The 72089-nt window shown below is 32.0% G+C and overlaps 1 protein-coding gene and 1 pseudogene across 1 annotated transcript; both read right to left on the bottom strand.

Moving 5' to 3' along the window:
* Positions 1 to 37741: 37741 nt before the first annotated feature.
* On the bottom strand, positions 37742 to 40122 carry LOC120143319 (annotated as a pseudogene).
* An 8854-nt stretch (positions 40123 to 48976) lies between these two features.
* Positions 48977 to 50114, bottom strand: LOC120143878 (protein-S-isoprenylcysteine O-methyltransferase A-like). The gene has a single exon (XM_039158110.1). It carries the CDS (start codon positions 49916 to 49918, stop codon positions 49352 to 49354), a length of 567 nt encoding a protein of 188 aa, XP_039014041.1. The 5' UTR covers positions 49919 to 50114; the 3' UTR covers positions 48977 to 49351.
* Between the last annotated feature and the right edge of the window lie 21975 nt (positions 50115 to 72089).

Raw genomic sequence — 72089 nt, 5'->3', positions numbered from 1 at the left:
TTTATTCAAATTTCATTTTATTATTTAGTTTCTTATATTTAATTTCCTATTTACCTAATAATGGGAACATTCATATTATATCTAAATCTTCAGTAACTCTAATGTAAAAGATTCTGAATGCCTTCCTGATTACTCAATTACCTCCATAAATATCTGATTACTGAATGATCTTGATAAATCACTTCTCGAATGAATGGTGAATCAATTAGCTATCAAACCCTCTTTTTATAGGGATCTTGATTCTGAAATCCTATTAAATTACAAAAGTTTCATAGTTCCCTACTTGATACATACCAAGTAGCTCTGAAGAATATCTGGATCCTCTAGTGTATTCTTTATGTGACATGTTTTGCCTGTTTTAAAACGTGATTTTCCAAAATTTTATATTTACTGATGTTTTGAAATACTTTAAATGAATTATGGCTACATGATATGTGCATTCTGATTTCCGATTTTCATTGGAAAATACAATAGTTCCTGATTTATGGATCATGAAATCTAATGGTTTATGAACTATGGTTACTTGAAATGTGTTATATGATTTCTTGTTTTCACTGGAAAATATAATCGTTACTGAATTATTGATCATAGAATCTACTGATTACTACTTGAACTGTTTTATTGGAACATTATCTGGGTAGACTGAAGTATGGAGGTTCAGCTCTTATCAAGCTGGTAAATCCTTACAGACCTAAGGTGACCTTTGGGTAGGCTCCGAGGCCCCGATAAACTTTCTTGGGTAGGCTCTCAGGCCCCAAGGCACTCCCTTGGGTTAATCATGAGACTATATATGGTGTACGGGTGGATAGCAGTTATGTGATTTATTTCATTGTCACTCTTATGAGATTTTACTGGATTACGATTATGATATTACAATTTACTGAAAAATCTGATTTATACTGGATACTGAATGGGTAGGATTCTGGAGTATGGAGGTTCAACTTTGATCAAGCTGATAAATCCTTACAGACCTAAGGAAACCCTTGGGTAGGCCCATAGGCCCCAAGGCATTCCCTTAGGGTGGCTCCTTTGTTGTGTGCTTGGGTAAGTCCTTATGGATGCAGTTCTGGGGGAACTGCATAACGATGATCAGTTTGAGGGTTCTACTATGGTTTTAAAAATATGTTTCAAATTGTTACTATTTTAAAATATATGTATCTCTTCGCTGGTTTTGGTTGGAACACACTAGACATCCTATTCCGATCTCTTGAAAACTTGGTACTCTGAATGTTTCTTATGAACTGGAATCTTCATGGCTTTTACTTGATGAAATATCAGTGAAGCCTCAGCTCATTACGAAAACCTGTAGACGACTAAGTCAATAAGAAATATTTATGATGTTCCTTTTATCTACATAACCATCAGCAACACTTGGTAGTTCTGTATTACTGAGCTTCCCAAAGTTTACACTTTTACTCACCATTTTAGGTTAAAATAGTCAAACCAGTGCAGCTATCAACATCAGTAAAGGAGTTCCACCAGCGTTGCTTGCGGAGTACGGTGCATGTGATTAGGGGGAATGTAGGTTGTATTATGTTTTTATATTAGAGTCCGAAAATTGTATGATTTTAATATTGTTTATGATATATGAATGATTTTCTGAACTTGTATTATTTATAAATTATTTTATGATTTTACACGTTTTAATAAAAAATTATTTTTTCACTGATTTTTACTGTGGGTCGCTCTGGTGGCCCTAATGTGACACCCACATCGGTCAGTGGGTGTTACAAGAACTTTTATAATAGTATAATGTTGTTTTGTGGTAACTTATGATTGCTAGAATACTGATTTGTATGGTTGACTTACCTACATACATATTTTGGGTTCACTACAATTAAAAGATTTTATTAAATATAAAACATGGTTTAAAATATGCATAAATGTTTCACAATTTTTATATGCTCTAAATGTTTAAGAATCAGATTAGTATGATTATTTCTTGAACAAAGAAAGTGATTTTCTTTACATGAAAATATTAGTGTAATATTCTATAATTGTATTGTGACATTTCCGATTCGAGTCCGATAAATAGATTCGAGAAGGGGAAGTTACATCTTTTCCCTTCTCTTTGCTGCACGAAGCCTTCAATCATTTAGTAGTTTTAAGTAGAAAAAAATGCACAAATAACATCAAGTATTTGTTATAAATTTAAATCCAATTTATCAATACCCAATAGTTTGAATCAACACAATCAACATAGCGAATCTAGATTCAATTTGACGTTTTCTTGTCTAGTATAATACCAATCTTTAATCTATATTCTTCAACACTTAAATACCTAATCATACATCTCAAGAATCCCAAAAAATAACATTCAATCATCAGATTTTATATTAAGAACAAAGCCTCAAATTACACATCCAAAATCCACATGAAATCTTTCATTTCAACCTTTCACAATTTTTATAAATTTTTATTAGATATTAAATCATCAATAACCATTAATATTTTATGAGAATTAATTAGAAATAGAGATTATAAAAATCAATATAAAATTTGGAAATAAATGATCAATTTGTGTACATATCTTCTATTGATCCGGAAGCAATGCAAAAAAAAAAGACTTTTATTTAATATTTAAAGCCAACCATTTTTATATGATATTTTGATTTGTATTGATTACATTTTTTAAGTTACTACATTAATCGAGCGTGATATTTTATTAATAGTCTAGGGTGATTACAAGGTAATATCTTGATAAGGGTAGACTATCTTGAAATTAACAACTTCTAGAAGACAGATTAGCCTTATCTTGAAGTCAAATTTGGAATTATCTTAAAGATATATGTATGGGAGAAGGTTAACTAGAAGAAAAAGTAGAATTCAACTAGAACTACAAGTTTTAATATTTATCTTTATCTTTTGTAATAAACTTTAAATTTAAAATTAGGTTTTTTAGTTTAAATATTTTATCTTTATCGTTTATTTAAGAATTTTAGTTGTTTTATAATTAGAGTTCTCGAGTATAAATATCCCTAGGTTCAACATTTGAACTCAGATTGAAATTGTTTATTTCCTTCGTTACTTTTATTAAAGTTCTATTTTCCTTTCATCTTATTATTATTCTTCTTTATTACTTCCATACCATAATGCTAAGCGTAATCTAATTCATGCTTAGCTAAATTTTCACTTAGTCTAAAGATACACTTCTCAACTTCGAGATAGCATTCTTTGGTTTTCAGGAAACTAAGAGTGATAATCAATCATTCTTTTAAAAGTTATGACACATTCAACACAAAAAGGTGTCATTGGCTTGAAGGTTGTTTTGTCTTGCGGTTTAGAAGACGGATTGGTTGGTCGTAATTCGGCTTCCTATGAAAAAAATCAGCGATGGTCTGCTAAGGGAAATCAAGATCGGGTTCGATTCTCAAAGAGACGCTATAACTCAAGTCAGGCTCTTTTAGAACTCAAAGTTGGCTCGTTGTTATCGGCGATAGACATGATTAGACCAGCAATGATCGAATTTCAAAGATATAATTGGAAATTGCTGTCAACCAGAGATACGAGTTAGCTGCGGGGGTTGGGCCCTATTAATTGTAACCGACGTGCTACCAATAAGGGAAAATTTATTTTGATGATCGATCAAAATTGAGGCTAACAAATCCTAAAGCTATATCACCATTATTGAATTCTTTACAATTTGCTACTTTAATATATTTTTCATCATTTTCATTTATTATTTGTTTTACCTTATTACTTTCTAAAACTCATCTCTTTTATTTTCTAGTTAACTCAATCTAGGAAATGACAGTGTTAATTTCCTTAGTCTCTGTGGATTAACCCTACTTCTCTATACTACATTTTTTATTATTTATTTAAAAATATGATTATTTATTTTTTTTGGAAAAATCAACACTTGCCAAATTGGCGTCATTACCGGGGACTTCGATAAAGTTAGTAATCCTTTCTTGTTTTGATCTATGACCAGGTCGTTACCAAGAGAATTAAGAAGGTACGAACCCAAAATTAAAGCATTTGCCTGAATGTTGCATTGAGAGATTCTTAGGTGCATGTGACAACAACAACAATGACCGAAACTCAAACATGTACTTGAAAAAATCTTTTACACTGAGGCTCTATTCATATTCGATGGTGAAGAATATGGATGCATGGTCGATTTGACTATCCGAGAGCTTGTCACAACACTTGATGAACAGTAATCATTGTGTATCATATTCTTGAATGGAGAGACATCGTTTGAGCTAAAGACGAGTTTGATGCATCTTTTTCCTACCTTTAGTGGTTTGTAAAACAAGAACTCGCACAATCATCTGAAAGAGTTTCATATGGTTTGCTTGAGTATGAAACCACAAGGAGTATCTGAAGGTCAAATAAAACTCTATGCTTTTCCTTTTTCCTTAGTCGATTCAATAAAAGATTGGTTATTTTATTTACCACCTGGTTCAATTGATTCATGGATGATATATCTCAATTTTTCTTGACAGGTTTTTCTATACGGTTTGAGCATGCATACTTTTGAGAAGTATTGTAGGGATCCGACAAAAATATAACAAATCATTGTATGATTACTGGGAGTGCTTCAAAAAGTTGTGCACCAGTTGTTCGCAACATGACTTGTCGAAACAAACCCTCATACAATACTTTTACAAATACTTGCTTTCGATGGGGATGAATATGACTGATGAGACAAGCAAAAGAGCCCTTGTGAACATGACCGGTTAGGGACTTGATTGCAATAATGGATATTAACGCACAATAGTTTCATCCCCCTAATGAACCTACTCGATGGGTTCATGAGATAAGTACTCTTTCCATTGTACATAAGATTGATAAACATACTAATGTCGTTCAAACCATAAAACAGGTATGGCTCGCTTATGTGGAATTTGTACCATGTTTGATCATTCGACGGGCTATGTCTGATGCTTCAAGAGGAAACTAAAGCACATGCGAATGCTGATGGGAAATTCTCGAGATCTTCCTAAAGGCGTTATGACCCCCACTCAAACACCAATAATGTCGGCTAAATGAACCATCTGAATCTTAGTTATGGATCAAATCCTTGGTATAATCAACATACCAACCATGGCCGCTTATGCATCAACAATACAAACCCTAGAAATCATCCTTGGAGGTCATAGTAGAGAGACTCGCGGTTAGCCATGAGAATTTTCAGCAGAAGATCGATGTGCATTTCTAAGAGCTAGACAAGTATACAATGGGACAATTGGAATCTCAGGGGAAATTACCATCTCAAACGGAAACAAATCCGCGGTAAAATGCGTGTGCCATTATCCTACGAAGCGATGTTGTTTTTAAATTTGGATCCAATAAGGTCCCTGAGGCCAAACGCATGAAAGAGAAAGAAGAAATAAAACCACCAATGGAGCCTCCTATGTTGTCACCATATGTCGTGCCTCCTCTATTCCCAGGAAGATTTGTTAAATATAACAACATGAAAAAAGAAAGAGAGATTTTGGACATTTTCCAAAAGGTAGAAATCAACATCACACTTCTCAATGCAATCAAGCAAGTTTAGAGATATGCAAAAATTTTGAAAGATCTCTATACGAACAAGAAAATCTATTCAAAAATAAAAAAGTAAATTTTGGTGAGAATGTTTCTACGATAATTCAAAGGAAAATCCCATCTAAATAAAAGGACCAAGGTATGTTCGTTATTACCTGCAAAATAGGTAAGGTAGGCATTAAAAGAGTCATGTGTGTTTTAGGTTCTTCAATTAACGTTAAGTATTTATCTATTTTTAATTTTCCTAATGCGAGTCCTTTGAAAGAGATAAGTGTGATGATCCAACTTGCAAACCGGTCGTGGTATATTCGGAAGGGGTTTTGGAAAACATTTTCATAAAGGTAAACAAATTAGTGTTTCTAGTCGATGTCTATGTAATGCCCCAAATACTGATTTGGGGACTATATTGGAATGATTCAAAAATATGAGGAGTTATTCTATTAAATAATGAAAGATGAGAAGGATTAGGATTAATGGTTTAGACTAAATTGTGACAATGTATTATTAAGAGAGCATTTTGGTTCTTTGAATGAAAAAGAATTTAAAATGTCTTTTAGAATGGTATTAAAGAAAAGGGGAAAGGGGAATTAGGTTACATCAAAAAGTCTTCCTTCTCTTCTTCCTCTTTCCCCGTAGAAAATATCCTCCCTAGATCAAAGGTAAGTTTTTAATTTAATGGTTTATTCCTTCAATTTTTGTTGGTTATCGAAGCCTTGTATATGATGGAATCATAAGGAAGGTTTAGATGAGATTAAAACGATGAAATAAGGGGAAATAAAAGAGATTTTAAAAAATGGGTGTTTTAATGATATGTTAATATACGAGGTTTATTATTGTTTATTGGTGGAATTGACTTGTCAATGAGGTAAATGAAAGATTAGAAGCATATAATGAGTTTAAAAACAAGTTAGAAATTTTGGTATGATTCTTAGAATCAAATGCATTTGAGAGATACTAGATATTTTAAGTATCCAAATAAAAGAATTAGTATGGATAAGTAGAGAAGGGTATATAGTAGTGTTAGGGGTGAATGTGAAGGAAATTTGCCAAATTTGGGTATGTCTCAGGTTGAAAACTGGGCATGGGTATCGGTACTGATAGAACAGTACGGATACTATAGGCAAAAATTAGGCTGAATCAGATGAGAAGTATCGATATTGATTCAATCAGTATCGGTACCAACGAGGTAGTATCGATACCATGGTAAGTGTATCGATACGGGGTAATATCGAACATAATTTTGGTATCGATACCGGAGGGGTATCGGTACCATAGTATAGTAGTATCGATACCATAGTGAGGGTATCGATACCAAGCCACATTGAAGCTAATTTTGGTATCGATACCTGAACGGGTATCGATACCATGGCAGGGGTATCGATACTGAAGAACCAGAAATATTAAGTTATACTGATATTGTTGTAGAAAGGTTAATAATAAGTATTTTTTTTATTAATGTTTAAGTTATAATTTTTAGGAAATACACTAACAATTGATATTATGCATGTATTTAATGAATGTGGGATAGATCAAAATCAAGCTCCCGAGTCGAGTAAGGCGAAAGGCAAGGGCCAAGTTTCGGAGTAATCATCTTCCCATTTTGGATATCTAAGCAAGGCAAGCCAGGTGAGTGCATTTAATTATGTACATATATACTATAATATTCATAGTTGTATGAATTATTGATGTATGTATGGTGATTACCAAACGACACTAAGCATGCTAAAATGATAAGAAATTCATACTAAGTGTATGAATTTCTGTATAGGGCACTTCGTGTGCTAAAATGATAAGACTTTCATACTAAGTGTATGAATTTTCGTATAGGACACTTCGTGTGCTAAAATGATAAGAAATTCTTACTAAGTGTATGAATTTTCGTATAGGGCACTTCGTGTGCTAAAATGATAAGAAATTCATACTAAGTGTATGAATTTTCGTATTGGGCACCTTGTGTGCTAAAATGATAAGAAATTCATACTAAGTGTATGAATTTCCGTATGGGAAATATATGCTTATAAACATAATAAATTCTTAATAAAAAAGTGGATTTTTATATTGGGAATGGGTATGCAAACCACACAGATTATAATGATGGTTGATAAATGATGATAATAGCACTAGTGATGCAACTTATAGAATACTTATTGAAATAAAAGATCCCTTGAAATGTAAAGTGTAATAAAATAATTTGTGTATAGAATTTTACTTGTGATTAATTATGCCTCACTAAGTAATATTTAACGTGTGTTTATTTCACGTGTAGGTGGAATATCAGCTGAGTAAGGAGATCATTGGACATCAAGTCAGAGTCTCCTCATCAGTAGCAGTATGACATACTTGTCTGCTTTTGATATATTTTAGTTGGTATGTAATAGGTTTAGTAAAAACGTCTTGAAAAGCTTTTGAATTAAACTAATGTATAACAGTGAAATGTGAAACATCTCTTTTATTATATATGTAAGTTTAATGCATGTTTTCTTTATAAGTAAGTTATAATGATATACAAAATGAAACAAAATTATATGCATTTTTAAATGAGAAATTGTTTTAAAAGTGATGTGACATCTGTAGTTCGTATACATACAAGTACACGGTAGATGGGTGTTACAGTCTACATCTTTGATATTGAGGATAATCAATCCAATAATTCTTTTAGAAATATTTCTTGAAAGACTATTCCTAAGTACGACGCAAACAAAGATCAATGTTCGAAGTGGAATGTTGAAAACATTTTGATGTTTCGATATAACAAACTAAGTTTAAATGAATTTTAAGATTTTACAAAAGATTTTCTATATTCGATATAATTATTCGAATATCAAAATATTACTCCAAGTCTTTCAAAGTTCAAATTTTAATCCTTACTAAAAGTGTAAAATTGTGTTTTATACTTAAACTATTTTTGAATCAAATTTCACAAAGTATTTCAAACCAAAAACGAGCCAAAAATCAATTTTATGAAAGGATGTACCGATGCACTCATTTGATGCATCGATGCACACCCATTTCGAAAACAATTTATGCACTGATGCACAAACCATGCATCAATGTACTCTGAGTTTTATTAAAACATCAAATTGATTTTATGCACTGATGCACAACCCATGCATCGATGCACTCTAGCTATTTTGAAACATCAAACCAAATTAGTGCACCGATGCACACCCTATTATACCGATACATTAAGTCTTCCAACGGTATAAATATTTGAATTTTACACATAGTGTACTGATGCACACACCGTATGCATAAATGCATCATACGCTCCCACCTGTTTTATTAATTGTTTTCACATAATGACGGCTCTATTAACTCCACTAATGATCCCCCAACGTTCAGAAGTAATTCAAGGAGTATTTAAATAAGCTTAGGAGCCATTGATCAACATCAATTAAGAAGATAAGCTAGAGAATCAAATAGAAAGCATCAAACCTCAAGTTTGAGCATTTCAAGCCTATTTTCATTCAATATTCATTTTTCTTTCAAGAACACCATTTGTGCTCTATTGTATTTATCTTTGAGTGTTCTTTCTTTGTTCTAGAATTGTGAAATACCTTGTGAGGTTTTCTTGTAAGTTTGCAAAATTTGTGTATTTCTCTTTGAAAAAGAGTGTACTCAAGAATTTGGGGTATAATTCTTGAGGGAGTTGTAAGGTGACTATTTGTCCTAAAAAGAAAGAACAAATTAGTGAATTTGTTGGAAAATCCTTAGTATGGATAGCTAAGGTAGTGGACGTAGACTTTGGTTGAGAAAGTCAAACCACTCTAAATCGATGTGCAAATCTTTTCAATTTTCTGCAAAAACTTCCACCAAAATTTTTTAATTGCCAATTCACCCCCCTCTTGGCCAATTCCATCGATCGATTAACTCAACACGGAATACTCACCATGGAGTTTGACAGTGAATTGGTGAATTTTGATGTCTATAAGGCGATGAAATATCTTAATTGTATGGAAAATATTAGCTTTATTAATATTACTGAACCATTTGTTGATAAATATATCAAGCATATTTTTTTGATGAATTATGCATGGACTTGAATGATGAAACTGATATGATAGTAGAGTTAGAAAATGTTTTTAAGATTCATTTGGGTGGAAGAAGCTTTCTAAGGTGGAAGAAAAAGTTTTGGTGCAAGTCTTGAAAACGTTCAAAGAGGCAATAGGATGGGCCATCACCAACATCAAAGGACTTAGTCTTTCAACTTGCATGCACAAAACCAAAATCAAGAAAAATGCAAAGCCAAGTCAAGAAGGCTAGAGGCGCTTAAACCCTTTCATGATAGAAGCGGTTAAAAAGGAGATCCAAAAGCTTCTTGATGATGACATGATCTATCCGATCTCTGAAAGTAATTAGATAAGTCTGATCCATGTGGTCCCAAAAAAGACCACAGTCACGGTGGTTAATAATTTGAAAAGTGAACTAGTCCCCACTCGAGCCCATAATGAGTGGAGAGTTTGTATCGACTACAAGATGTTGAATGCATTAACTAGAAAAGATCATGTTCCACTTCCTTTTATCGATCAAATGATCGAATCTTTAGCCAGAAAGTCTCACTATTGTTATCTTGATGGTTTTTCAGGTTTCTTCCAAATCTCTGTGGCACTTGAAGATCAAGAAAATACCACTTTTATATGCCCATTTGGCACATTCATCTTAGCTCGATTGAAACTCAAGCTCGAGCTCAAACCTAATCCTTAAGTACACGAAAGCCTTATATTATTTTTTTAAAAATAAGAACATATAAATTTTAATATTAATAATAATTTAATTTTAAAAAATCTAAAAATTTAATATATTATTTTATCGAGTTGCTCAAGAGTTTTCCGAGTTGGGTATCAAGTAGAACATTTCGAACTTGAGTCAAGTCTACTAGATTCAAGAACTGATCGAGCTTTGACTGAACTTATCTCGAATAATTTGCGATCTATTTCATCTTGTTTATACCCAAGTGGTCACAAAGGCAACCATCGTAAACTTATGACCGATAATAATGATCGCTAAACGTCAAAGACCACCAAAATTTTTTTATTTCCAATTCACCTCCTCTTAGCCAATTCCATTGATTAATTAACTCAACAATTAGTATCAGAGCCTTACTCATTTGAAGGTTTAATCTTCTCTTGAGTCGATTCAGGAAGAGTTACATCGATAATCAAGTTATCAATGGCCTCCACTTCAAACTCCGACTTCTGTCTTGATTCATTGCCCATCAACAAGCCTCCTTTCTTCAATTGAGCTAATTATGCTTATTGGAAGAATAGGATGATGTATTTCATTCAATCAAGTGACATGGGAGCATGGAATATCATAGAAGATGGATACATCAAACTTTACACTCATCCAAGATTGTGGAGTGAAGGAGATACGAGAATGTTCTAGCTCAACTCTAAAGCTATCCATATTATTTTTTGTGCTCTTGGATCGGATGAATACGAGAGAGTTTCATCTTGTACAACCACCAAGGAGATATGGGACAAACTAAAACTCACTCATGAAAGCACAAACGAGGTAAAAAGATCAAAAATTAGTCTTTTAACTCATAGCTATGAAAATTTTAGGATGAAACCGGATGGAGATGTCCAACCTATGAAGGATAGATTCTCCACGATTGTCAATAGTCTCAAATCATATGGAGAAATTATTCCAAATGACAAGATTGTAAGGAAGTTAGTTTACTCTCTTCCAAAAGCTTGACAATCAAAGAAGACGTCGATCATTGAAGCTAAGAACTTAAAATCCTTGACCCTCGATGAGCTTATCGGTTCTCTCCTCACACATGAAATGATGCTTAAAGAAGAGGAAGATCTTGAGATAATAGACGAACCAAAGAAAAAGATGGAGAAGAAGAAAAAACGTTAGAGTTGCTCTCAAATCAACAAAATATGAGAGTGATTCAGATGAAGATGACGACGACGACGACGAGGAGATGACATTGTTTGCCAAACGGTTCAAAAAAATGATGAGGCCAAACCGAAGAAGAAAATTCCAAAGAAATGAAGGCTTCAAGAATGAACCAAAAGAGAAGGACCCGATCATTTGTTATGAATGCAAAAAACTGGGGCATGTCAAATATGATTGCCCACAATTGAAGAAAAAAGGTCAATCAAAGAATAAGCACAAGGCTCATGTGGCTACATGGAGTGATGAAGAAGGTTTCGATGAAGAGGAACAAGAAGTTGTAAAGTTGTGCTTGATGGCTATTGGCGAAAACTCTCAGGTAACCTCTAACTCATTTGATTTAGATGATTTATCTTATGATGAGTTATTAGAGGAATATATTAGGTTGGCTTCGGATTATGAGAAATTATTTTTAAAATATAAAAATGATATTTCAAAATTGAAAAATGAAAATAATCTTATATCCAAGACTAACAATGATCTTGAAAGTAAAATCAAAGATTTGTAAATCAAACTAAAAGAGTTTGAAAAGAAAAATTCTGATTTGCAAAATTTACTTTCAAAGGTCAATGATGATCATCAAAAGAAAATTTATGATTTTAAAGCTTCTTTTGATAAAGTTAGAATAAAATGTCTTGTAAATGGAGAAAGTTCAAAATCCAACTTTGTTAGAAAAAGTTTTAAAAACTGTAATCATAGAGGTCCCCGAAGAACCTCTAGTGGAAAATCATTAGAAGTATATGGGTTCCTAAAGAACTCATTACTACTAAAGATAAGGATATCCTACACAAATGGATACCTAAGGGGACTATAATTTTGGAGATTAATGAATATGGACCCAAAAGAACATGGGTGCCAAAAATCAAAAATTAATCCATGTTTGTAGGGAAAGGAACATTGCTACAAGGCATGAGAAACAAATTCAAACTCATGGTACCTTGATAGTGGATGTTCAAGACACATGAACAGAGACAAGAGCCGGTTCATAGAGCTTAACGCCAAAAATAGAGGAGAGTTAACTTTTGGTGATTATTCAAAAGGTCACATTGAAGGTATAGGTACAATAGGTAATACCTCTTCCATACAAATTAAAAATGTTTTATATGTGAATGGATTAAAGCATAATCTATTGAGTATTAGTCAATTGTGCGATAAGGGATTCAATGTCATGTTTGAAACTAATGGCTGTAAAGTCATTGACATTGCATCTAATCGGATTATGCTTGTTGGTTATAGAATAGGAAACATTTACATGGTGCATTTAGATTCTATAGATGTGACTAATTTATGCCTAGTTGCTAAGGATGAGCGTGATAGTTGGTTATGGCATAGGAGACTAGGACATGCTAGTAGAGTGTTTTGCCACGGTTATTCAAGGAGATTTAGTTCGAGGGTTGCCTAAACTAAAATTTGATAATGATAAAATCTGTGATGCTTGTGCTAAAGGAAAACAAAAGCGAATTTCTTTTAAATCCATTAATGATGTATCCACTAGTAGAGTACTACAATTGATCCATTTAGATCTTTTTGGGCCATCTAGGGCTACTAGCTTGGGTGGAAAACAATATGCATTTGTATTGGTAGATGACTATTCTAGATATACTTAGGTTATATTCTTATGTACTAAAGATGAAGCATTCGAAAAATTCATCACGTTTTCAAAAGTAATCCAAAACGAAAAAGGTTACTCTATAACTAGTATTAAGAGTGATCATGGAACTGAATTTGAAAATCATGAATTTATTGAATTTTGTAATTCTAATGGTATTAGCCATAATTTTTCATCACCTAGAACCCCTCAACAAAATGGAGTTGTTGAGAGGAAAAATCAACCTTTAGAAGAAATGGCTAGAACCATGCTTTGTGAAAACAATTTGCCAAAATATTTTTGGGCGGAAACCATAAATACCGCTTGTTATGTTATTAATCGAGTAATGATTAGGCCTATTTTGAAGAAAACTCCATATGAACTTTTTAAAAATAAAAAGCCTAACATTAGTTATTTTCATCCTTTTGGATGTAAATGTTTTGTTTTAAACAACGGTAAAGACAATCTTGGCAAATTTGATGCTAAAAGTGATGAAGGAATTTTTCTGGGTTATTCCTTAAATTCTAAAGCTTATCGAGTATTTAATAAAAGAACTTTAGTTGTAGAAGAGTCTATACATGTTGTTTTCGATGATAATACCCTTCCGAGGAAGGATTCTTGTGTGAATGATGATGTGGGTATTATAAATACAAATGACGTTAGATATGACATTGGAGAACCATCATCAAAGGAAGAAACGAAATATGAGGAAACTCAAGATCCTCTCGAGAATCCAACCATTGAAGAAAGGGAAGTCTCTTATCCAAGGGAATACAACTATGTCAAGGATAGTGAAATAATAGGTGATCCATCCAAAGGGGTAACAACTCGATCTTCTATTAGAAATATTTGTAATTATGTTGCATTTATCTCATGCATAGAGCCTAATATTATTAAAGAAGCATTAAAAGATGAACATTGGATTATGGCTATGCAAGAAGAGTTAAATCAATTTAAGAGAAGTAGAGTATGGACATTAGTTGAAAGGCCTAGTAATAAATCTACTGTAGGTACTAGATGGGTATTTAGGAATAATCTTGATGAAAATGGTAATATAATGAGAAACAAGGCTAGACTTGTTGCTCAAGGCTATACTCAAGAAGAAGGCATAGACTATGATGAAACATATGCTCCCGTAGCTAGGATGGAAGCAATTAGAATGTTATTAGCATTTGCATGCTTCAATGAATTTAAATTATATCAAATGGATGTTAAAAGTACATTTTTAATGGTGTTATAAAAGAAGAAGTGTATATGGAACAACCTCTTGGTTTTGAAGATTCAAAATTTCTAAATCATGTTCTTAAATTGACAAAAACTCTTTATGGTTTAAAACAAGCCCCTAGAGCTTGGTATGAAAGATTGTCAAACTTTTTAATTGAAAAATGTTTTTCAAAAGGGAAGGTTGACACTACATTGTTTTTAAAGGATAAAGGTAAATATTTATTAGTAGTTCAAATTTATGTTGATGATATAATATTTAGTTCTACTAATGATGTTCTTTACCAAGAATTTTCTAAGCTAATGCAAAGTGAATTCGAGATGAGCATGATGGGGAGCTCTCATTTTTCTTGGGATTCCAAATCAAGCAAAGAAAAGATGGCATCTTCATCAATCAAGCTAAGTACGTCAAGGATATGCTCAAGAAGTTTGGACTAGAAAATGGGAAACCTCATGACACTCCAATGAGCTCATCAACAAAGCTTGACAAAGATGAAGGAGATAAATGTGTGGATGTTAAATTCTATAGGTCAATGATTGGCTCCTTACTTTATCTAACCGCAAGTAGACCGGACATTATGTTTAGTGTTTGCTTATGTGCTAGATTTCAATCATGCCCTAAGGAATCGCATTTACTAGTTGTTAAGAGAATCTTCAGATACCTTAAGGACACTCCTAGTTTAGGACTTTGGTATCCTAGAGACTCTAGCTTTAGATTGCATGCCTTCTCTGATGCGGATTATGGAGGATGCAAAATAGATAAGAAAAGCACCTCCGATACTTGCCAATTCCTAGGAAATATGTTGATTTCTTGGTTTTCAAAGAAACAAAATTGTGTTGCATTATCTGCCACTGAAGCAGAATACATTTCAGCGGGTAGTTATTGTGCACAAGTTTTATGGATGAAACAACAACTTTTTGATTATGGAATTGAAGTAGGTACCATACCTATCAAGTGTAACAATACTAGTGTTATTTGTCTCACTAAAAATCCCATCCAACACTCTAGAACTAAGCACATTGAAATTAAACATTACTTCATTAGAGACTATGTCGCTAAGGAAGATATAGTTCTAGAATTTGTTGATACTTTGCATAAATTAGCGGATATTTTTACAAAACCTTTAGACAAAGAAAGATTTTGGACAATTAGGAGAGAATTAGGATTAACTGACTCATCTTCACTTAGTGTTTAAAATAATTTTAGCACTTTTAAGAATAAATGAAAAATGCTTATAACTATCTTGATTGCATTCTTTGCTATTAGTTAGGGGGAGTTTATGATTCTTAGTGAAAATTAATTATATGTTCAAATTATATTTAAAGATAGATTTGCTTGATTGAACTCGATTAATTTTCAATATATGAGTTGCCAATACCACTAGAGCTAATTAATTTAGCATTTGAGTGTTTAAAACAGATTTTTTTACATTTTTTGTGCATAATGCATTGATACACTAGCTAGGGCATCGATACATCATGAAGATGTACTGATGCATTTTTTGGATGTGCATCGATGCACTCTGCCGTGCATCAATACACCTGTCGGGTTTTGGGTTTAAATGCCTAATTTCCTTCATTTTTCTCAAACCCCTAACTCTTAAACTCTCTGTCGCCGCTCCTCTTTCTCTCCTCACTCTCAAAATTGCTTCAAAACCAACATTTTTTATCGGAATCCGTTCACATTTCAACTACAAATCCTGTTTCAATCATTAAATCGTGCAAAACAACATCTCATTCTCACAAAATCCAAAATTTTCAAGGTAATATTTCAAAACTTCTGTTTTATTGATTTATGAACTTAGAATTAGTTTTGATTAGTTCTAGGTTGAAAAAGTTTATAATTTTTCAATTGATTTATGAATTTTTGAAAAAAAATAGAAAATCTTAATTTAATTTTGATGTTTTTGTTTTAATTATGTTGATTTGAAAACTACACATTGATTTTTCAAACGTTGTTTTCAAAAATTTTCAAAAACTTTGCCCATTAAGATTCGGTTTAGAGAAACTTGAATTATTGCAGACTCAATTGAGTTTTGGGATTGATTATATTGCATACATTTTTTTAAATTTGCAGGTTATCTATCATATTCCAATTTCTTACATTATGTCAAACCCTAAGCGTCCTAGGACTTCATCGAGTCGTTTGAGTCAAAACCGACCTCCCATTCCTTCTCAACCTCAAAATCTAAACCCTAATTAGGGGTGTTCAAATAACCGAACTAATTCGGTTAACCGACCGAACCGAATTAGTTCGGTTAATTCGGTTCGGTTACCGAATTAGTTCGGTCGGTTAACGGTTAAGAAAATTTTTAGAATTCGGTTAACGGTTAATTCGGTTTGAATTCGGTTAATTAACCGAATTAAACGAATTAACCGAAATTAAATTTTAAATATTAAATATATTATATATAACATATGGGCTCAACCCAAATCATTTAAAACCCAATTAATAATTTAAGATCCAATAACTTTTAAACTTAAATCAATAATTAATTTATTATAAATTATAAATATTTTTTTAATTATATATTATTTAAATTAATTGTAAACAGTTTTTTAATTAAAAAATATTAAATATATTATATATAAAATATAGGCTAAGCCCAAACCATTTAAAACCCAATTAATAATTTAAGATCCAATAACTTTTAAACTTAAATCAATATTAATTAATTAAAAAATTTATCTAAAATTTTTATTTTATAATTATATATTATTTAAATTAATTATAAACTTTTTTTGAATTAAAAAATATTTAATTTTTATATAAATTAGAAAATTTTAAAAAAAAATTCGGTTAATTCGAAATTAACCGAATTAACCGAAATTTATTCGGTTCGGTTAATATGTTCGAAAAAAAATTCGGTTCGGTTAACGGTTAAAGAAAAAAAAAGTTTGGTTAATTCGGTTATGGTTAATTCGGTTCGGTCGGCCACCGTTTTAACCGAATGAACACCCCTAACCCTAATGACCCAAATATGACCATTCTCAATTTATGTTTGCCTCCATGGAATCTCATCTAACTGAGTTTCAACGGGAGATGCGTGAACGTATGGATGCTTTCACACTTAAAGTGCGAGAACATTATCCTCCTTCTTCCGATCCTCCGATGGAGTAGATCTTTACTTGCCATGCTTTCTTGGATTTAGAACTTGGATTGATAAACATTTTGATGTTCTTGGATTGTTTATTTTAGATGATTATATGTTTGGATTTATGTTTTGGATGCTTGGATATTTGAACTTAATACATATTTGATTTGTTTAAATTTTTATCTTAATTTTTGCATCATTTAGACATTTATGACCAATTCTCCATTACACATTTATTTATGAATATTGTTTTATGAAACTAATGGCTAACCTTTCTCTTGTGATCTTAGCAGCTTGAGTTTTCATTTTCTAATCACTGGCTAAATTTTTAAATTCTTGTTTAAAAATGTTTTAGTGTCTTTTTTATTAACAAAAAGGGGGAGAAAGATGTGTTATAGTAAGGGGAGTAAATTTTTAAAATTGTTTACAAAAATTATTTTAAAAGAAAATCTTAAAAATTACTCAAGTGTTATGTTATATCAAAAAGTAGGAGATTGTTGAAAACATTTTGATGTTTCGATATAACAAACTAAGTTTAAATGAATTTTAAGATTTTACAAAATATTTCTATATTCGATATAATTATTCGAATATCAAAATATTACTCCAAGTCTTTCAAAGTTCAAATTTTAATCCTTACAAAAAGTGTAAAATTGTGTTTTATACTTAAACTATTTTTGAATCAAATTTCACAAAGTATTTCGAACCAAAAACAAGCCAAAAATCAATTTTATGAAGGGATGTATCGATGCACTCATTTGATGCATCGATGCACACCCATTTCGAATACAATTTATGCACCGATGCACAAACCATGCATCGATGCACTCTAGCTATTTTGAAACATCGAACCAAATTATTGCACCGATGCACACCCTATTATACCGATACATTAAGTCTTCCAACGGTTGAAATATTTGAATTTTACACATAGTGTACCGATGCACACACCCTATGCATCGATGCATCATACGCTCCCACCTATTTTATTAATTGTTTTCACACAATAACGACTCTATTAACTCCACTAATGATCCCCAACGTTCAGAAATAATTCAAGGAGTATTTAAACAAGCTTAGGAGCCATTGATCAACATCAATTAAGAAGAGAAGCTAGAGAATCAAAGAGAAAGCATCAAACCTCAAGTTTGAGCATTTCAAGCCTATTTTCATTCAATATTCATTTTTCTTTCAAGAACACCATTTGTGCTCTATTGTATTTATCTTTGAGTGTTCTTTCTTTGTTCTAGAATTGTGCAATACCTTGTGAGGTTTTCTTGTAAGTTTGCAAAAATTTGTGTATTTCTCTTTGAAAAAGAGTGTACTCAAGAATTTGGGGTATAATTCTTGAGGGAGTTGTAAGGTGACTATTTGTCCTAAAAAGAAAGAACAAATTAGTGAATTTGTTGGAAAATCCTTAGTGTGGATAGCTAAGGTAGTGGACGTAGACTTTGGTTGAGAAAGTCAAACCACTCTAAATCGCTGTGCAAATCTTTTCAATTTTCTGCAAAAGCTTCCACCAAAATTTTTTAATTGCCAATTCACCCCCCTCTTGGCCAATTCCATCGATCGATTAACTCAACACGAAATACTCGCCATGGAGTTTGACAGTGAATTGGTGAAGTTTGATGTCTATAAGGCGATGAAATATCTTAATTGTATGGAAAATATTAGCTTTATTAATATTACTGAACCATTTGTTGATAAATATATCAAGCATAATTTTTTGATGAATTATGCATGGACTTGAATGATGAAACTGATATGATAGTAAAGTTAGAAAATGTTTTTAAGATTCATTTGGGTGGAAGAAGCTTTCTAAGGTGGAAGAAGAAGTTTTGGTGCAAGTCTTGAAAACGTTCAAAGAGGCAATAGGATGAGCCATCACCAACATCAAAGGACTTAGTCTTTCAACTTGCATGCACAAAACCAAAATCGAGAAAAATGCAAAGCCAAGTCAAGAAGGCTAGAGGTGCCTAAACCCTTTCATGATAGAAGCGTTTAAAAAGGAGATGCAAAAGCTTCTTGATGCTGACATGATCTATTCGATCTCTGACAGTAATTAGATAAGTCTGATCCGTGTGGTCCCAAAAAAGACCACAATCACGGTGGTTAAGAATTCGGAAAGTGAACTAGTCCCCACTCGAGCCCATAATGAGTGGAGAGTTTGTATCGACTACAAGATGTTGAATGCTTTAACTAGAAAAGATCATGTTCCACTTCCTTTTATCGATCAAATGATCGAATGTTTAGCCAGAAAGTTTCACTATTGTTGTCTTGATGGTTTTTCAGGTTTCTTCCAAATCTCTGTGGCACTTGAAGATCAAGAAAATACCACTTTTATATGCCCATTTGGCACATTCATCTTAGCTCGATTGAAACTCAAGCTCGAGCTCAAACCTAATCCTTAAGTATACGAAAGCCTTATATTATTTTTTAAAAAATAAGAACATATAAATGTTAATATTAATAATAATTTAATTTTAAAAAATCTAAAAATTTAATATATTATTTTATCGAGTTGCTCAAGAGTTTTCCGAATTGGGTATCAAGTAGAACATTTCGAACTTGAGTCAAGTCTACTCGATTCAAGAACTGATCGAGCTTTGACTGAACCTATCTCGAATAATTTACGATCTATCTCATCTCGTTTATACCCGAGTGGTCACAAAGGCAACCATCGTAAACTTATGACCGACAATAATGATCGCTAAAAGTCAAAGACCACCTCTTCCACAGCGTCGAAACCTAGAGGTTGGTCCCATAAGTGTTCCATCTGCCTCGTAAGCTTCTCTACTAGAAAGGCCTTTGGTGGGCATAAGAGACTGCATTCTGAAGGCGACAAAGTTAACAACGAGACCACATATGAGAAACTAGGCTCCAATAGTAGTACCAGCCAGAGGGACTTTGACATGAACGTGTCGCCTCTGTCGAAATTCTCGAGGGTGAACTTCTTTGTTTCCGACGGCGACGATGAAGTGGAAACCCACACCTTTGGAAGAAGCCACGTCTCTTGATTCGGATTCCACACAAACTTGAAGAATAATAAAAAATAATATGGAAATAAAAAATATTTAAAAATTGCCATGTAAATAGTTTAGTTAAAATTTTAATGGTGGGTCGACCAAATTGAAACCATTACGTAATGTTAAGTATAAGTTTGAAAAAATAATAATTGGATGATCAAAACGAAAGAAAAGTGATAATTGAGATATTAAACATATAATTTACTCTTAATCTATTTATGATTTATATGATTAATTTTAATTATAGTATATTGAAATACATATTATTTATAATTGTTATTATATCTGATAAGATTAAATTGTTTGATTTTTTTTTATTAAATCAGAGCATTTCGGCTGTTATTTTTTATTTGACATTTTAAATTGATTTTATGCTTCATATTTAAGACCTGCGATTTTTTTAATATTAATGTCTAATATTTAAATTTTAAAATTACTATTTTTAAAGGTTTATGTATTTCATGAAATTTAAATTTATGACTGATTAATGACATTGATATATTCTTCGAATCCGAGCTCAGATTTGGTAGTTGTATCATGTAGCTAGGCTAAGATTTCTAATCTTTAAATTTCTCCGACATATCATGCCATTGACATTAAATAATTTAAGAAAATATACCATCTTAAACAGTGAAATTACCCAAATAATGTGGTAAAAATAATAATTCGTTGATTTAGAATGTATGGGAGATTATTTTCTTGGACAAGGTTATAATCTTATTGGAAGACGCTGGGAATATAGTGCGTATTCTGGAAAACATAATTATCATCATGCATCTTTTTCATTACGAGTTATATATATACATGTGTTCTTCATCTTTTTTAACTGCATCAACGAATCCATACAAAAGATGCATAGTGATAACTGTGTCTTTCAGAAGACGTACGGTCTTTTCGATGTCTTCCAGTGATACTATTCATTTTATCTCATTTGAGAAAATAATTTTTCATGCATCTCAAACCAATCAATTATTATTTTCATCACATTATTTGGGCAATTTTACCCATCTTAAATTTTATTTATTTATTTCTTGCTTCCTTTGTTCAAATTTTGTAAAGGCTATGAGCTAGAAGATATAGATGGCAAACGGGTCCTTTAGAATGGGTTCAGGTTAGATCATTTCAGGGCATATTATTTCGTGTTACATTCGATTTGTGTTACTTTCGATTTACGTTCATATTTATTTAGTTAAAATTCAGATTAATTTTGGTTCAGTTCAATTTCAAATTAAATTATATTATCATATTTTCAGATTCAAATCAAATATATTAGGTCTATTAGCAGACTAGACTTATGGAATAAAAATACTATTTTTTTATGCAACAAATTTTGGAAGGATTTAGTTTGGGCGGTGGATAGACTAAAATGGCATCCACAATTGTCATGTAATAAGATGTGACAATGCAAATTTGTCTCCTAGGTTATTTTCAGAGCCAGGGTCGGCTGAGGTCGGTCCCATTCTCACAAACTTCACTTACATAATAGAGGAGAGGGGATACATCATTTCAAATCTACATAATTGAAATCACTTAACACTTATCATCTTTTTCTGTTCTTTTTCAATCATATAATTGAAGCAATAATCAAGCTTACATATATTGTGTATTTAAAATTTCAAAAGTGATGTTTATTGGACGAATTATTAGTCCCATCCCAAATGATATGTAGGTTCTATACTACTTTATGATAAAGATTAATTTATTAAATTTAAAATTATAAGGGATCTATGTGATCTTTTTACTGAAATTCATCATGAAAAACAATTATAGATATTATCAAAATCTCCGTTTACAATTTTCTCTGTCATTTTCTCGATATTTGGATTCATTTACTTTTCTATTTACTTTGGATGTTTAAAGCACACTAAATTCTTTTAACTCGTCCTAATTTGTATTTACTTGTCAGATCATTCAGAATTTTGAATTCATCTCGATATTTAAAGAATCAAAATCTCAAATTTTTATATATTTCGACGATAAACACTTATTATATACATTATTGGTAGTAGAGTTTTTATACATTATTATTATCTTCACCATCGCAATGTAAAAAATGGTTGTCCCTTATTTCCATATGTAATGGGGTAAGGGGAGGTAAGATAGTAGGTTGCCCCCAACACTAGGTTAAGAGCAACTTCCGTAGAAGACCTCCGAATTATGAAATGCCCTCTGTGGGACTCGATCCCACGACCTCAAAGTTAAGAACCTTGTACTCTACCAACTGAGCTGGATGGTCATCTCCACCATCGCAATGTGAGTCTTAGTTAAAAGAAAATAGAGCTTTGTTGACTTGTAAGTCTTAGTTAAAAGAAAGAATAGTATATATAAGAAGAAAAAAAATAAGAAAGAATAGTATATATAAGAAAAAACGTTTTACTTTATTAAAAACATTGTTGTAAAGCATGAATAAATTACCCGTTCACATTTCTTTTAAATAATATAGATCGTTATAATATAATATCTGTTCAGAAACTTTTTTAAATTATTGATAACGCACTTCCTATGCAAATGTAGTTATTTGAACTAAAATCTTTTAAAAATAATAACATACGTTTTTACTGCCGAGATCACTTAATGAATTCAATACATGTTTACATTCTAAAATTATAACAAATGACGTGATTATATGAATGATAAGTTAGCATTCGAAATAAAATAATTTAACAAAATAAATTAATTAATTAATTTTCGTATTAAATTGATATTAGTGAAAATAAAAACAATATATATTTTTAGTTAAATTAGCAACTATGCAATATAATTTAATGAATCAAATAAAAAATTAAGTTAAACTACACGTCTAGTATTTTTAAACTATTACTTTGGTTCTGTTTTAGTAACCAAATTTTATTTTATTTTTAAAAATTATACCTGACGTTTAGTTTATGTTTCATTTTGATACCCACAGTTAAAAACTTAACGGTGATGTTGATGTGTCACCATAAGGTAACGCCACATCATAATTTAAAAATAAATAAATACCATGTCATCAGTTCTATTAAATTTTTAACGGTAAGATATCAAAATGAAACTTCAACTAAAAGTTAAGAATGATTTTGAAAAAAATAAAGTTTAGGTATCAAAACGGAATAAAAATAACAGTTTAGGTGTTAAATGTGTATGTTAACCTTAAAAATAATGTTAGAATACAATTACAAGAATATAAGAGAACAAAATATAAAAATATCAGCAATTAATTTTTTAATTTAAAATAAAAATAAATTTATACTCATATTAATTAATATATTTTTATACTAATTTATTACGTGAATGATTACATTCTTTATTTTATTTAATTACATTTTTTTTGGTATCAATCGTAATTATGAATTATATTTAACATTACCAATCAAAAATAAAAAGATCAAGGTGGAAAATGGATATAGTTTATGGAATAAATCAGACATTAAGCATATTATATATATATATATATATATAATATTATAAAATTAAAAAAAAATTACTCAGAGATATTAGAAAATTACCCTCTGAGTTGACCAACATTAATTTGTTATTGATCGGAAAAATTATGTGAATATCACATAGCGAAATGTATTACTATGTGATACACTGAAATACACCACTAATTAAATTTAAATACAATAAAATTACAAACGATGATTTAATTTTGATAAAATGATCTTTTTTAGTCATTCAACTTTTCAAATGTTATAAAATAAGCATTAAAATTTAACTTTAGTTAAAAATATAAGCATCGATCATTAACTATCATAAAGGGATGATGTGGCATTTTAAATTAATAAAAAATATCTTATTTAGTCCTTCAATTATGAATAAAATTTTCTTTTGATATATTTTTCAATATTTTATGTAAGAATTTCAAAAAAATTAAAACAATTCTATTTTTTAAATATATTGAATTTCAAAATTTATTTTTAAAATTATAAATGCATTTTTAAATTATATTTAAACTTATTGAAAAAGTTAAATAATTGAATAACATTGTTTAACAAAAAAAATTGACTTTACATTTTGATAATTGAAATTGTTAGATCTCAAAAATTATAAATTATAAATTTTACACATTTAATCATAACTAAATAAAAGAATTATTTATAAATAATTTGATGAATTAAAAAATTCATATAGGTGTAATTTTAAAAAAATATATATTTTATAATTTTAAAAAATATGAATATATATATATATGTATATATATATTTAAAAAATAGAATTATATATTTAAAAATATTAAAAAATTATCAAAAATGAAATTTTATTTACCATTGAGGGGGTAAATCATATTATTTTATTAATTTAATTTAATGACAGTTAAAGATGTTGTATACATTATATAAAAAAAAATTAAGTTTAATATCCATTATATAACTTTTGAAAGTTTAATATCTAAAAAGATTATTTCAACATAGTTTAGTGACCATTTAAAAGTTTTATCCTACAAAATTAGTGGATTAATCATGGAGTGGTCCTTGAGTTTTTTAATATTTACTTAATAAGGACAATTTAATTCACTGTGCTTTCAGTGTGTTAAATTAATGGTGTATTTTGGTGTGCGACCTTGATAATTGTAAGAATTAGTATAAAAATAATAATAACGTTAGATTCTGATATGGATAAAAAGTTAAAAGGACGGGAGTGAAAAAAAAAGTACACTCTAAGAACTAATTTATACATTAAACCAAATAATTAGCTTACGTAGATTAACAAGGTTTAAATTAGTTTGCATCATAAAAACATTGAATGTATACTTAAAAATAACTAGAAAGAATAATAAAAGAAAAAAACCACTTCATAAAAAGGCATGTGCATGTGCATGTGCATTTGCATTGTTTGTTTGGTTTGGAGCTCGAGATAGAAATTAAGGGGATGCTTTTTGTAGGCTACAAAGAAGACAATTAAATAACATTGATTAGCATTAATCAATTAGCTTTGGGAGTATTTATGATTACTAAATTGTGTCTCCAATCTCTCCATGAATTGACTTAGTTATTTATTAATTTATAAAAAAATATTTTCACAAAAATAAAAATGAAGGTAAACCAATTAGATAGTCACGGACTATTTAGTAATTTTTTTGCTAAATTATAGAAATGGTCCCTCAATTATAGAATATTGCTTTTTAAGCCCTTCAACTATTGAAAATTATAAAATAGTCCGGCCAACAATATGATGTTGTTTTATTGAGTCTCCGACTATTAAAAGTTACAAGATGATAATCAACTATTCATATGTTCCAAACTCATTATTCTGTTAAAACTTTGATAGTTGTCTGAGCTAGACGTTAAACTGTTAGTTGAGATATGATAAAATCTAATCCCAAAACCGTTTGAGTTGTATTTTTTGGATTGAGTCTATGTTTACATTATGTCATCGAGCTAGTGCTTGAGATATTATGTCGTCGAGTCAATGCTTGAAAGCAACGGCTGTGCCAGTAGACATCATCAAAATATAATTTTATCATATCCAAATCAACAAGTTAATATCCAACACAGATGATCATGAATTTTTTAATGGAGAATGATGAGTTTCGAATATATGAATAGTTGAGTAACCATTTTGTAACTTTTAATAGTCGATGGACTCAACAAAGCAACACTCTATAGTCGAATTTCTATTTATGAGTTTGGGTATCGATACTAGTTGATACTTTTCATATTCTGAGTGAAATTTGTGTCTTCTATGTAGTAGTGTCGATATTGGATGAACATGTGTTGATACCTGTCTCGTAGTATTGATATTGAGGGTAATAATATCGATGCTAGGATAATTTATGAGTGGAACAATATATTCTTGGATTTGGGTATTGGTACAAGATGAACTGGTATCAGTACTTTTCATATTCTGAGTGAAATTTGAGTTTTTTAGGTAATGATATCGATATTGGATGTGCATGTTTTAATATTGGTCCTTTACTATCGATGCCGATAATAATGATATCGATACTAGGGTAATTTTTTGAATACCGAAGTTAAGTTCTATATCGATACTCATGAGTTGATATCGATGCCCATGAGTTAATATCAATACCATAGAAATTGGTACCATTATAGAAAGCTTGATATCAATACTAGAGACTTAATATTCATACCGAATAAACTTATATCCATATCGAAAATTGAGTATTCATACATTTGACCAAAATATAAAGTAATGTTGATATTTATCCCATGTTACGTATATTAAGTTGAAGTTGCTTTGTTTAAAATTTAAATTTAAATCATTAACTTATATCTCAAATTAAAACCTATTTAATATAAATTCAATATAAAGATGAAAAGACTAAGGCGAAAGATTAGTCGAAGAATCAATGGAACATGATTATTGCAAAAAGACAAAGAATGGGAAATAGATTTTAGGGTATATAACATAAAGTTTGATGGGAAAGTTGAGTCGTTAAATATAATATACAAAAGTAGTAATGATATGCATAAATGTTTGTGGATCATTTCAAGAAGCCGGTGGCCGGACGACAAGCATGATTGCAAATTTCATTTCTTGTCCATTATTTGATGGGACAAAATATATATCATCAATGGATTCACAAACCCAAATGAATGAATGGTTGTCCACAATAATCATTTCTCCCAATATGATTTGTTATAAAAAGTATGCATAATTCTTCAAGAATAATCTTACCTTGTCTCAGACAGTATTAATTTCTTTTTAGTCATATATATTATATAATATTGGTGGTGTAACTATTTCATACTCATATAGATGTTCCGATCCAATCCGAGGTATTACATTAGGGTCATCGGAGCGACCCACAGTAAAAATTTGTGAAACTTAAAATTTTCGTCAAATCATTTAAAATCATAAAACAAATTCTAACTAAAATATAAGTTCATAAATAGTTTAAATATTAAAAAATAATTCAATGATATACAATATAAAAAACAAGTTTCAGATTCTCGTGGAAAACAAAATGTGACCTACATGCTTTCCAATTACACGTACACTGTACTCCGCAAGCAACACCGAAAGAACTCACATAAAGCAACACCGAAAGAACTCACATAATTGATGGCGATAATTGCACAATTTCAATTCTTTTAACATGAAATGGTAAGTAATAGAGTGAGCTTTAAGAAAAACTCAATAGTACTATAACCCCCTAGACCCAGTCTATGCATTGTTACGACTAGGTCTAACGGATTACATTAAAAATTCTAAAAACATTTTCCAAAACGTTATTCTGTAATTTATAATATTACAATTAAAATATATAAAAATATAATAGATAACGATAAAAACTAAAATCGTAATTATAAAACTATAAATGAATAAGTAAAATAAAACATGTCATAATTTCATATCAATGTAATTCAAATACTAGTAGCAAAAGTAGTAAATGTCATAAAATAAGTACTTCAAAATAAAGGCATATGTCACCTAAATGAAATCACCTTGAAAGATAAAAACATTACAATCATATGGACTGTAAGAAATGTATCGATCCTCCAAGTGTCAGATTCGAGGTACCTATCCAAAATTATCTGAAAGGGGTAAAACAGTTTGAAAACTAAGCTAGGGCTCAGTGTGTCCCAACAGTGCAAATAAATCATAATGGTGAAATAATCAAGTAATAGTTCAGTAAAATATCATAAAAATCATAATGAAGTTTAAGTTTTAAAACTCAAAGTTACCCTCCTCCCGTACACCATATGCAGTTCCCCAGAACTGCATCCATAGGGCTTACCTTATACCCATTGGGTATAAGGAGCCAACCTAAGGGAGCATCTACCCAAGAAAGTTCTCGGGGCCTCAGAGCCTACCCAAGGGTCGCCTTAGATTCGTAAGGATTTACCATCTTGATTAGAGCTGAACCTCCATACTCCAATATCTTACCCAAATCAGCATCTCAATAAAACAGTTCACATAATAAGCAGAAAATTCCATGATCCGTAATTGGCATAATAATATTTATAGTGAAAACAAATAATCAGATAACATATATCATTCAGCCATAGTCCATAAGACATAAACCAGTAAATGAGTAAATCATAATTTCGGTGAAAAATATCTCAAAGAATGTAAAACAGTCATGTAACACATAGGGAACACACCTTACAAAATAGAAACATACATCCAATCAACTGAGCACATGCCTTTCCACGCTCTCTAGCAGTGCTCGAACCTAATTCATTGTAAAACTGGGTTACTAGTGGAGTAACATATTTAGTCTATGCAATCATAGGGTTTACGGGTCATACGAATGACGGCTCACGAGGTCTAACTGATCGAAAGTAGCTGGGTCGAGCTGTCGAGCGATAGGGAGAGTCTCTTGTACCTTCAAACAACAATATCTTATCAGTATATAACCTTAATTTAATTATCCTTAAATAAAATGCTTAAGTACATATGCATGTTTGAGTTTGACGGTCAATTAGGAGGCTTTCGGATTCAAATTTGGAAAAATAGACTTCAGATTCAGACTCGAGATGTTGAAAAACATAAAATATGACTTTTTGAAAATTTTGACTTTTTGGTTAAAGTCAACAGTCAAAGTCAACAGGTCAAAATCAATGAGTTAAAGTCAACGGGTTGACTTAGATGAGTTGACTCAGACTTGTTGGATCAACTGAGTTGACTAAGTTTAGACTGAGTTGACTGGACCGGTTCGGTTCGACTGGACAGTTCCATAAGCCTCTTGGATCGACGGATGAATCCCATACACTCTGTCAATGCGTGGTGGCGTGTGTGGCGGCGACAGGAGATGTTTTGATAGGTAGATTACTCCAAATTCGAATACACCTTCCAATTAATCAATTTTCTATCCAAAATCACAACCAAACCATGCCAAAATTACCAAAATTCAATCGAGATCTTTCCCCGATAGTGAACGGAAAATGAGGCAACGACGACGTGTCCCACTGGATTAGTTTCGTGTACACGGGGACGACGACCACAACTACACTGGCAGTGAGGCAAAAGGACGATGATGGCTGTCGAATTTTGCTAATAACCTAGGTGACTAGGTGGGGTTTCGTCGGTTGTTCAAGCATTCGATTCCAACGAACAATGCGACCACACAGCGAGAGGATATGAGGGTTTTGTTCACCAATCGACGACGAGTATAACGACAATGGTGGCGCGAGCTGGGGTGGTTGAACGATGATAGATTGAACCAATGAAGAAGGCCAACATGGGAGGAAATTTATGGATTTAGGGATTTAGGGTTTCTAATTTGGGGATTTATGGGTAACTGGTTTTAATCTAATATATTATATGTTTACTAAAATATCTCAAATAGTACCCTAACATAAATGGCTAGGGTATGGGTAACCATACCGGTGGTCAGGGGTTGGAATCTCCGAGCCACCTACTCGATTTCTTTATTTTTTTCTATGATGACATAAATATGGATAATTCAGGTTCAAGTCTCTAAATTTCCTACAACTTCTAAAACGACGTACAAATTCTAGAAACTTGCATTTTGGTCCCCAAATTTCATTAAATTAATTTCAAATATTAAATTTTCTTTTATTTAAAAGTGGGGGTATTACAATTCCCCCCCCCCTAAAAGAAATTTTATCCTCGAAATTTACCTGGAGCAAACATATGTGGAAACTGAGTCTTTATGGATTCCTTTGTCTCCCAGGTGGCTTCTGTATGAGCATGGTTACTCCACTGAATCTTTACCATCGAAATACGCTTGTTCCTCAATACTCTCTCGCCTTGTACAGGTTCCTCTTCAGAGGATAGATCTGACCCCAATTCAATATCCTTTAACTGAATGATGTGACTTGGATCTAGACGATAGAGCCTCAACATAGACACATGAAATATATCATAAATACAATTGAGCTAGGGAGGCAACTTGAGCTGATATGCAACATGTCTTATTCTCTTCAGGATACAATATGGTTCAATAAATATCGGACTTAATTTGCCTTTGCTCCCAAATCTCAGCACTTTCTTCCATAGAGTACATTTAAAAAGACTTGATCTCTAACCTCGAACTTGATGTCTTTCCTTTTCTGGTCGGTAAAAGACTTCTACATGTCAAGTACCTCTTTTAGGTAGTCACAGATCAATACAACTGTGTCCTTAGTCTCACGCACTAACTCAGGTCCCAAAGTCTTTCGATCACGCAACTCAGTCTAACAGATTGAGGTATGCCATCTACACCCATAAAGTGCTTCGTACGGTGTCATACGAATACTGGCCTGGTAACTGTTATTGTAAGAAAAGTCAACCAAAGGCAAAAAAGTTCATATTTTGGGGTGTTTGTGAGGATTTTTTAGTGCTTTCTAGTCTTATTATGGGGTTTTTGGTTTGTAGTATCAATAATGTTCATATTCTGGGTGAAGACTGGGTTTTTCGGACCACGTTATCAATACTAGATGAATTTGTAATACCCCAAAACTTCAAGTCAGTGACTAAAGTGTAAGAATGCAAAATTTAGCTATTTGATTTTGATAAATTGAAATGTTCAAGGATTGATGTAGAATTTTTGTTTAGGATATATTATCAAAGATTGAAGGATGGAAGGGAAAATGGTCTTTTGGCATGAAATGAATTTAAAATTCATTTTTATGTTATTATAACATGTGAAGAAAAAGGAGAAAAGGAAAAGAAAGGTCTAGAAGTTTTTTTCATCTTTTCTTCTTCATTTCTACCTCGAACTCCATTGTAAAGGTGAGTAATCTTGAAGTTTGTTGTTTCTTGCATTTTTTTAATTGATTTTGAATTTTTGGGTGGTATAGAAGCTTAACAAAGCTTAAAGATGATTAGAAGCTATGAGATTAATGAGTTAATGGCGATTTAGTAAAATGGGATTTAAGCGAGTTGATGAAAATTGATTAGTATTTGGATTTTAAGGATATATTTGACTTGTCAACGGTTTGAATAAGATGTTTGAAGTATTAGAAAGGATTGGGAACATGTTTAAAGAATGGGTGTGATTATTAGTTTTAAGTGTTCTAGTGAAAATTTTGGATGTTATAGGGAATTTAATTGATATAAGTTGGTTGTGATAAATGTTATTGAGTTTAAGGGCATGAATGGAGTTAGAAGTATGAGATTTATGCGAGTTTTTGGTCAAATTCAAAATAAAATAAGTGAATTATGGGCAAGGGTATCGGTACTAAAAAACAATATCAATACTATATGAATCAGATGAACAAAATTGAAATTGAAGGAGTAGTATCGATACTGGGGGTATCGATACCAATAGTAAGGTACCAATACTATAATTGAATAAGTAAATTCTAGAATGCAATTTGGGTATCGAAACTGAGGTAGGTATCAGTACCATAGAAGGGAAGTATCGGTACTGGGTGTAGAGTACCGATATTGTTCAGCCTGAAATTGTGAATTAGGTGTTTCATTTAGTTTATGTAAATGTTGATTTGTTAACAATTAAATGAGCTCTGATATTCATCTTGGTTATGTTAATGTGTAGATTGTGATCGAAAGCAAGTATCGAACGAATCGGCGTAATAAAGAGATTGGGCGAAAGTGAAAAGGATTTTTGATTAGGGCTTAAGTGAGGTAAAGGTGAGTGCATACTACTTTAATGTATTAATACAAGGGAAGAAGACTTGTGATGAGTTAACTTCATATGATTTTTAACTAGAATAAAATTTTGAATAGTTATTTATATTAATTTTTATGGTTTGACCTAAATCGTATTTTAGAAGCACTATTTTGATTTCATTACTATGAGTACATGTTCTATGTGAATAAATGATAATTTGACTAAGTAGTGCTATGTGAAATACTTATATGGTTAAAGATCAAAGTATGTGCTATGAGAATTAGAGGTATAATTGGCATGCCAAGAGTCAAGGGATTCTACGCGGTTCTTCGGGACAATTCTATGTGGTCCTTCGGTGCATATTCTACGTGGCACTTCGGTGTAAAATTCTACGCGACAGTTTCTACTGCAATTATAGTGCATAACCTCAAAGTACTCATATACCATGAGTTCTCAGTGATATACATTGGGCTATTTAAACAAATTAATATGAATTGAACAATACATAACAATATATATTATTTTTATGAAATGTATCTTGCTTTTTGTGTTCAATGTTTCTCCTGAAGTATTTAAGAAAATGTTTTAATATTTTATTATGCTCATTTATGCCTCACTAAGTTAAAAACTTAGCGTGTGAGTGTTTCACACGTAAGTGTATGCTAGGAGGAGAAATTAGGGAGTGTGTCAGTATCATTTTTTTAAAGAATCATTTATGTCACCAGAATCAGTAAGTAAGGACATCTTCTCTGTTAATTTATTTGGTAGTGGCATGTATATTAAAGAAGTTTCTAGCTGCTCTGTTTCGAGTCTGTTTGAGATATTTTTGTTTAAGTTATGAATATTAGTTATTTAAATCATAATTATTTATGATAGAAACAATTTTCAATTCAAGCAGATTTTTGACAGGTTTGATTTACGATACGCTACAGTATAAAACTGTCTAATGTTATCTAAATGGGTTATAATTTTTAATTTTAAATAGAAATTCTGATTTTAAGAAATTATTAGTTTTAAAATAAATAAATGCATTTTTGAAATTTAAAAAAAAACAAAATTTTTTTATTTGTATTCAAATAGTAAATGTTTCGTATGACTTATGTGATATCTTTGACTTGTATACAGGTACATATATGGGTTAAGGGTGTTATAATATTTGGTATCAGAGCTACAAATTTAGTCAATTCTCGGCCTAAATTGAAGAGAAAAAGTGTCAAAAATATATACATGTCATTGGATGTCCAAATTATTGATCTGGTGTGATTAAGTGATTAGATGAATACTGCTTGTTTTTTTTTATTAATATAGAATAGTATACGAGTAAATTCGATAGTGTAATGATATAGTGAGAAATGTCAGTGTCAGTGATATTATTTGATAACTTAGAAAGGAAGATCATAATTGTTTTTAATTTGAATAAACTAGAGGAAACTCTATTTTATTATTCTAGAAAGGTTAGTGTCGTATGAAATTTTCTTCATGTTGCAAAAGGAATGTTCTGCGAATGAGTAAAGAGTAAATTGAGATGGTATAGTTCACTCAATTGGAAAACAATGATATCAATATAGAGGAATGTTTGATTAGAATTGATTTTGGAATATAGAATGATGGTTAAATGTTTTAGGGCTACAAAGGCAAGGATAAATAGCGTATAAGTTGCACTCGATGATTTATAATAATTTTGGTTACAAATTAGATATTTTCGTTGTTAGGCCCTAATAAATGGTTGTTCAAAGTTAATGATTCAGAGAGGATCAAAAGGATTACAAGATTATGATGATTGAAAAAGAGAGTTGAGAAAATGAAAGATTTTATAAGAAACAATCGCGAACGATTAACTTCCACGATTAAAATGAAAAAATGATTTGTATTGATAAAGATTATTTAATAAGGATTGACGAGCTTCACAGATAAACGTATATAATCATTTCTTTTTAATTTTCGATCGAATATTATAATTCGAAGTGATTAATGCTAGTTTTATTAAATACTTTTGAATTTGAACTAGGTTTCGTTAATATTTATGTGTTAGGGAATCTAATTCACAATCGTACGCGAAAGTCAACGATAATTGTATTTTCCTAATAATATTTTGATTTAATTAAGATAAAGGAAGGACACGAAGTAGAATCTTGATTAATGGTTTAAACATTCCGAAAGAAGATAAAGGTGGCACGATAAAAAGTATAGTATATGTACGAGCCGTGATTGAGTAGAATTTGAAAAGTTACTATGAATTTGAAATCTCTTGGAATTCGCTTATTATTAAAAAGATTCACAAAGAAACTCTCGATGACCCCCTCCCCACTAACAAAGTTATTAGTAAATGAGGTAATATTTATATAGATTAGTAAGAAACAAGGAAATTCAAGGTATGTAATAAGAATATCAGTTGGAAATTGACAGTTTGGAAAATAAGTCAAAGAAGTCATTACAATTTTATAGAGGATATTTGAAAATGATTCTCATGTGATTGAAGAAGGAAATTCCATAATGCAATTTGGGTATCGATACTGAGGTAGGTATCAGTACCATAGAAGTGAAGTATTGGTACTGGGTATAGAGTATCGCTATTGTTCAGCCTGAAATTGTGAATTAGGTGTTTCATTTAGTTTATGTAAATGTTGATTTGTTAACAATTAAATGAGCTCCGATATTCATCTTGGTTATGCTAACGTGTAGATTGCGATCGAAAACAAATACCGAACGAATCGACGTAATAAAAAGATTGGGCGAAAGTGAAAATGATTTTTTATTAGGGCTTAAGTGAGGCAAATGTGAGTGCATACTACTTTAATGTATTAATACAAGGGAAGAAGACTTTTGATGAGTCAACTTCCAATGATTTTTAACTAGAATAGAATTTTGAATAATTATTTATATTAATTTTTATGGTTTGACCTAAATCGTATTTTAGAAGCATTGTTTTGATTTCATTACTATGAGTACATGTTCTATGTGAATAAATGATAATTTGACTAAGGAGTGCTATGTGAAATACTTATATGGTTAAAGCCCAAAGTATGTGCTATGAGAATTAGAGGTATAATTGGCATGCCAAGAGTAGAGGGATTCTACGTGATCCTTCGGGACAATTCTATGTGGTCCTTCACGGTAATTCTATGTGGTCCTTCACGGTAATTCTATGTAGTCCTTCAGGACAATTCTATGTAGTCCTTCGGGATAAATCTATGTGGCACTTCAGTGCATATTCTACTTGGCACTTAGTGCAAAATTATACGCGACAGTTTCGACTGTAATTACAGTACACAACCTCAAAGTACTCACATACATTGAGTTCTCAGTTATATACGTTGGGATATTTAAGTAAATGTTTTAATGTTTTATTATGCTCATTTATGCCTCACTAAGATAAAAACTTAGCTTATTAGTGTTTCACATGTAGGTTCAAGCTAGGAGGAGAAAATAGGGAGTGCGTCAGTATCATTTTTTAAAGAATCATTTATGTCACCAGAATCAGTAAGTAATGACATCTTGTCTGTTAATTTATTTAGTTGTGGCATGTATATTAAATAAGTTTCTAACTACTCTGATTCGAGTCTGTTTGAGATATTTTTGTTTAAGTTATGAATATTATTTATTTAGATCGTAATTATTTATGATTGAAACAATTTTCAAATCAAGCAGATTTCTGACAGCTTTAATTTAGGATACGTTACAATATAGAACTGCCTAATGTTATCTAAATCAATTTTAATTTTTACATTTAAATAGAAATTATGATTTTATGAAACTATTTGTTTTAAAATAAAGAAATACATTTTTGAAAATTTTAAAGAAATAAAAAATTTTATCGGTATTTAAATAGTAAATATTTCGTATGACTAATGTGACATCTTTGACTTGTATACGAGTGCATATATGGGTTAAGGGTGTTACAGAATTGGTATTGATATTGGTCTCTTATTATCGATACTAAGGGTAATAGTATCGATATCGGATGCTTGGTTTCGATACTAGAAAGTTGGTATCCATACCAGAAGGCACGTATCCATACTAGAGGCTTGGTATCCAAACTGAAAGGTTCAGTATCCATACCAGAGGCTTGAGGTAAATACTGAAAGTTGTTAAATGACTAGAAATACCTTTGAGAATGGTAAATGATCAGAATACCCTAATGTGGAATAAATCACCAAAATACCCTTAACTGGTAAGAAACTTTAAAAATACCCTTATAGGGATGTTTAACTGATAATTGTGAATAATGAATCGTTGTGAAGGATATGCTTACTAGTGGGATGGTGTACCATTCAAATAATGTGATAGAAAAATCGTGTACCATGTGAATATCGATAAAGAGATGACATGCAAATTGCCCTCCAATTCAAGGGTGAATTGAGGAAAAGTGTAATGAGAGTGACTAGAGAGTCATTATCAAATAACCAACCCTGAGTTAAGTGTCAGGCTAGTTATAATGTACTAAATGGGAAGCGATGAATATTAATTACCTTAAGTGCATATAACATAAAAAGACTAATAAGCTCTTACATAACGTTCTAGATGAAAGGAAGAGCGAGATAGTGGTGGGTGAGGAGACGACCTCACCTGTTTGTGAGGAACTATGATAGTGTCTAGTCGAACTACCTTGATTGCCCTTGTGTGCCATTAATTGATGTGTGATGAGACGTTTAGCTTTATAGAAGAGCTTGGTAATAAACAAGAGATAATAATGTTATATGTGTGATAATTATAAGAACCTTATGAGGTAATATTCCATAAGACTTATTTTTTTGTTTAACGCTCGGGAAACGATAAGGACACTCGAGTTACTTGTGTATGTGACGATCGTCCAATTATTTGAGGAATATTGAATATATTCAAATTAGTCCGAGAGTACTTTAAATGCTAGTTAGATGTCGCTATGATGCTTCGTGACCTAGACACATCTCGAGTACTCTAGAGTAATAGATTAGCTAGGTGTAAAATGTTGATGTTTTGTGACCTAGATCTCACCCTTAGCACTTGTAGTGTGTGTTATTTGGGGTGTGAAACTCTAATTCTATGTGACCCAGACCTCACCCTAGGTACTTGGTAAGGTGTGTCATTTTGATGTAGGATGTTGATGCTATGTGATCCAGATCTTACCCAGGGTACCTCGTAAGATAAAGAGGTGTGAGTTTCGTGATGCTGATGTGACCCAAACCATACCACAATGCTTACATGTTGTTGTATGATTAGTACCAAACGGTTATGATGGCATCGGGTACTATCATTATGTTGTGTGATGCTAACTATTGCATATGATGATGCATATCTTGTATCATATTATGGTTAGAGGCTCAGTATATGTATACTCATGGAGAGGCCTTTAGAAGAAGACTAATGGAAGCATAAGATTCATTGTATTGTGATAGAACTGTTCAACCTTAAGTAGGTAGCACTTGATTATGATCATGCATGTACCTACTGCTTATTATCATGTCTTTAGCATGCTTATGTTTATGAGATTTATAATGTTTCTCTATATTAGTGATTATACTACTGGCTTTGTAAGCTCAGCGTTTGGATGTTTTCATTTGCAAGTTAATAACTTGAATCATTAGAGGAACATCGTCGCAACAAGATTTCCAGCATTCCTTACAGAGTATTGTATGGTTACTTGTAATGGACATGTATATTCATAGGACTCTTATTATTGTATTTGGATTTGAAACTCAGAGTTTGAATTATTTTGATTTATAATATATGTCACGGTGCTCTGATTCATTTAAGTATTTTTTTATAGTAGTATTGTGTTATGTCCCTGCGATAGAAGAAGAATAATCAAAAGAAATTGAGGAATTGGAGATTAAAGAAGAGAAGAAAAGGGATTCAAGAAAACTGAGAATGCATTCACTCATTTCATGCCTTCCGCCCTACATAGTACATTGCTTATATATTTACATTGTACCAACCATTTACCAGCTGGCAATACAGCTGTCTCTAATAGTTAGATTCCCTTGCAGGTGCTATTGGGTGATGTTGGCGTGACTTCCTCACTGCTGGCAGTACCGCTCCCCTTAATTGAAATCCCTAACCTCCCCTTAATTAAAATCCCTAACCCTATTTCCAATTTCCCTAATTCTCTTCCATCTTCTTCGATTTCTATATCTCTCATGATCATGACAATACCCTCCCCACGAAATGATCCTTGTCCCCAAGGATCAAAATCTAAGAATTGTGCTGGAAATATAATATAATTTACCACAGTGACATTTTCCAGTCCTAATTTCATCCACTGCATCTGATTTTGCTCCCGCTCTCTACGTTTGTCGAGTTCTATAAAACCATAGAACCTTGCTACCAGCTTTAATCCCTTTCGAAGAGAAAGTGAGGTTTGATGGTAAGACTGAAATTTCAAGTAAACTAGGCCCCCGATCTTCAAATTTCTATAAATTTCCATTTTGCTTTGTGCCTTCATACCCCATGCCTTTAACATTTGATTCATGTTTTCCTTAGGTTTGAGAATTAAGTGAACTATAGACTGCCCATTATTTTTTCTTCTTATGATTGAAGCTAACAACTCCCATAGTGCTTTCCTGATACTGTCAACTTTACTCAATATGCCTTCTGCAAGCAAAAAGGAAAGAACAATATCCATCGATTGGCTTGCATCTGATTCTTCAGTAAGGGACACATCACAGAGCCTTATTGTTAGTGAGGTTATACCACGGCATAGTTTGTCACCAGCATTTCGCATAGTTTCTTTGATGTCATCTATGGCACGAAAAGCAGCCACCCATATTTTCTTTAATTGCTTCCCAACCTGATCAAATTTTTGACCATGTATAATATCTGAAAGGGCAAGGCAAGATGCCTCACGAGAACGCCAAAGCCTGGATCCACATTGTATTAAAAGATCATCAAAAATAAAATCCAAATTTTCATCAATAGTCCTCTTAGGATCATCCACTAGTGATTTCCATATATGTGCCATAGCATCCTGCACATTTTTAAAAAGATCATATTGGTAGTGATCAAGCCTTGTAATCAATATGCTTAAGTGTGGTTGAAAAACATCACCAGCTTGCTTGGTTATCTTAGAAAATCCAAAAGCAACACCTCTCTTGGAATTTAGTGAGGCTTGATAATTAGCCAGATCCATAAATTTATAAATTAATTATGGCTGTCCTATCTCATTTGCAAGATTATGAAGCTCCTTGTAAGTGCTAAGTTTCTCCCCACTAAGGCTTTCACCAATAGTGACCTCTTGAAATACCTTCGTGTCTTCAACCAACTTGATCGCTCTTTTCCTCTTTTCAGAACCAGTCAAAGTGGTAACAAGTGTATCAAACAGGTTTTTCTTCGTTGATGTGTCACCCAGTTCATAGACAATACTCATGCCTTGGGATGCAAGCTCCTGTGTAAGCTCATATTGTTCACCAAGTAGGTGTGAAAAGGCCTCATGAATTTCTGCAAGCATTTTCTGAATGGTGAAATGATAACCACGATACATTGTTAGTGATAGAAGCCAGACACTTATAGCACAACGCTCTTCTTTTCTATTACTATACAAAAGAACATCAAATATTTTTATACTGATAGTATCTCTAATCATAATACATCAATCTTCACTGGCTATATTTTTCTCATCAGAACTATAGTTTGATAAAGATAACTTCATATAACCCATAAGAAAATTTGAAGACATGGAACGTGAAGTATAGTTGGTCTTGAGAATCACATCAGAAGTTACAGGAACACCACCCCAGAGAAATGATAGAGCTTCTCGAGTTGCAAATAAAATATCTTCAACCTTTGAACAGCAAAGACTAAAAATCAAATCAAGCGCAATTTTCATGTTAGAAGCAGAAGTTTCTTTCAAAACATATGCCCGATAGAGATAACAATTTTCTGGATTGCCTTTGTGTCATCACCAGAGAATAGCTTACTTATCCTTTCATTCAAAAGCTCCAGAATGCTAACTGAACTAGAATCATGGACAAGTTAAGGTAATAGTCCAGACAGCCCAATATAGCCCAGTGCTTGCATAGAAATGGAGGCCAATGTTGCACTCTCATAATTAACAATGTCAACAAGGCATTTAAGAGTATTTTTCAATAGTTCCTCTTGGATAGAAGGTGATCTAGACACACAATCAACAGTGACATATCTTGTAGCACATAATGCTCCATGTTGTGCTTCAAACCTTTTGTTTGTTCCCCTGAATAAGGAGACCAGTTCACATATAAGGTCAGAAGATACAGTGAATGGAAGAGAAGAGAAAGCAATTCCAAGCAGACTTGCTACTAATTCATGGGTGTCCATGTCCACATGATTTAATAAGTTCTTTATCCATGATATTCTTGAGACAAAGTGTGAAGATACCATTTGAGCATTCTCTGAATTGGTTGGCTATCGTTCCTCGACGTCCACTGGATTTTCAAGAACACGAGCTGCTACACTTTTACCTTCACGTAGCAACCCAAGAAGAATATGCTCGGATCTAATATAGTTATGGCCAAGTTGGCGGGCTTCTTCCAACGAGATTTCCAAAATACATTTGGCAGGAGGAGTAAATGGAATCTCCACAGCAACAAAACCACTGCCCTTTCCGATTATCTTCTCGACCTCTACTAGCGCATCTTTAAGATTAATTCCCATTAGCAATAATCTAAACTTGTAAGGGTCATCATCTTCTACAAGTTTATCCCTCCCATTAGAATCAGTATGAAATACCTTGTTTGTGGCCATATTTGCTATCAGCAGAGTAATGATCTTTTTGCCTACAATGTCATCCGTGGGAATCGAACCAATAGTGAATTCAAATTTAGCATGCTCTTTGTCTTTGTAAAGTCTGGTGACCTGGTAGATTCATTCATTAAACTATTGGTAAACTCCATCAACTAGGGGTCCATGAGTGACCCTCAATGGAACTAATCATGAAATAACGATTGGAGATGAGCCGTTAGGGCGGAATACATATGCACCAAATGCCTGAGGATTAGAATCATCACTGCTTGAACTGTACCACAGGTAGCTCTGCTGCACTGGTACATCTACCTTTGGTGTTGGCAATTTATCGAACACTTGGGAATCATCATGTTTTTCCTCACACTTTTTACCAGTCAGCAACTGTAACATGTGCTCCACATCTCTCTGCTGCGACGCCATTTTTTATTCCAACATACTCAACTGACTGTCTTGTTTCTACCACCATTTAGGAGGGGTTAATTTAGTCGTTGTATGCTTTATCATCTTCGTGAGATCGTCAAGTTGCCTCTGAATAGAAGAAAGATTAATGGAGGCTGCCATGCCTTGCTTTTTTTGCTTCAAGCTACCAAGAAATGATGGCTCTGATTACCAATTGTTATGTCCATGCGATAGAAGAAGAATAATCGAAGGAAATTGAGGAATTGGAGATTAAAGAAGAGAAGAAAAGGGATTCAAGAAAACTGAGAATTCATTCATTCATTTGATGCCTTCAGCCCTACCTAGTACATTTCTTATATATTTACATTGTACCAACCATTTACTAGCTGGCAATACAGTTGTCTTTAACCTCCCCTTAATTGAAATCCCTAACCTCCCCTTAATTAAAATCCCTAACCTCTCCTTAATTGAAATCCCTAACTCTATTTCCAATTTCCCTAATTCTCATCTGTCTTCTCCGATTTCTACATCTCTCATGATCATGACATATTGGATGTCTGTGTTTGGTAAATATATCATGTTTTAAATGGAAACAAAAAAAGTTTAAAATTCCAGTGGTTGCCTCAATAGCCCAATGTAGCACTTTAGGCCCATTCGGGTTTAGGGTGTTACAGTTTGCCATCGGCCACTTCATGTATCATATTTCATCACACCCTCAATACACGATGGGAGAAATCGTCGCAGAAATAGAAGACGTTGGTCATATACTTTGCGTCCTGCAAGAGAAATCGTCACAAAAGCAAGGAGTTTTGGCCGTTAGAGTTTCGATTAATCTCGCAATGTTGAAATTTTGGTCGATTGACGACCTTAGTGACAGCCACCCTTGAAAATTTTTAAATTAATATATGTTTTAGATATTTTCTTTGTATTTTCAATTAGTAATTTGTTTTTGTCCCCATAATTTTATAAGTTCGTCTCCTAGTATAAAATTATATATCCGTTACTATTACCAACGATGATAATTAGATTGAAATAAGGGTTTTAGAATATATATTTTACTAATATATTGAGTATGATGAAATCTAATAGAGAGAAAATGATATAATATTTTCTTAATGTTGGAGTGGAATGGATAATGCAATTCTAAAATATAACCACAAATGAGTAATTGATATTATGATTTTAACGATAAAATTAGGTCCACGATCTGTTTTGATGAAATACAATTATTTTTCTAAAGACTTTTAACTATTTGATAGTAAATACACATTCAACCATTTGACAATAAATATTCAAATATCTTATAGTTGTTGGTGCTCAAACTTAAAAACTCTAAAAATAACAACAATTCATTTAAAAATCGCTTTATTCATGGGATCAAATATCCAACCATATTTCTTAATAATGGGAATGTTTTTTAGCCCACCAAAACAAAGCAAGTGAATATTGTTTTCAACATTATGAAGTCAGAGCACTACAACACTCACTTCACGCGACAAACCTTCAACCGTTAAATTTAGGTATAATATTCCATTTAATTTTCAAAATATTCTATTTTATATTTTCAATTGGAAGATTATTTTATAATTTTAAATAGTTTATAGACTCAAATTTTAATTTTAAAATAAAGTAATGTCCTATATTTAGAGGATCTGTATATTTTATTCTTTAATTTTTAATTTTTTTGACAAATTTAAAATATAATCCTAATTTTATCGGGAGAGTATGGGAATGGGGAACGGGAACTTTAAAGAAAGAAATAAGAGTGCTCCCAATGGGTCTAAAGCCTATGATTTAAAAGAATATAAGGGAACAAAAGACGAGCAGCTTGCCATCTGACCAAATGTGATTGCTCTTTTTTATTGTTCAATTTAATACTTAAACTCTAATTTTTTTTAATTTATTGAAATAAATTAACGACATTAAAATATACGATAATATCATTTAATAAAAACATGATACGTAATAGAAGACATTACCTATGACGTGAAGTGAAGACGTACTGTGTTTTTTCCAGTTGATATTATTATTTTTATTTTTAAACAATTAACCTTTTAAGATAAACTATAATAAAATAATAGTCCAAATATTTTTTTTATTTGATTAATATTGGGTTAGTACAAGGTTGTATATGTTTAAAGATAATTCTCAACAATTTGAGATCGAATGTTCATACCCCTCGCATTATTGAATAGCGAACCTGAGACCTTAAAAAAAAACAATTCTTTTACCACTAAGATCACTTGGTTCGTGCAATAATAGTTCAAGTATTAAAATAGAATAAAACAAGATTTAGATATTGAAATGGAGAAATGAACAAAATTCGAGGGTTACAGCACGAATAAAGCAAAAATATTATTACTTTAATAAGAGTATAATAAATTTGTAATTGTTAGTGGAGTCTCTTGTATGATCATGATTGATACCATCGAAGAAAAAGAAAGGGTGCATTGTTAAAATTCAGAAGTTGATCAATTAATGAAAGGAAGTCAAATGAAAAATGCATTTGAAATACGAAACTGGTTCACTACCAATAGAGAAATGACAGTTCTATTGCTATATTTGAGGTCAGAAAATGGCCTCACAGCCCATATGATTTGAAAGAAAGTCAAATGAAAAATGCATTTGAAATACGAAACTGGTTCACGATCAATAGAGAAATGACAGTTCTATTGCTATATTTGAGGTCAGAAAATGGCCTCACAACCCCACATGATTTTGACCAAACAATCTCAAGTGCTTCAAATGATGCATCTTTGACATTTTCTCTTTGGAATTATGATATGAAGTTGTGTGGTGTGAAGAAACTAGAATCCAAACAATCTCAACTCTCAAGTGCTTCAACCCATATGATATGCAGCTCACTAAATGAACAAAATTTAAAAGGGTAAATTACAAATTTGGTAACTGAACTTTACTCTCTCTCCTATTTCACTCACTATACTTAAAATCTTTTCAATTTCCTCTTTGAACTTGATACATTGGATTTTTTTGTCACTCAACCGTTTTCTCACTTACAGCGTTATAAACGAGTTGTTATATAGATGCAAAACGATGTCGTTTTGGTGAAAATTTTGTTTTTTAAAACAGAGTCGTTTTAACGTCGTTAACTATTTAACGACAGAGTGACAAAAAAACTCAATGCATTAAGTTCAGTGAGGAAATTAAAAACTTTTAAAGTTTAGTGAGTGAAATAGGAGAGAGAGTAAAGTTCAATGATAAATTTTATAATTTACCCAATTTAAAATGTTGGGTAAAGTAAACAAATAGTCCCCGACTATAGGGTATTGCTTTGTTGAGTTTCCCGACTATCGAAAGTCACAAAATAGTCTCATGACTATGAGACGCTACTTTGTTGAGTCCCCGACTATTAAAAGCTACAAAATAGTCACTCGACTATTCATATGTTCCAAACTCATCCTTTTCCGTTAAAAAATTGGCAACCATCTATGCTGGATGTTAACATGCTCATTGGGATATGATAAAATTTGATTCCAAAATCATTTGAGTTGTATTTTGTTGATCGAGTCTCTGTTTACATTATGTCATCGGGCTAGTGCTAAAATCATTATGTTGTCGAGTCAGTGTTTGAAAGCAAAGATGGTACCAGTAGACATCATTAAAATATGATTTTATCATATTTTAGTTAGCAAGTTAACGTTCAGTTCATAAGACCGTCAATTTTTTAACAAAAAATGACGAGTCTGGAACATATGAATAGTCGGGTGACCATTTTATCACTTTTAGTAGTCGGGAGACTCAACAAAGCAATATCTTATAGTCTAGGGATAATTTTGTAACTTTTAATAGTCGAGGGACTCAATAAAGTAATGCCCTATAGTTGAGGGACCATATGTGTACTTTACCCTAAAATGTTTTATGGTTGCAATTTCTAGTATAACCGAAGAAATATCAAAATATCAAATCATTCCACCAAGTCTCTTACATCTTATCCTTGTTCATTGTTATGCGTACTAAAAACTTCCTTTGTGTTATGCTTATCCGTCCAAGATTTTTATTTTTGAACAGCAGGAACCTGCTTAATATCGAATTCTTTGATTGTTTTAAGAGAAATGACTGATTAATATATTTTATTTACTTATTTTTATAGATTTTTTTGAGATTATAATTTTATTGTATTTCTTTTTTAATTTAATAAAACTAACTATTAAGATTATTAGTTAAAATATAGGGTAAAACTACACGTTTAGTATCCTAACTATCACTTTATTTTGTTTTGGTCACTCAATTATTATTATTTTCAAAATCATATATGACATTACGTTTTAATTTCATTTTAGTCACCGACCGTTAAAAAAATTAACAAAATCATTGAAGTGATATTTATTTTAAAAAATTCAATAATAATGTGATATTACCTTATGATGGCACGTCAATATCACCATTAATGTTTTAATAGTGAGTAACCAAAATGTAACGCTTGATATGATTTATAAACAAAAAATAGTTAAGTGGCCAAAACAAAATAAAAGTGATAATTAGGATACTAAATGTGTAGTTTACTAAAAACTTTATTAAATATGAACATTCCCCAATTGTTGGATATGACCTAACAGAGGCCAATATCCAACCAGTCCATGTCATGTTGCAGTTGCAATTTAGTTACTCCCCTGGCTAGCTAGGCACAAAATAAGGCTATTGTGTTGTGTTCAATTATATGCTCAATATTTTCTTTTATATAATTGGAATGATTATAAGGTAGTATATATTTAAAAAAAATTAATCAATTTATAATTAATATATGCATTGCTGACTCAACTATTTAATGAATCTAGTTAGTGGAAATCTGGAGATATTAATTATTTAATGAATCGGCCGTTATCATCGTCAACTAGAATACTCAATTGCACACAGTAAAGTATTGAAAGAAAATGGTTCACGGATATCGTCAATTGCTTTTAGAAAACAAGATGGGAAATGGTGGATTATGACCTATTTCCTTCGCTGGTTTTGGTTCTTTTTTTGTCCTGAACCAATGCATAGTTTTAGGCGAGGGAAATGGTATTAGTTTATCCACAATATTTTAATGAAGTTGACAATACTTGTAGGGGGTGTTCTGACGTGTGTTTTGATCATCATTAGTGGTGTTTTTGTTTATAGATGCAACTCCTGTTATGGATGGATGCTTTGTCACTTTGTCTGCCAACTTTATTTAGTATATATATATATATATATATATATATATATATTATATATATATATATATATATATATATATATATATATATATATATATATATATATATATATATATAGTATTGGAATGTTCAAAAGTTTGGGGACTAACTTAAAATAGATTCATAATTTGGTGATGAATTTGGAATGTTCAAAAGTTTAGGAATCGATTTAAAATATGAGTCATAATTTAGAGATCAATTTAAAATAAAAATTATAGTTTGGGGATACATGGTACAATTAACTCTTAAATTTGGTCATAATATAAGATTTCATATAGTTGATTAGGAATATTATATAATTTATGGACCTCCTATTTCTTAGCTAATATTACATTCTTATAAAAAAAATAGCAATTTTTGAACAATTTCCCCCTCAGTATTATAACTTTTGTCAATTTAATCTTTTTAAAACTAAATAGAATACTAATAAATTTGGATTTATAATTAGACATATATACATAAAATATAATTGTATGTATTAATCATAAATAGTATGCGATTGCTTTGAACATATTATTAATACACTGATTATATTAATAATATGTTAAATATAAAATTTTGATATAGTTTAATAAAAAGAACTTTATGAACTTTGGTACTAATCTATTTTATATTAGATTTATTTTTTAGGAAAAATAATCACAAAAACAATATAATAAAATATACCTTTTAATAAATTTATATTCCACTGTCAAAAACAACAGTTTTATAGTGCGTTTAGTTCTAAAAAATATATGTTATATTCATTTTCTAAAATATTGAACAAAACATATTTGATTATAAAATTAAAAAGTAATTTTTAGAAAATAAAAATAATTGAAATTTTGAAAATATAAAAAAGATATTTTCAGTATTTTCATTAAAATTGTTTTAAAAATAGGAAAACACGATATTTAGATTTTTAACTTAATTTACAAGGCTATGAATAGTTCTAACCATAATTTTTGGTTTAATGATGTGAAATCTTCAAACTTTTTCAAAAAATTTAATTTGATCCTTAAGCTTTTTTTACACTCAATGTTATTCTTAAATTTATTTTTTAGTAATTTATTTTTTAATATTTTTATATTTAATGTTTTGAATATCTTAATAATTACTTATATTTTAAATTTAAATAATTTCTTAATTTTTCTAAAAAACTAAATAGGCCATCAAATTTTCTAAAAATCATTTAGACCCTCTAACTTAATAAAAATTTAATTAAGTCTGTCTACTACAATAACATCGTGAAATGTCACATCAATATCAGATTCGTAGATTGTCATGTAAGTTTATTGAACTATCATGTAAGTGTTATGACGATCAACATTTGACTATGTTGGTCAATGGGTTATATTGATTTTCCCCCACCTAAATTTAGGAGTCCCATCGTGTGCAAAAAAACGTTCAGATAAATATATAAAAGTTTAAGGGCCTTAAAGACCATTTAATATATATTTATTTTAATGGCACTTTAACGAGTTCTAAAAAATATTTTCTGTTTTTATTAGACGAGATAGTATAATAAACTCATTAATATGTCAAGCCCATCCTCGGAGATATCTTAGTACAAGTAATTTACCTGCCCAAAATGAACCTGATTTTTTATACCTCTCGACCTAACCCAACTTTATCGCTGCAGGCCATCTCGGATAGCCATCGCCGAACGGCCACATATCCGTCACTACCCACCTGTTGTCTGATCATTATCTTTGCCGTTACCCGAAACCTCTAAATCCATAAATCCCTAAAATTTCAAATACCCTAAATAATAACCTCTAATCCCTTCTCCTCGGAAAGCAACTGCCCTTATTCTATTGAGATCAATTATGGACAAAGTTGATAATCAAGATGAAAACACGTGTACATGCAAATAAGAAGTATAGTTCGAACGCTTATTTTTCAATTAAGCCTAATGAAAATGATATTTTTGGAAGTAAATGAATACTTGGCTTAACAAAACACTATGGTCACCGTAAAACATATGCCTTAAACTACATAAAGTAGCAATACAAAACTCACTGAATAGAATGCTAAGCCCTTCGGCCAACAAACAAAAACCAGTGCACAATCACACAGGCAAAACAAAGCAGCAGGCGAGAATAGAAGCCTCTCCTAATGCATAGAAACACTATCCTGATTCAATGTAGCCACTAACATGTCTAAAATTATTTAAAATTAAATATAAAATATCTAACCCTATAGAGTCGGATCATGTCTGAACCCGTCAAATTTGATAATTTTGATATCCAAACCATGAACCTAAACCCCACAACCCCAAGCCAGAACAAACACTTCAAACATTTTTCCTCAAAGAGAATCCCTTCACAAGTGATCCTCTGTTAGAAAGAATTGCCATACAACAACAGCAAATTAACCATTGAAACAGGATCAAACAGAGCATAAACTGAGTACCTACTAACCATACAATGAAATCTTATGACCTCGATGATGAATGAATTCATGAATTCCGTCTCGACAACTTATGATGTTTGTCGTGGAAAGCTATACCTTAACCTTAAGAATTTTCTTTTTCTGTCACTTGAGCATCTTTTACAATCCAATACCAACCCTACTAACACAATCATCGATCCCTCCAAATAAAAGAAAATTTTGGAAAAAAGAAAATTAACATAACTGTATTGGATGTATGACCATGCCTGACACACACACCTGCATCAGCGTATCATAAAGAACAGGTACATTAGTTGAGTATCCACTTACCAAACAAAGACACCTTATGCCCTCGACTATGAGGAATCCACAAACTCCGTCTAAACAACTTACGAAGAATCTGATTAGATTTTATTATACCTTAACGAAATTAAGTTTCCTTTTCCTCAGTGAAAAAGCTTATACAAACCAATGCCAGTCATGCTAAAACAATATGTACAAATCAAAGGGAACCTCAGAACAAAGATTTTGTGCATAATCATAATCTGCCCCCAAAATTTCCTTCAACAAAAAGCCCATCGAAAGGGATCCTTTGCAAAGAACTGCCAAACCATAACAGCAAAACTATCACTAGCACAGGATAACCGAGCGTTATCTGATTACAAATTTACCAAACAAGAAACCTTAATGACACATAGGATGAACCAATCCATAAACTCCATCAAGCTACCTTGCAATGTTCCATAATCAAATGCTTAATCGACTAACCGTGGTCATAATAGCCAAGTTTCTAATATCTACTACTATTAAAACAAGACCAAGCCCCAAGCTACAGAATTCAAATCACACCAAAAAAATGCTCTTCAGTCAGTTCCTACAAACATAATCCAAAATCTTCACATCACAAATGGAACCCCAGAAGGAACTCTTCGAGCATACTCCTCATAATCTGCCCCAAAAAACTGCCTCAAAAAATACTCCTCATAAGGAATCCGTGCAGCGAAAAACCTCCAAACAACAACAGCAAAACCAACAGTGGATATGGGATTACAAAGCATTATCTGGGTACCAACCGACCAAATCAGGAAACCGCAATAACTCGGATGACGAACGAATGCATAAACTCCACTAGTAACCAACCTATGATGATCCTCATGACGAACCCTAATCAAATGTGTAAAAGACCGACCCGCAGTTACAATAGCCAGTTTCCTTACAATTTCCCCTACAACAACCATCAGCAGCCCCAGATTACTGACCCACAAATGTTCCTTAGGTCCAGGGAATAATAGGAGTTCCAAAAAGTATTCGACCAATGAGAAGACCATGGCTAAAACATATCCTTTGCTGACAAGAAGTGAACTGGGATTAACATTTGATATCCCATGAATTGCAACTGCTAAAACGTACTCTGAGCTATGAAAAAAGAGAATCGCCACTAAAAATAGAGATAATGGGTCCATTTTTCTAAAACTAAAATAGCTTCCCTGGATTTAAAAGTTGAGTCAAGTAGATTCCTCTGAGTTGGGTTTTGGGGTCACCAACTGCGATTCGACTGCTCTAGTGAAAGATGCTGCGATCTTTGGGGAGGAAGGTGCGCCTGCTCAGGGTATCAACGATCAACATTAGCGAAGATGCCAAGAGTTTTCATCTTTTCAATCTTTCGAGAATATTTTATTTTTTGGTCAACTACAATGATGATAACTTTTGTTTCTAGCCTATCTTAGTTTGATCACGGGTTTTGAAAAAGTTGTTTTCTGCTCACTTACATTGTCGGTTCGTTACATTTTGATCATTGAGCCATTCACTCCTATTAATTTGATGATGTGACGTGTTAGTAAAAAAAATAATTTTTAATTTAACTTTTGATTATTAGACAAATTTCTAATTTAACTTTAAAATTTAGATAAAATACTAATTTAACCATTGATTTTTTTATAAATATCAAATTAACTCTTAATCCAATCGAAGCCCTCGTTGTCGGTCACCACTCATCCGTCACTAATTTTCGTCATCGGTGACTATCGAAATTCATGGGACCCTAAAATTTTTAATTCATTAATTTTTATCTCATGAATGCTAATCTAGTGTCTGTTTCATCAAAAATGCATCGAATTCCAATAACTTTTTTATTCATAGAAGATTTCTAAATCTTTAATTGCTTGCTCGAATATTGAAAAAAAAAAGGAAATGAAATAATAAAAGGTGAGTCAATGTGAAAACCCGCAAAAAAAACATGTAACCAAAAAGCGGATTCAAGATGAAAACCTAAAAAGACCGATGAATATTGAATCAAAGTCAAATGACTGACATACAAGAAATGATCCCACAGAATTTTGATGAAGTTCCACACACCTAAAAAATCATTCTCAATAGCTTTGAATTGGTGAACATTTTCAAAAGACGTACACGAAGTTACCAAGACACAACAACCATCCTGAATAGTTCAGAGTTTGAAGAATCATATCTTATCAAGAATTGATCCCTAAAACATATTTCATTCTCAAATTAACTTAAACCTTGGAATCACCATTAATCTTGACACTTGTTAAAGAGTTATAATTCGAAAACATTAAAAGAGTAATTGATTTGTTAGATCCTCAGTGAACTCATATTTTAAAAAATGTTTCAATTGATCCAGATGAAAACTTGGCGTGAGAAAATGAATTGATCCATATGAAGATACACTCCAGTTGAGAAAGAATGAAGTCAATAAAATCAAAGAGGATCTATGAATAAAGACTTTCCATGCATCTTAGCATCACAATCAGTCATGAGAGTATGCAACTGTATCATTAACATACATTTTCCCTTGTAAATACATCTTTGCATCACACATTTGAAATGTGTATGTTGCATCATTGAATTACAACATTCACTTTCACACTACACATTTTTAAACATTTAAAAATCAACAAAAAATCTCATTTTTCCTCACACGAGGATATTTTGATTTTGTTTCAATTATAATATCACAGTCCTTGTCACACCCAAAATCAGATTTAATATTTTAGTCTCGATAAATCAAAATTCTTATTGGCTTCAATTATTTAATTTTGGACAAAATGAATAAATTCTAAAAAGATATTGGCTTATCTTGTAGTTTTACCAACTAATTTTTATAATAAATTTTCTTCAAATTTTCGGTTTTAGAATTCTGTTTAAAGTGTAATTCCGAAATTTGTTTTATTTCAAGTTTGTTTCTTTTTTATCTCATAAATTTATCTTATTATCTTAAATTGTTTATTTTATATATTATTATATTTATTATTTATTTTAATTTTAAATATATTTTGTAAACTATCTATGTTAGAGTTGATCTTTAAATAGGATTTCTATCTCTGTCTCTATTTTAGTTGAATTTGATCTTATCAATTTATAAAATACTTTTATTTTCCCTAAACTCTATATATTGTTCATAAATAAAGAGATAACATATTCATCTTATCTCTTATTATTTCGTTTCATTCTTCGACTATTAATTTAGTCATCTTTTCTAAAATCGTGTAGCCCCTCTCCAATGAAACCTTCGACTCAAGATTCCGACCACAAAAGTCTTTGCTCGTCAGTATATTTATTGTTATACGATTTAAGGTGCATGTCTTGCCGTGCTACAACCGTTTTAATTTTGTTTAATAGTTTTTCTGTTGAATCTGAAATAATTAAATTCTTATCGATGTTGTGATGATGTATCTGAATCTATGTGTGTCTTCATCTGTTGCTGAATATGTTATGTGATAATTGTTTGACTGGTTGAAAATTGGTTTGAAGCATGACTGTTCTGTGATATTATTGTATTAAATTCAATCCAGATAAATATGTTATGTGACACATGTTATATATCGACTTTAGAATTTATGCTATACATTTTGACTTTTATATTATGTAAATATTTTTATATTTGGATCTAATCGAAATTCATGTATAACATGTTGTGATGTCATTCTGGGTTGGGATTGATATGGGAAGTTCAGTGTATTCACCTGATGGGGTGAATTTTACTTAGGATTCAGTGGCCTTTACCTTTTTGGTGGATCCCACTTCGAATGGTGTGTAGTAGAGAATGGTTCTGGGTAACCTAGTTGTCGACACAATTTTTCACCCGGGCGGGGAAAGACCGATATCGATGGTTTTCTCTTTGAAAATAATTTTCGAAATGTGACACCATAAAAACCGGATGATTTTAATAAAACATTTTTTTTATCAAAATACAGAGTTTTGGGGATCTACGAAAATCCAGAAATCGGGTTCGGCAGTCAGTTACGCGTGGGGAAGGATTAACACCCCCACAAGAGCCCAAAAATTGGTACCTAGTTGGTTACCCTATATTTAAAATCAGAAATTTTCAATTTGATCTTTGTTTAATTTGAAAACATTACAGATGCAAAGTTGAAAAGCATATTCGTTTATTGAAACCGATAGTATTTGGTCCTAGGTGTAAATGCGGGAGATAGGCTATTGTGCCTAATAACCGAATATTACATTGTTTTCAGAAAATCATGATGTAATCTTTGAAAATGATGTCGACCTATTTTGGAAATTACCAGTAGTCACCCTCGGAGCATGATTGCGGGAGATATACTATTAATTCCTTAATAAGTGAACAGTGCCTTAGAGTTAAAAATAAAATGCGATCAACAAAAATTTTATTTGTCCTAATTAAACTAAAAGTAAATTAAGGTTTTTATAGCTTAAAGTTTCAAATCATGAAAGTTAAAGGACCTAGAGGCTCAAACCTAGAAGTATAGGTTCTCATATTAATCCTATTTGATTTTTAAACCGGTTATTGAATCGAATAATCGAGATGGTCCTTCGAGCATTTAGGCGAGGGCCAAATCGAATTATTCCATAAATTAAAAGACTAGTTTGAAATCTAACTAAAAGTGGAGGCTCTAATATTAATCTTAATTAATTATGTTAAAAATAAAATTCTAATCGAAATTCGGGACTAAAAAGTCAAGATATAAAATATCGAGTTCAAAAAGAATTAAAAGCTTAAACCTAAATTAATAATTTCTAAAGTTGAGGACTAATTTAATCTAATTTTTATCTAAATTATTAAACCTAAATTTTTTTAGAAAATATTAATTATTAATAAATTTTAAAATTTGAGCAACCGATTCGAGTAATCGGGCATTTTATGCGAAAACTCGACTCGAATTTCTCCCTAATTAAAACTAATGTGAACTCCTAATTTCTAAGTTTGATCCAAATGTTAATCTAATTTAGAAATAAATCTAAGAAAATAAACCATGAAACAAAACAATTAATAACAAACTTAATTAAAATAAAAATAAAAAAGTACAATAATAAAAACAATACATAAAAAAACTTGAAATAAACATAAATTAAAGGACCTAATTGCATTAATATAAAATGACCATGATTAAAATGCAAGAAAATAAAAGTAGCTAAATCCAAAATTAAAATATGACTAAAAATGAATAAATTGTAAATATCACATCCAAATCATAATAAAATAAAAAGCATAATCTAAAACAGTGGCTAAAAGAATAATCATAAAAAACAGTTACTAAAATAAAATGAAGTGTAGGTTAATATGCTTAAATGCAAATACATAAAATGCTCGAAATAATAAAAAGCTGAAATAAAATATAGCAAAATTAAAGGGAAGAAAAATAAAATGCTGAAATTTAAAGTGTTGGAAAATAAATAAAATAAAACAGAAATAAATTGCATAAATTTAAAAGTTAGGGGTTAGTTTGTGCAATAAAATAAAATGTTAGTAAGTTAGCGGTTAGGGGTTAGCAGGGTTCGGACCATAATAATGTGGGTCTTACCCTAGATCGGGTAACCACAAGGTCGAATCGAATAATGCAATAAAAAATAAAAAAATAAAAAATAGTGGTTAGCAGAGTCCGAACCATAATAATGTGGATCTTACCCCGGATCGGGTCACCACAAGGTCGAATCGAATAATGTAAACAAATATATAAAAATAAAATAAAATAAGTTAGTGGTTAGTAGAGTTCGAACTATAATAATGTGGATCTTACCTCGAATCGGGTCACCACAAGGTCGAGTAATAAGAGAAAACAATAAATAAATATATAAATAAATAAATAAACAATAGTTAAAATGCAATAAAATAAAAGTTAGTAGTTAATATGCAATAAAATAAAAGTTAGTAGTTATAAATAAATAACATAGAAGAACAGTGACCAAATTTAAAGTTAGTAAAATCAGCATGCATATTCGAAATAAATAAGAAATAAGTTACCAGAGTGCAAAAAAGGCTAAAAAGCGGGGGGGCTGACAGGTGGTTTTCCCTTAATAATGACCAAACAATAAAAAACGTTGAAACTGGGAGGACTTATGGGCAATTAGCCCTTAAAATAAGTGACCAAAACGTGAAACGCTAAAAACCCTAGAACTATGCGTGATTTACCCAAATATCAAAACAAACAATTCCCCTCTTTTTACACTAAACAGAAACCAATGAAGCATCCTATTTACCATTGCAGCTCACTATAAACCACCACCAATGCCGACCGTCGAACTCCGGCCAACAATACACCCACACCTAACGCTTGCCACAATGCGGGTGGCCAGAGAAGTCACCTAAGCAAGGCAAAACAACCCAAAAAAAACTTATTTCTCTTCTATTTTCACGTTGGTTGAACCCCCAAAGAGCACGACCACCCTCTCTTAACCGTGAATCGACGCCTCTATAAAACTCTGATCGTCTTAACGATGGTCAATTTAACCACAACCTAGACCTAAGCAACCCAAAATAAAGAAGTTCGAAACATCCCCCAAACGCACTGACAACTACTCACATTCCTCTCCGACGTACGACGACCGACCTCCCCTACAAGCGACGACAAACCACCGACCGAAACATCCTCACCACATTTGCTTTATTACTTAAAGAAAATAAGTACAACAAAAATGAAAAATGAAAAAATGAAGACTAAGGAAAGACCCAACTTTTCTTATTTGCTTTCTGTTTTACACAAACAGGGGTTACAAAACCGGGGGGTGACAGGCTTCTTTATTTTGGGTTGCTTAGGTGTAGATTGTTTAGACCGACCATCGTTAGGCCGGTCGAAGTTTTATAGCGGCGTTGATTCACAGCTAGGAGATGGTGGGAGTGCTCTTTGGGGGTTCGACCAACATGAAAATAGAAGATAAATAAGTTTTTTTGGGTTGTTTTGCCTTGCTTAGGTGACTTCCCCGACCACCTGCGTCGTGGCCAGCGTTAGGTGTGGGGGTGTTATCGGCCGGAGTTCAGTGGTCGGCATTGGTGCTGGTTTGTAGTGAGTTGTAATGGTGAAGAGGATGTTTCACGGGTTTCTATTTAGCGTAAAAGGGGGAATTGTTTGTTTTGATTTTTGGGTAAATCACGTATAGGTCCCCGAGTTTTTAGCATTTCACGTTTTGGTCACTTATTTTAAGGGCTAATCGCCCATAAGTCCTCTAAGTTTCAGTATTTTTTACTTTTTGGGCATTATCGAGGGAAAACCACCTGTCAGCCCCCCACTTTTTAGCCTTTTTTACACTCTGGTAACTTATTTCTTATTTATTTCGAATATGCATGTTGATTTTACTAACTTTTAATTTGTCACTGTTTTGCTATGTTATTTATTTCTAACTACTAACTTTTATTTTATTGCATTCTAACTTTTGTTTTTTTTATTTATTGTTTCTCTTATTACTCGACTTTGTGGTGACCCGATCCGGGGTAAGATCCACATTATTATGGTTTGGAGTATGCTAACCGCTAATTTATTTTATTTTATTTTTATATATTTGTTTACATTATTCGATTCGACCTTGTGGTGACCCGATCCGGGGTAAGATCCACATTATTATGGTTCAGACTCTGCTAACCACTAATTATTTAAATTTTTATTTGTTTTTTTATATTTGTTTGCATTATTCGATTTGACCTTGTGGTGAACCGCCGGGGTAAGACCCACACTATTATGGTTCGGACCCTACTAACCCCTAATCGCTAACTTACTAACATTTTATTTTATTGCACAAACTAACCCCCTAACTTTTAAATTTATGCAATTTATTTTTGTTTTATTTTATTTTATTTATTGTCCAGCACTTTATTTTTCTACCCTTTAATTTTGTTGTATTTTATTTCAGTCCTTTTTTATTATTTCCAGCATTTTTTTATATTTGCATTTAATCATATTAACCTACACTTCATTTTATTTTAGTCCCTATTTTTTACGGTTATTAATTTTAGCCGCTGTTTAGATTCTGCTTCTTGTTTTATTATGATTTGTATGTGATATTTGCAATTTTTCATTTTAGTTACATTTTAATTTTGGATTTAGCTACTTTTATTTTCTTGTATTTTAATCATTGTCATTTTATATTTATGCAATTGGGTCCTTTAATTTATGTTTATTTCAAGTTTTTTATGTATTGTTTTTACTTTTTTACTGTTTTTATTATTGTACTTTTTTATTTTATTTTAATTAGGTTTGTTATTAATTATTTTGTTTCATGGTTTATTTTCTTAGATTTATTTCTAAATTAGATTAACATTCGAATAAAACTTAGAAATTAGGATTTCAATTTAGCTTTAATTAGGGAGAAATTCGAGTCGAGTTTTCGCATAAAATGCCCGATTACTCGAATCGATTGCTCGAATTTTAAAATTTATTAATTATTAATATTTTCTTAAAAAATTAGGCTTAATAATTTAGATTAAATTAGTCCTCAACTTTAGAAATTATTAATTTAGGTTATTAAGCTTTTAATTCTTTTAGAACTCAATATTTTAGATCTTTACTTTTTAGTCCCCAATTTTCGATTAGAATTTTATTTTTGACATAATTAATTAAGATTAATATTAGAGCCTCCACTTTTAGTTAGATTTCAAACTAGTCTTTTAATTTAGGGAATAATTCGATTTGGCCCTCGCCTAAATGCTCGAATGACCATCTCAATTATTCGATTCAATAATCGGTTTAAAAATCAAATAGGGTTAATATTAGAACCTATACTTCTAGGTTTGAGCCTCTAGGTCCTTAACTTTCATAATTTAACACTTTAAGCTATAAAAAACCTTAATTTATTTTAGTTTAATTAGGACAAATAAAATTTTGGTTGATCGCATTTTATTTTTAACTCTAAGGCAATGTTCACTTATTAAGGAATTAATAGTATATCTCCCACAATCATGCTCCGAAGGTGACTATTGGTAATTCTCGAAATAAGTCGACATCCTTTTTAAAGACTACATCATGATTTTCTAAAAACGAGGCAATAATCGGTTATTAGTCACAATAGTTGATCTCCCGCATTTACACTTAGGAGCGAATGCTATCAGTCTCAATAAACGAATATCCTTTTCAACTCTACATCTGTAATGATTCAAATTAAACAAAGATTGAACTCAAAATTTCTGATTTTAAATATATGGTAACCAACTATGTACCAATTTTTGGGTTCTTGTGGGGGTGTTAATCATTCCCCACGCATAACTGACTCTCGAACCCGATTTCTGGATTTTTTAGACCCTCAAAACTCTGTATTTTGATAAAAAAAAATGTTTTATTAAAATACCCAGTTTTTATGGTGTCTCAGTCGCACCTGAAATGATTAGTGGAGACTCCTCACATTTTGAAAATTATTTTCAAAGAGAAAACCCCCAAGTCAATATCGATCTTTCCTTGCCCGAGAGAAAAACGGTGTCGACAGTTTGGCGACTCCACTGGAGAATTTTATTTTTAAAACAAATTGAGAGTCGAGCCACGAGTTGGTTACCCTATATTTATGATTCTGGAAATCATGAGTTCGATCTTGTTTAATTTATGGTTCATTATGTTCTTTCAAAAGAAAAAATAGATTTTCTCTTTGGTTAATGCTTGCACTTCCGTTAATTATTTAAGTTTGTTGCATATCATAGCTCTAAACCTGAACTCTAACCAGGTTTACCTAAGTAGGGAAAAATGTCACACCTTATGAGGAGCATTGGGCTTCCTTGTCTGGGTCTGATAAAGTATCTCTAGAAAGTACCCTAAGTTGCCTATCCGGTTATCAGATCCAAGGTACGCTTTTAGTGGTGTGATCCCTTGAGCTGAATCTAATTCGCAAGTCTGTAATGAGCCAGAATCAGGGTCAACCTTAGTATGTTGTAAAGATGGCTAGGGAACCCGTTACTAGAACCCAACCTCATATAGAGAATTTAGTAAACCTACACTGCTTGAGCCATATGGATAGACCAAGAGAATTAGAACGCATGCAGTTAGGATTATTAATTTCCTTTGTATGCCATTTTCAGTCTCATTTTTTAGTTGAAATTAATTATTGTTTCTAGGATTACATTTCTTTTACAAACCATTTCAACTAACTTGATTCTTTTTGTCTTGTTTCTACGACTAACATTGTTCCTTTTGTCTGGTTTTGTTGCATTTTTTGCTTAAACATGACATATCATTCAAAGGTATTGATCCTTTAAATAATTAATCGTTTAGAATGTTTTTGAAAAACAATACCCACAACAATGCCTTTCGCTGTGATCGAAAGAATTTCAGAGGTGCTCTATGTAGATCGAGTAGAATCAAGAGAGAGTTTACCTACTAAGGAGACAAGCAGACATCTACCGACTGAGATAACAAGGTGGACTCAAGAAGATATGATGCTGAAGCCAACAGTTGAAGATCACGAACCAGCTCAAATTTTTTTGAAAATAGGAGATGAAGTACAAGCTTTGAAGATGGTGTATTACCCAGATGCTCGCAGGAGCTGGATAACTTACAGGTGGACCAGATTTTCACTTCCCTAGTGTACAGAGACATTGTCGTTTTGTCAAGAATTGTTCAATGAACAGTTATTTTTAGGATCAATTCCTTGTTGCATTTGCATCTTGCATTTGCATCTTGTATTTTGCACTCCAATTTTTTCATCTTTGCATTTGCATGTGCATTTTTGCATCTTTGAAGTAGCATATATACATTGTACATTACATGGTATACATTGCATCTTGACATACATTAATCACAGACACGGGGAGTAACTTGCGAAGAATCTCGTGATAAGAGTTTTGAGGTAAAATGAAGTCACCCCATTCGTACCTAGAAGAGGACTGAGAGCTATGGACGTGATGTTAGCCCCGTCTGAAGTTTGAGGCACATCATAGAGGTATGTGGGGCACCGAAGAGCAATATCCAGAATGTAATTAACCCAAGAGCATAAACCTTTAATAATGAGACATCTTGGTGTGAATCATGAAAAATTCTTTCATCCACTGTGAAACCTTATGACACTGGCTTTGTCTTGTTTTGAAATTGTTTTTCTTTCTTCATTTTCAAAATAAATATTTGTTGATTGAGTTTATGAATTAAAGGTTATTTTGCTACTTCATTAATTATGGATCTTTGAAAAGTGGCAAGATTAGACCTTTCATGCTCCATCCAAAGCCGAAAGAACCATTGTTTGATTCCTCACCCAAAATAACAAAAGACTGAAGTTTGACATCACTTTCCCTAGAAACAATAAAGTCATACCCTTATCCCTCGAGGCACCAAAACCTGTACTTTTACTTTCCCAGACAGAAATACGATTTCCATAACATTACCTTTTTCAGAATTACGACTTTAAAGTTACACATTTCCCTTCCTAGACACGGAGCCAACATTCATTTCCTAGCCTCAATAAATCATGGGGGACATAACGAGAACCTTTCCTGCAAGAAAGACAAGATAGAGTGTTGCGGATCAAGTTTTTGCAAGAGAATTCGAATAATTGGGGCATACTATGAGCAAAAGAAAGAAGAAAAAATAAAGGAGAATCATTGAAATAATTCTATCATGCATTAATTACGTTGTTTTCATGTAAATAAGGTTAATCCTGAATACTTGTCCCCCTAGGGATACCTCTTTTACAAAGACTTCCATGTATGAGATGATGAACGACTTTGTTTCATTTATCCTTTCAAATATATCCTTGTTGTCCCCTTTTGAGTCTATAGTATTTTTCTTCTGATTCAACCCTAACCAAGGATCACCCTCCATACAAGGGGGGGCAAAGATGAAGGACATCTTCTCGCATGAGTGAAGATCATCAATCCAGATTTCGGTACAGAAGCAAGTCATGATGAAATAAAGTGAGAAATAACAAGATACCTTGATGTAGACCAAATACGAAGCGCTTGAAGATCAAATCGTGTTGACGACACAGATAGAAAGAAAAAATATATAGCAAAAAAAGAGACATAAAAAACAGAAAAACAGAAAAAAGAAAAAAGAAAAAAGAAAGAAAAAAAGAAAGAAAAAAAGAAAAAGAAGAAAAAATAAAGAAGAAAATAGGCATATCCAACACTTCAAGACGAACGGTTCAAAGATTTAGAATCAATTAGCCAGAAGATCAGAGAACACCAAAGGAAAATAAAAAGAGAATAAAAGACACACGAGTATATTCAAGTCAAGCAAGATAAGATTGAAGACAACAGAAAGAATTGATCATTGGTTCAATAACCCTTAAACACTTTTTTGGGACTATTTATCCATTTTTTCATAACCATGAACCTCAACCTACATTATGTGCCTGAAAAGTCCCTTCTAATCATACATGGATTTCTAAGTGGAGACACTATCTTCAGATTTCATTCCTCCCCTTAGGGTTAATTTTATTTGCGAAAATTATTTTTTCTAAAATTTTTAATGCATGATAGGGAAAAATAATAAAATGAGGGTTCAAGACATAAAATTTTAGATAACGTCTTGAAACCAAAGGAGAATTCGAGTTGAAAACCTGAAAAGGCAGGTCGAACATGAAGATTGTCAACCACTGCACAGAAGACGATCTTATACATTTTGATAAAGCGTTGCACACCAAAGGCACTCACGAGGGTTGAGAACCAATAAACATTTCTAGAAGAGAAGCATAATGGTTGCTTTATTAGGTAAATGAACACCAGAATCAATGACGCAAGAAGTCAACCTGAAACACATTACCTCCTCAAATTAACCTGAAACACATTACCTTCCCAAGTCAGCCTAAGCCTTTTATCAGCGTTAATCTTTATAGTTTTCAAATGTATATAATTTTTGAAGGATTAAAAGAAAATTTGACTTATTTGATATTCAGCGAATTCTTGTTTTACAATTTCTTTTAATTGTGAGCCGGAAGAAAATGACAACACTTTTGAATTTTATTCAACATTTTTCACATTTCTAAAATAAAAGGAAGATAAACATTTTCAAACAGGACAATTTCAAGTGAAAAAGGTACTTGAAGCTGGTGAGGCTCATTCTGCCTCTTTCGAAGAAAAAGAGCAAACGATGCCAAAACAATGAAGCATTTCTTAAAAGCAAATAATATGAGAGATCCGAAAGACCGGAGAACAGAACTTCTAACATTGTCAGAAGCAAATGGTCGCCTTATTTGAATGTGGCACGCAGCCCAGCTCATAGCAAAGATGAAAGACAATCATGTTAGAAGAATTGATCACTTCCTAAGTGTCCATCTGGTCGTGGCATCATGAAGAGAATCCCTCAAGTTATTCGTTAGCATTGCCAATTAGCGACACAAGAGTAAGGCCATTCAAGATTAAGATTTTGGCACAAAGAGAGTCATGAGTACCCACATTGGGGTATTACCAAAACAAGATGTCGTTAAGATCACAAGATTTAAATCAAGCATATATGAAAAATGAGTCTCACCGTTTGGAGTACTCAGGGTCGAAAATGAAAAAAAAAATCTTACCTTGAGAAACAAACCATTCAATCTTCAGTTGGAAGACATGTACTGAGAAGCAAATTTGATTGAGCAATCGAGTCAGGGGCAAAAATGGAGTCAAGGCCATATACCTGGTCACAACAAGAATTTGAGAGAGAAAACATTTCCTCTGAAATGAAGCAGAAAACAAAGACCAAAAGATGATCAGGTTGATCCTTAGAAGATTGCAAACTTGAGCAGACAAGTTGCTACATCGATATTGAGGCAAGTTCCATTCAAGAATGATCAAGTGAAGGAAGACTGAGGTCTTCACTTTAATCCAGAAGAAGAATTGATTATCAACATTTCTGCATACAGGAACTTCATGCATTACATTTAGATACATATCCATTGTATGCACATTTCATGCATCAAGGCATATTTTTAAGGATTGTTTAATGAAAAGAAGAGAGCGAAGAAAGAGCATAGTTCAAGTCTCAAAAGGAGAAGATTCTGTCAACGTGGCTAAGCCTCAAGGATCAAGGAGCCCAATCGAGAAGAATCATTACATTGATGTGGGGCACGTTACCCAAACAACTTGATATTTTCAAAGCAATTTTTAAAAAAGAATTTAAGCCTAATTTTAGGGGTTTCTTGATGTTTTTAAATGTGTTTTAGAAATTAAACATGATTTTCAGGGGTTTCTTGATGATGATTTTCAATGAATTTTTTAAAAAGGAGACTAAGCCTAATTTTTAGGGGTTCATTGACAACTAAGAAACTAAACTTGATTTTCAAGGGTTTCTTGATGAGTAAGTCCTTCAAGATATCAATAAGTCTTTTGAGCGTGATGTTTAAATCCTTCGGGTCATCTATAAGTCTTTCGAGTAAGATGATAAGCCTTTCAGGCTATTAGGGATGCACAAAGTCAGATTTAAATCCGATCTGGATCGAATAAAAACCGATCTGGTTTTTTCACCTAACCAAAAAACTGGATTTTAAAAAAAACTGGTTCGGATCCTAACCGGTTTGAAGGGCCGGATGGTGTAATCGGTTTCGATTTGAAAAAATCAGTTTTTTAAAAAAACCGATATTTAATATGGTAAAAAAATCGGTCGTCCAATTTTTTTCCAAATCGGTTATATTAACAGCTAATTTTTTAACCCCATACCGATTTTTTATCCATTTTTTTTTCAAACCAGTTTTTAATCCGATAAAAAAAAAGCCGTCCAATTTTTTCCCAAACCGATTATACTATCCGGTTTTAAAATATCCGATCTGGTTTAAAAAACCCAGTTTTTACCAAATCCGGTTTCATATATTTTTTGCGCAAAATCGGATATTCGGATTTTTTGTGCACCTCTACGATCATCCATAAGACCTTCGGGCATAATGTTTTCAAATGAGTTTTTAGAAACTAAGCCTGATTTTCAAGGGTTTCTTGATAATTATCTCCAAAGAGTTTTTAAAAGGAAGTTTAGCCTAATTTTTAGGGGTTTCTTGACAACTAAGAAACTAAGCTTGATTTTCAAGGGTTTCTTGATGAGTAAGTCCTTCGGACCATCAGTAAGTCTTTTGAGCATGCTTAAATCCTTCCGGTCATCTATAAGTCTTTCGAGCAAGATGATAAGTCTTTCGGGCCATCCATAAGACCTTCGGGCATGATTTTTTTCAAATGAGTTTTTAGAAACTAAGCCTAATTTTTAGGGGTTTCTTGATGATTATCTCCAAAGAATTTTTAAAGGAAGCTAAGCCTAATTTTTAGGGGTTCCTTGATGAAAACTGAAAAAGTAAGTTTTTTAGAAACTAAGCTTTATTTTCAGGGGTTTCTTCATGTTTTTAAATGATTTTTGAAAGAAACTAAGCTTAATTTTAGGAGTTTCTTGATAACTATAAATGAATCTTTTTGAAGAAGCAAAATTTATCAAGGGTAAAAAAAATTACAAAGGCAAGATGCACCCATTCACAAGTCAAGATTCACAAGAATACACTCAGATGCAGTAGATAAATAATACAATCAAACTAGGAAAAGAATGAAGACTACTCTAGCAATGAAGACTGCTCTTACATGAATTTGCATCTTTGCATCATACATTTCATCATTTCATACATACATGATCAAGAAAACTTGCATTCATACATGAATTTGCATCTTTGCATCATACATTTCATCATTTTATACACATGATAAATTTTGATTTCATCTCATGAGGATGCCTATAAAATTTATTTTGAAAAACTATTTTGTCCTTCTTAGGATCATCTTTTCTACAGAATTGTTTAAGTCATTCTCAGGACCGTTTTTCTGGGATGCTGCGTGAGTCTTTCTTAAGATTTTTCCCTGGAAATATTTTCAATGATTTCTTTCTTCCAACTTGAATTTTCTAGGTCACTTCAATGAGAATGAGCAGTGTCGTTTCCAGGATGTACCCAACAAAGACAAAAACTCAGCAATTTGCAAGATTAAGGAATTCAAAGAGCCAATAAAGATTTCATTTTATGACTTCAGCAAAAAATCAATCCATAATTTTCACCATTGAAAGAAATGGATCTCAGTAAAATTCGAGGACCTTCGGGTCAATACCTTTGGGTGCTTCAAACATAATTACTACTGACACATGATAATCTTTTGCAGGTTTAAAAATCTTCAAAGAGAAGATAAATCGATCAACATTTCCAATGAAGAGTTCATAATGAGAAGAACTCATCCAACAAGGGACAAGAAGTTCATAATGAGAATAACTTGTTCAACCTCGGTTCAACATTTCCAGTGGAGAGTTCATAATGAGAAAACCTCATCTAACGAGGGAGAATAATTTCATAATGATAAGAACTTGTTCAACCTTGGATCAATGTTTCCAGTGGAGAGTTCATAATGAGAAGAACTAATCCAACGAGGGAGAAGAAGTTCGTTCAACCTTGGATCAACATTTCCAGTAGAGAGTTCATAATGATAAGAACTTATCCAATGAGGGAGAAGAAATTCATAATGAGAAGAACCTGTTCAACCTTGGATTAACATTTACAGTGGAGAGTTCATAATGAGAAGAACTCATCCAACGAGGGAGAAGAAGTTTATAATGAGAAGAACTTGTTCATCCTAGGCTCAACTTATCTAGCAAGGGAAAAGAAGTTCATAATGAGAAGAACTTGTTTAACATTGGTTTGATTTCATCACAAAAGGAAATGGATTGACATCCCCAGCGAAGAGTTCATAATGAGAATAACTCGCCCGATCAGAAGAAATTGGAGCTCCAGATGCGAAACAAACATCGTAGCTAGACAAAATTAGGTCATTATTTGTCTTTGCTTCGTCATTGTTTACATAATAAATGAGCAAAGAGGGGCAGCAGTAATACACTAATTTTGTCCTAAAATAAAAGAAGGAATGAAATCCAAGGACTAAGTATGTAATTGTACTTACTGTAATTTGGGGGCTTTAAAAGCCAATCCAAAAGCAGAAATTGGATCTCTCTCCCCCGATTTTTGTACCTCTCTCCCTTTTTTGTAATCACCCCATGTTTTGTATCCTGAAGGAGAAAGGCAAATAAAAAACGTAAAAGAAATTTTTTTTCCTCCTTGTTTATTCTTTCTTTGGACGTGAGCATGTAGGAATAGGGGTGTGAGTGGAGGAGGTAGTCCTTCACCTCGGTTCGTGGTCCTCACCGGCGTGTGTTAGAGAACCGTCGAGTAACCATGACTGTCAGTTATAAAGAGAGGGTAGGAGAGGTAAATAAAGGCTTCTTTTAGTTCGATTTGGGTGGCCTTTTCGGCCTCCCTTCTCGTCGGTTGTTGTGGCCTAGTCTGTGTTTGGGTTAGACGATGACCACTAGAGGTTTGACGATCGACGTCGTTAGTCTTGGGGCTTAGGTGTGATGGTCGGGTAGTAGAATAAAATAGAGAAGTTTTTTATGTGTTGTATGAGAAAGGGGGATTGTTTTAAAGTTTTTAGTTTAAGCGCAAGATAGGTCCCCAATTTTATTATATTTATTACTTTGGCTACCCTTTTTTTGGGTTAATCATACTTAGGTCTCTTCACTTCTTCCTTGTTTTTACATTATGGTCATCATGCATCTTTTTTATTTATTTATTGTGATTCTGACTCACTGTTTTGATTTCATATTATTTTGCTCATTTATTTATAGCTTATTTATTCTAACTTTGACATGCTATTTTGTTTATTTTTAATTTGGTCACTGATTTATACTAATTTTTATTTTATTGCATATTAACCACTAACTTTTATTTCATTGCACTTTAACCATTGTTATTTATTTATTTATTATTTCTAATATTCAATTCGACCTTATGGTGACCCGATCTGGGGTAAGATCCATATTATTATGGTTCAGACTCTGCTAACTACTGACTTTTATTTTATTGCACTCTAACAATTATTTATTTATTTATTGTTTCCAATAATCAATTCAACCTTGTGGTGACTCGATCCGGGTATGATCCGCATTATTATGGTTCGAACTCTACTAACCACTAACTTTTTATTTTTATTTTAATTTTTATTTTGTTAATTATTTGAATTATTTGATTTGACCTTGTGGTGATTGGATCTGGGGTATGATCCACATTATTATGGCTCGGACTCTGCTAACCGCTTGCATTTCTAACCGCTAATTACTAACTAGTAACATTTTATTTTTATTCCATTTTATTTCTTCTATTTAACTTTATGCACTTTTAAATTTATGCACTTTTATTTTCCTTATTTAATTTCAGTACTTACATTTTATTTGCTTTAATATTCTAATCGTTTATTTCTGTCTGTTTATTTTTATGTACTTTAATTTTATTCGTTTAATTACTATATTTTATTTCTATAATTTAATTTTTGCATGGTTATATTTTGTTTCCTTACATTTTACCATGTATGGATATTATATTTTTGTTCGTATTATTTATGTGTGTGTATATATATATATGTTTTTTGTTCTTGGGAATTGGTTTCGACTGATTGTACGAAATCCTAATTCAATTTTAATTCAAATATTTTCAAGAGCTGCATTTTTAGAACGGGCGTGAAAAGTATCACTTAATCAAAGTGTTGCAATACGATACAACGTTCAAACAAAATGAGATCTTAAAATGAGTCAAAGTTATTTTTATTGCTAATTAATCGATTTTAATACAAATGATGAAATGCATGTTTATAAATGGTAATTTATGTTATAGGATGAAAAACAAATATCCAAAATTACACGCTAGTCCTTTTAATTTAGAGGATAATTCGAGTTGGCCCTTGCCTAAATGCTCGAAGGACCATCTCGATTATTCGACTCAATAACTGATTTAAAAATCAAATAGGATTAATATTAGAGCCTACATTTTAAGTTTGAGCTTCTAAGTTCCTTTAATTTCATAATTTGACACCTTAAGCTAGAAAAAGCCTTTAATTTACCTTAGCTTAATTAGGATTAAATAAAATTTTGTTTGATCGTATTGTTTTTCTAAACCTAAGGCATTTTTCACTTATTAGATAATTAATAGTATATCTCCCTCAATCATGCTCCGGGAGTGACTGCTGAGAATTCCCGAATTAAGTCGACATCCTTTTCAAAACTATATCATGATTTTATAAAATTAAGGCAATGTCCGATTATTAGGCACAATAGTTTATCTCCAACATTTATGCTAGGGGTGAATGCTATCTGTCTCAATAAATGAATACCCTTTTCAACTTTTGCATCCGTAATGATTTTTAAATTAAATAAAGACCGAACTCAAAATTTACAATTTTAAATATAGGGTAATCAACTAGGTCCCAATTTTTGTGCGCTAGTGGGGGTGCTATTCCTTCCCCACACGTAACTGACTACTGAATCCGATTTCTGGATTTTAGCAGACCTTAAAATCGATATTTTGATAAAAATAAAATATTTTATTAAAATACCCGGTTTCTATGGTGTCCCAATTGCACCTTAAATGATTGGTGGTGACTCCTCACATTTCGAAATATTTTCAAACAGAAACCCCCCGAGTCGATATCGGTTTTTCCTCGCTCGGGCGAAAAATGGTGTCGACACTAGTCTTCTGACGGTGTACGAGTGCATTACATTTGCATATTTATTTGTACCATGAATATTATGAATCAGATTGTGATTATGCTTGTTGTTTTTTTTCCGAATACTTAGTTTATTTGCACATTTTGACCACATTGAGCTCTTTGGTCACCCCATTTATTTCTCCCTATAAGATATTTCAAGATGATAGGATCAGATTGTCATCTCGAGAATCGGAGTCTCGGATTTAAATTACATTTCTTTTAATATTATTTTTTGATAAAATGATAATAATTCTATAAATTATTTGAAAATTTGAATCCACTTTATTAAATTTTTTGAAATAATTTTTGGATCACTTTAGTGATCAATGTAACCTTCTAGATTTAGCTGTAATGTCTAGGTCGGGTTTCGTGGGTTACATTCATCCCTTGAGGATGTTTTACAAAAGATATTCTTGATTTTTTCCTCTTGAAGACTTTTTCAAACTTTATCTCCTCCTTTGAGGATTATTCTTAAAAAATTCTTAAGAATTATCTCTTGTGTATGTTTCTTTAAGAATCCTCATGAGGTATAGTCTTTGAAAATTCTTTCTTGAGGATCTTTTCTAGTATTCTCTCCTCTCTTGAAAGTTTTTCTTTGAAAATCACAATTTTCCTCCCTTAAGAATATTTTTCTAGAATCTCTCTTGAGTTTCTTCCAAAGTTATAAACCTCTCTTGAAGGTATTTTTTATTCCCTTAAAACACAATTTTGTTTATCTTGAGACCAGTTTCCCTTGAAACACATATGTTGTCTCCCTCGATACTTGTTTCCCTTGAAACACATATTTTGTCTCCATTGAGACATATTTCCCTTGAAAGACAATTTTATCTTCTTGAAACTTGTTTCTCTTGAAACACAATTTTATCTTCCTTGAGACTAGTTTTCCTTGAAACGTAGATTTTTTCTCCCTTAAGACTAGTCTCCTAAGACTAGTCTCCCCTGAAACTCTGATTTCATCTCCCTTGATATCAGTTTCTCTTGAAACATAGATTTCGTCTCCCTTGAGACCAATTGACCTTGAAACATAGATTTTGTCTCCCTTGAAACATAGATTTTATCTCTATTGAAACACAAATTTTGTCTCAAGGAATTTTGTCTCATTTGATACTAGTTTTCCTTGAAACAAAATTTTGTCTCTTGAAATCAGTTTCTTTTGAAACATAAAATTCGTCTTCATTGAGATCAGTTTCCCTAGAAACAATTTTGTCTCACTTGAGAATGTTTCATATGACACAAAATTTGGTTTCATTGAGACCAGTTTCCCTTGAAGCATAATTTTGTCTCCCTTGAAACCAATTTCCTTTGAAATAGAGAATTCATCTTCATTGAGATCAATTTCTCTTGACAATGTTTCTCAATCAGTTTCCTTTGAAATGGAGAATTCATCTTCATTGAGATCAGTTTCTCTTGAAACAAAACCAACCTCCCTTGACATTTCCATTTAATCTTGAGATAAAGGCAAGTATTTCTTAAGACCAATGATTTCAATCTCCTATTTCATCACACGTGATCCTTTCCCAATTTCGTTTGAGACACCTTTTGTAACATCCCTTGAGGGTTGTTTGTAAAATTCAATATAATGATGGTGTTAAATCTCTTTCGAGATGTTATCTTATCCATATTATAGGACATATTCATTCACTTTAACATTTGGTAGAGAATAAGTTTTCGAGAGGAGATGAAATTATTAAGAACGAGCTTCATATCCATCTGTGTGGAGGAATGGAGCATATTATTAAGAGCAAGCCCAACATCCTTTGTTTGGAGGAGTGAAGTAAATTATTACAAGCGAGTCCATCATCATTTGCTATCGAAGAGTGGAGCATATTATTAAGAGCGAGCGTAACATCCTCTACTATGAAGGAGTGAAGTAAAATTATTGAGAGTGAGCCCAACATCCTTTGCTATGGAAGAGTGGAGAAAAATTAACGAAGAAGCCCAACATCTTTTGTTATGGAGTAGTGGAGCAAATTATTACGAGTGAGCCCAAAATCTTTTGCTATGGAGGAGTGGAGCAAATTTTTATGAGAGGACCCAACATCCTTTGTTGTGGAGTGGAGCATAATACTAAGAGCATCCCTAGGTCCTTTGCATGAGTAGAGCAACTTTTAACATATAAACTATTCGGACAAAATTTGTCATTTTTCTTTTCTTATACTTGCTTCTTAGTAATGGCAAATAGGGGAAGTTGTCGTTACTTTGTTCGGGCTTAATACCTTGGCCCAGATCCAATAAAACCATTTTCAACAAGCCAACCTAGGTCTTAACTTGAAGCTAAACCCTATCAAACCCTAGTGGTCGTCAACCATCAACCTCCTCTAAATTCTCCACTAGCCACAGAAGAGACCCTCTCCCATTCTAATTCTACCTATAACGATCTTATCTCATCTCACAAATAAATTCCATCCAAACCCCGTTGAATATGACCCCCACAACATCATATTCAGCCCCTAATATCTCTATATAAATCACACGAATTTAACAAAAAAAAAAATCTAAGTTGGAGAGAATCTGGAAAAAAGAGTAGGCCAACAAAGAAATTTGGGGAACCACATATGAAAAGAGAGGATTGAAGTTAGAGAAACAAATCGAAAAATATAGGAGAGGATCTTACCTTTCAATCAAAGAGGGACGATGACTTTTGGGGACTCCTTAATTTCGTGAATTTAAACAGTCAACGTGAGGTTATCGATGCTAAGATCAACATATTTTAAAACTAGCTCCATCTAATAGCTGAGATCGAAGATCAATGAGGTGAAAACTAAATGGTTCTCAGTTAATTCATGGAATTTAGAGCATCTTCAAGCATAAAGGAAACCGGATCCAGAATTAGGGGACCCAGAGGAGTCTTCCGGTGGAATTTGAGCTCCATCAACCACTATTAACAGTGATGAATGATGCTTGGTTGACGACAAGTCGACAACAAGTGACAGGCGATCGGTGACCCACTGGCCAGACTTCCAGAGAAACTAGAGAAATTGTTAGATAGAGACAATGGAAAATAAAAAGAATATAGAAAGTGAGAAAAAGAGAGAAAAAAAAGAGTATTTAAAACCTCCCAAAACGACATCATTTGGGAGGATTGTACAAACCCCAAAATGGTGGGACACTCGACCCATGACATGTGCCCGACCCGATTCGCTCTTGGATCCACGCTTTTCTTTCATTTTTAGGTAAAATATATTTTTTGTCCCTCTAGTTTCATTATTTATTTTATTTGATCCTTTTGATGTAATTTCTCACTATTTTGGCCGTTTTAATTTTTAATGTTTTCCAAGTCGTATTTTATAGATTAATTACCATATTTGTCTCATGTAAGTTCATATTCTTGCAATTTAATCTCGATATATTAATAATTTATTTTTGGATATTTTCTTTCACATTTTTAAGGTAATATTTTTCATGTATAATAACTAAATATCGTGATCATTACTAATATTTTTTTTTCAAGACAACATATATCTTACCTACGTATCAAATATTTTAGCGTTGTAGGGGTGCTCTAACATTTCCCATTCATAATCGTAACTCGAATCTAATTTTAATTTTGAATTTAAATATATACCCGATTTAAGGATATTTCGTCGTACCCAACTCAAAACGATCAAAGGTGACTCTAAACAATTTCAAAGGTCCAACATTTTTCGAACCACCACAAAACAGTTTCAAAAATGATTGTTCTATTGACTATTACCTCGGTAAAGCGAGTGTTGTTACTGATGCTTTGAGTCAAAGATCGGTGGTTGATTTGCAAGCAATGTTTACTAGATTGAGTGTGTCTAGTGATGGTGGTTTTGTAGCGGAATTTCAAGTTAAATATGACCCTAAATAAAAACGGTCCATTTTTCTATATACTTATAGTGGAATAAAAATAAAAAAAATTGTATGTAAAATTGTAAGAATATAATGCATCTTTTAGTTATACTATG

This window comes from Hibiscus syriacus, unplaced genomic scaffold, assembly GCF_006381635.1.
Source record: "Hibiscus syriacus cultivar Baekdansim isolate YM2019G1 unplaced genomic scaffold, ASM638163v2 tig00000205_pilon, whole genome shotgun sequence".
Classification (NCBI taxonomy): domain Eukaryota; kingdom Viridiplantae; phylum Streptophyta; class Magnoliopsida; order Malvales; family Malvaceae; genus Hibiscus; species Hibiscus syriacus.
This window is presented reverse-complemented; position numbering and strand designations above follow the sequence as displayed.

What these genes read in the sequence shown, in the direction of transcription:
- LOC120143878 (XM_039158110.1), bottom strand. Translation starts at nt 49,918, where the DNA reads ATGGACCCATTATCTCTATTTTTAGTGGCGATTCTCTTTTTTCATAGC.